Source organism: Physcomitrium patens, chromosome 10 (genome assembly GCF_059467195.1).
Source record: "Physcomitrium patens ecotype Gransden chromosome 10, ASM5946719v1, whole genome shotgun sequence".
Lineage (NCBI taxonomy): Eukaryota > Viridiplantae > Streptophyta > Bryopsida > Funariales > Funariaceae > Physcomitrium > Physcomitrium patens.
Window position 1 is genome coordinate 10,735,638 of NC_143419.1, and position 60,746 is coordinate 10,796,383.

Below are 60,746 nucleotides of genomic sequence, written 5' to 3' on the forward strand. Positions count from 1 at the left end.
GATTAGATTTCTTGCTATATTAATTTTTTCTATAGTTTAGCCCAAGGTCCTGCTAGGTAAATAGAAATCCATAAGTCTAATATAACAAAACCTTTACTGGTAGGTGCAAAAGCTTTTATGCATGTTGCAAATAAAGAGGCATCTTTTGCTATATATGCCACGTCCATTTTTGATGGTGAGAAGTTATCAAGTGGCATTTTTAGTCAGTATCAAGATTTTTAGGATGCTTTTGAAAAGAAGAATGTAGATATTTTTTTGGAGCATTGTTCTTATGATTGTACCATCCATCTTCAAGAAGGAATTCAACCACCATTTGGACCAATCTATAGCCTATTACAAAATGATTTGGCTTCATTTAAAGAGTATATTGATGAGAATTTGGCTAAAAATTTTATATGCCATTCTAAATCTCCAGCCGATGCTCTTATCTTATTTGTGAAGAAAAAAGACGAATCTTTATAGATGTGCATGGATTATCAAAGACTTAACAAAATCACCATCAAGAATAGGTATCCTCTACTTTTGATTTTAAGACTTCTTGATCAACTAAATCAAGCAAAGATCTATATAAAAATAGATCTACAAGGAGTATATAACCAGATCTACATCAAAGAAAGAGATGAATAGAAGAATGCTTTTCGAACTCAGTATGGACATTTTGAATATAATGTCATGCCTTTTGGACTCACGAATGGATAAGCTATTTTCCAACATCTAATGAATTATGTCTTCTGTTAGTTTCTTAATGATTTTATCATCTATTATTTGAATGACATCTTAATTTATTCTAAGAATACAAAAAAGCATGAAATTTATGTTTGTTGTATGTTACAAAAACTAAAAGATGCAAGATTATATGCAAAGATGGAAAAATGTATATTCTACACTACTCAAGTTAATTTTTTGGGATACATCATTTCCAATGAAGGCCTTATGATAGATCAAAAAATTATCCAAACTATCATAGATTAGAAGATCTTAAGAACAGTAGAAGATGTACAATGCTTTTTGAGCTTTGCCAATTATTACCAAATCTTTATTAAGATTTTTTTTCAAGTTTTAGCTCTACTTACACATTTGACTTATTGAGACAAACTTGAGTGGAATAAAGAAGCTAAAGCATCATTTTTTGCTTTAAAGAAAGAATTTATTTTTGTACCAACTTTGTATCATATCGACTTTTTTAAGGCATTCTTTATCAAAAAAAATGCATCAAATTTTGCCTTTGATATAGTATTGTCACAAATGAGAACAGATGACAAATTCCATCCATTAGCTTTTCATTCTAAGAAATTTTTGAATAGCCAAGATTATCTATGAGATCCACGACAAAGAACTTCTTGTAATTGTGGATTCATTTCAAGAATAATGTCATTATCTAAAAGACACTTCAAATCCTGTTATAATATATATTGATCACAAGAACCTCAAGTATTTCATGTCAGCATGTGTTTTGAATTATTGTCAAGCCTATTGGAGCATGTCATTATCAAGATTACATATCGACCTAAAAAACAACAAGGTTTATTAGATGCTCTTTCTAGACGCTCTTATATTACACCAAAACAAGGAGACATATCTTTTGATCAACAAAGAATAATCTTCTTGAAGCCAGAGCATTTTCATCTTTGAGCAATGAAATCAATATTGATTATTGATTTGACTTTTATCAAACAAATTCAATCAAGTATATCCTTTGATCTTCTTATTCATGATATCAAGACTCTTTCTTCTAAGTCTTATAATCTTTCAAAGTTCAAGTTCAAGAATAACCTTCTCTATTTTGAAAGATGCATATATATTCCAAAAAGAGAAGCATGTTTATGTGTTCTTCAAGCACGTCATGAGTTTTTAGTAGCAGGACATTTTGGGTGCAACAAGAATTTAGAGCTTACATCTAAAGATTTTTAGTGGCCGCTAATGTAGAAGGTTGTAAAAAACTTTGTCCAATCATAAGGCATTTGTTCAAGATTAAAAACTCCTCGTCAATGACTTGTGAGTTATCAAATTAACTTGTTAATTTTTTTAAGACAAAAAATACATGTAAAGAGCCAAAATTACTATTCTTAGATAAAGATGTACTTAGAAGATGTTAAATAAAGGAAAATAGTATTAGTAGAGAAGAAATGGAGTCTTAGTAATTCTTAGAGGTAATTATTTTAGTTGGTTTAGGATTTTTATTTATTATTGAATAGTAAGGATTATTTACTTAGGTTAATATTTATATTGGTATTTTATCTATATATATTATTTATAAGTAAAAACTATAAATATTAGTTAGTAGTTAGAAGAAGCATGAGAAAGAACCTCATATCTTTTTAGTTAATTATATAGAAAGTAGGATTTATAGCAAATTTAAATTGATTTTATATCTATAAAAATCATCAAGATAAGAAATTATATTCTTAAATTGATATTATTATTATAGAAATATTATTAGAATTTTATAATTTATTTAAAATTTATTTAGATTTTTTTAGGAATTTTTGGAGCAATTTCCAAGGCTTTGGTAAAAATGAGTTTTATCACTTCGGGAGCCATTATGAAGAAATGGATCAAGATTTGAAGGCCACTATGTGCTCTTAGACTAATTAGGTGTTTTTAAACACTATGGTTAAGTCAAAAATGCAAAAAAAAATAATTTTACTAATATAAAATAGGAGGACCAACAACTAATCTAATCTTGGTAGGAAAGGAGGATAGAAATCTCATATAGATTGTAGTACCTTGGATATAGGTAGGATGATGAAACTAAGGCCTCAAGGCCTCTTTAGACAACCAATATACACTACTTTTGAGCCTTGGTGAGGCTCAAACTCTTCATCTGTTAAGGAAATTATCCTTGATGTAAAATTATTTACTTAATTTTTTATTTATTTACTTATTATTTTTTAAAACTTCATAACTTACTCATAGTAATTCGGATTTATATGTTTCTTATACCATTGGAAAGATAAAAAAATTAAATTTCTAAAAATATATTTTAAATTTTATTTTTTACTTTTTATTGGATAAAAACTCATTGAAAAAATTGTGACTAGTTTTATAGTGTACAATTGCTTCATTGTATTTGTTCCACTTATTTTGTGTTTTACTTCCTTTATTCTTGTTCTTGCTACTTTTACTTCATACCACCGATTACAAGAAACTTTTAATTGAGGCTATCTTATAATTGAATTAATGATTGAATTTTATACTCACACGATTCCATGGACTTTTCCAACCATTGCCTATAACCAAACAACCATGGTCTTCTATTTCTATGGATTTTATTACAGATCTTCCAAGTTTAAGTTCATATGAGTCTATATTTGAAATCATAGATTACTTTACCAAAATGGCATATTTTATATCATGTACAAAATCTATTTCATGTAAAAAAATAGCTAAGCTTTTCATTAACAATATCTATCGATATCATGGATTGCCAAAGGATATTATATCAGATAGCGGGACTCAATTTGTATTAAGATTTTGAAGAACCCTATTCAAGATTCTAAAGGTGGATATAAAACTCTCTTTAACTTTTCATCCTCAAACTAATGAACAAATGAAACAAGTGAATCAAGTTCTGGAGTAGTATTTGAGGTATACCATCAACTATCATCAAGATGATTGGACAACTCTTTTATCATTCTCAGATTTTACATACAATAATTTGGTACATTCTTCTACTCATATCTTTCTTTGCTAATTATGGTTATCATCTATGATTTGATATTTTTGACTTTTCAAAAGTTGATAATCATGTGCCAAAGATTTAGCAAATTGTTTGTCAAGGCTACATACAACAATGAAGACACATTTGAAGAAAGCTCAAGAACGACAAAAGATCAATATAGATGCCTATCACAAGAGACAACCACAATTCAACGTAGGTGACAAGGTATGATTACTTCATCATAATATGAAGACTACTCGTCATTGTCATAAGTTAGACTATTGTAGGTTGAGAGCTTTTCCTATTTGTGAAAAAATTAATCTTCTTACTTATCGATTACATCTACCAAAGTCTATGAAGATCCACGCTATGTTTTAAGTATCCCTTCTTGAGCCGTGTAAAACAATGAATATCTCGAGAAGAAGATAAATGATACCTCACCCTATAGAAGTAGATAATAATCAAGAGTTCAAGGTGAATGAAGTCTTATACTCAAGGCGGTGCCAAAATAAGTTAGAATATCTTATTCATTGGCATGAATATGATATTGGCAAATGCACATGGGAGCCACCAAAGAATCTTACAAATGCAACAAAGAAGGTTGAGGCCTTTCATCGATGACATCCATCAAAACCAATATGAATAATTATAAAGATCTATGAGAGATGATGACTGCTCGTCATGGAACTTGTCCGTAGAAGAGAGAGTAATGTCATATACACATACATTTATCCCAATAATTACTTATATGATTAGGTAAATATAAATTAATTTCATAAAGTCTTCTAATGAAGCTTCTTAAAAACTTCATAGACAAGGTTTTGACTTTAGATGTGTTTGTAGGTTAAAAACTTAGCCAAAAAATTAACCACATGTTGGTAGCTTGTAGAATAAATTAACTCCATATAGTAGCTTATAGAACAAGTTAACTAAGTGGTACATATATAGATAACTTGCCTTACAAATTAAGATATGTGGCTAATAAAATCAATACATGTTGGAGGTCTTATAGAATATTGCCACATAGCTCTTAATTAGAGAGTATATATGGAGGCAAGAGTGAAGCTTTCTTGAGGCATACATACAAGGGCTATTAAAGCTAAAGACAAAAAGTAAATAGAAATTTGTGAGATTAGTGCATGAATATGTGAATTTATTAAGTAGAACTAAAATCTTAAGATAATAGACAAGTTAAGACAAATATAGATAGATTGTCATGTACTTAGATTGGATTCCATTCAAGCTTGAAGAAATCCAACTCTTCAATAAAAAGTTTGACATTACATTCTACAGCTCTTCTATACAACATAGTTCTTCTGTACAAATTGTATCATCATTCTTTGTGAATTACTTACTATATAAAAATAAAAAATTGAAGTCCAAATAAGATTAATTTTTTAATTTCTTTTTAAAGGTACCTATTTGTATGGAAAAAAATTATATTTTTTATTTTTTTAATTGAATAAAATTAGATTTTATTTATATATATTCTTATATATTATTATATTTTGATAATTCATAACAATATCAAAGCTTTTTGCTTCCTTTTTACTCTTTGTGAGGTTTTATATCAACTCCATTGATATATTATATTTAAGATATGATTTGAGTGATAGAAAAAATTATATGTTTAGTTTAAACTTAAATTTATAAAAAGTTATCAATATTAAGATAGAATCTAAATTAAGACTCATATGTAATAGTAGATAATTCTTTTTTGTGAGTATTTTGTATAAAAAAATCAAATTACAATGCATGTCTTTTGCACAACAAATGCAAATATTATACTTGCTAATATATCAAGTGAGTTCTATTTTTACTATGGAAATCCCTCTCTCTCTCTCTCTCTCTCTCTCTCTCTCTTTTTCTCTCTCTTTTTCTCTCATACATACACACATATACAATTTCTTCTTCAAATGATTATTTTAAGTGATCTTATGCCACATGACTAGTTTCTACATTTTAATTGTCTTTCATAGTTGAAAATACAAAGTTAGTTCTTAAGTGGCTTGGAAAGCTTCTAAATAAGAAATCAATAGTATTTGTGTCACAGACATATATATTCACCTAAATAAGAAGTATTTGATAAAAGATTAATATAAGTAGATTTGATATTAGCTTGTGGCAAAGATTCTTAGAAACTTTATAGATACATATTTGGTTTTATATATATTTGTAGATGATTGATAGATTAATAACTTGGCCAACAACTTAGCCACATGTCATACATATTAGTATCTTATAAAATAAGCTAACTATGTGGCATACTTATTTAAAACTTGTCTTATAAATTAGACAAGTATCTCACAAATTAGACATGTATCTCAAAAATTGGACATGTGTTGGAGATCTTATAAAATGTTACTATTTAACTTCTACTTAAATAATATATATAGAGGTAAGAATGAAAACTTCTTCACTCTTGTCAACATCTTTCTAATCCTTTGTCTTCTTTTAATACTTTCTAGTTTCCTTTTCTTTCATAATAGCTATTTCAATTCAATATTATATTATCTTTGAGTGATTTTTTAGTTTTTTTAAATAATATAAGATTTTATTGATCTTTTAGTTTTTTGAGATTCATGTCCTTGATAGTTTGTAATGGAATTGAATTTGAATTTTGTTTCAAATTCTTTCTTTATTTTTTTCTTCTCTCTTTTTTGTTTTTGTTTTTATTTATTTTTTTATTTTTTTACAATAAGTCTTTTTCTACCAGATTCATAAAAAAATATACAAAGCAAAGAAAGAGTTACTCAAAGACATCTAGATCTATATAAAAAATTAAAGGTGTATTATCATTACTAAAAACTCAAAGAAAGATTGTCGCATGTAGTAGTATTGTAACCACAGTAGTGGCTATAGAAGTACTATTTTTAAGCTATTTCAAAATCAAGAAAGATCGATTCAAAAAATTAATTGTCTTTTTAAATTTTTTGTTTAGTCGAACAAAAGAGAGGATTTTTAGTACTTCAGGGTCACTAATCTTAAGCACAATCATTAACCATTATTTTGAATTGATCTTTCTTGATTTTGAAATATCTTCCAAATATATTATATATAGATATAATATATCTTATAGGTGACAAATCCTAGCCACCTATAAGATGCAAGTTAACTTTTCAACTACATATTTGTTAAGTCTCTATTTATTAATTTATATTAAAATAATATAGTTATTTGTTGCATTATCTAATTAAATAAAGGCATAACAAAAGCTAATTGATAGGAATATGATTATAGCCAAGTCAATTCTTATTTTTACATGTATAGGACTATCTCTTTTTATGTGATCAATCTACAATCCAAGTGTTATATGAGTCATAGTCAATGTGATTTGTAATGCTATTTAGCTACACAATTGCATTTCAACTATAGGTTTCTATAATATTCTACATCAAAGCAAGTTAATCTGTGTGAAGTCAACATCTAATTTACATAGAAAAAATTGAATCCATTTATTGGATATGCTACACGCAACGTATTATCTTTGGTGGATATAAAATAAAAGTTGCATTGATGGGCATCAAGTCCTACAATGATATAAGGCTCAATTTAATATAAAAAGATCTTGTGTATATCATTTTTTTGTCATGGACCTTCTTTTGCCAAAGTTATACCTTTGCAATATTCTAATACATTTTTTGATTGTAGTATTATCTTTAGATGACCAACATGTCTATTTAACATTCTAAACTTGTGGATTTGGTAAATTAGATTTTATTATCATAGAAAGCCATGACTAGTCATAGTTTGTATCTATATAAAAGTTTGAATGGCAAGAACCCTTGTGACTATGATTAACCATGGTTTGCATCTATATAGAATCTCAATGTGGTTGTCTTGTGCCATCATAATTTTATCGAAGAAGAATTGAGCTACTAGATTCTAATCTTTAGAATGAGGGGCTTTACTTCCATTTATTTGATGAACTAGTCTATTGTGACTATCACATATTTATAATTCTTAGTAGTAGAGATTAAAGGGCCCATTAAATCAATGTCAATCTAAGTAAAGGATTTTGAGACTAGAATAGGAGTCAACAACTTTCAAGGATAAGAACATGATAAAGATAAATAAACAAGTGAAACTTCTCTCATAGAAAAATGACAAAATAGAAATAACTTGATATATATTTTAAAAAAGAAACTTGAATGGCTATTGCCAAAAGTCAAGAAAACTAGAGACCCTTGAAACTAGACTTGAAGCAAGAAAGGAATTGACAAGAGTGAAGAAGGCTTCACTCTTGTGTCTATATATACTATCTAACTAGGGGCTACATGGCGACATTCTATAGGACCTCCAATATATGTTGACTTTGTAGGACACATGCCTTGACTTACAAGGCAAGTTTTTCTATGTGTGGGCTATATAGTTAGCTTGGTCTTCAAGTTAACAACATGTGTGACACATGGCCAACTTGTTGACCACGTTTCTAATCCCAAAAAATCAATTAAAGACACCTATAAAGTCAAAGCAGCATCTATGAAGCTTCTAAAAAGCTTCTATATTAAATACTATAGAATTAATTTACTTTTACCTACTTTTACTTATTTCTACCTATTCATATATGTAATTACTAGCTTACATGCATATGTCCGTGATATTATCCCTCCTTTTAGAGATGAGTTCCACGAGCAGCAATAATCATATATTGAAGAAATCTATCATACGACGAATTGTATTCGCCACATACTCTGATCTTTGTTCTCTTCAAAGATGATTGATAGGGCCTCTCAACCATCGATTGTGTCCCATACGAGGGTGAAAAGACCAGCCAATTATTTGATCATTGTTGAGTCCTTCATAACTTCCTTCGAATAGAACATTTGGAACACCATCAGGAGTTGTTCCTACCTCTAGCAAAATCACCAAACATCGGGAGTTCTTTTCCAAATCATGATACCAAATGCATTGTATCTCGCCATTTATTCGAGGAAGAACATGTTGTTCTTGAAGATCTTCATCTTGATTGCATCGTCTTGAAGGTTGTGACAATCATAATGTCTCGTCCGACAGGTCAGCACATGAAGGCTCTTGAGTCAAATCCACTAGTTGTTGGTTCTCCATCTCATGAGCATCACAACTACAAAGAAGCTGCGAACAAGGATTGAAAGTAGAATGTTATCTTGCCTAGATGTTGTCTCTTTTATAAAGAAGGTTTTTATTTTGATTTTGATGGATGTCGTCGATGAAAAGCCTCCATCGCCTTTGTTGCATTTGCAAGATTCTTTATTGGCTCCCATGTACATTCACTAATATCATATCTATGCCAATGGACAAGATATTCCAATTTATTTTGGCACCGCCTTGAATCTAAGACTTCTTCTACTTCGAACTCTTCATTATTGTCCACTTCTATAGGAGGAGGTGGAGCTTGTCTTCTTCTTGGTATGTCCACTGTCTTGTATGGTTCAAGAACAGACATGTGGAATACTAGATGGATTTTCATTGACTCCGATAGATGTAAACGATATGCAACTAAATTGATTTGTGTAGAAATAGAAAATGGTCTTAGCCTTCAATAGTCCAATTTGTCACAAGGACAAGTGGTCTTGATATTGCAACGAAGTAACCATACCTTATCACCCATGTGGAATGGTGGTTGTTCCTTTCAATAGACATCTGCATTGACCTTTTGTTGTTTTTGATCCTCTTTTAAATGTGCCTTCATCGTTGCCTGTAGCTCTAACAAATAAATTGCCAAATCTTTCATAGCAGGATTATCAACTTTTGAAAAGTCAAAAGTATCAAGTCGTAGATGATAACCATAATTACCAAAGAAAGGTGTTTGTTTTGTAAAAGAATGTACCATGTTATTGTAAGCAAACTCTGCCAATGGCTAAAGAGTTATCCAATCATCTTGTTGGTAGTTAATGGTACATCTTAAATATTGCTCCAAAACTTGATTAACACGCTTTGTTTGTCTATCAGTTTGAAGATGGAATGCCAAAGATAGTTTTATATCCACTTTTAGAATCTTGAAAAGAGTCTGCCAAAATCTTAATACAAATTGAGTTCTCCTATCTAATATAATATCCTTGGGTAATCCATGATAGCGATAGATATTATCAAGAAAGAGCTTAGCTATTTCTTCACCTATGATAGATTTTGTACATGGTACAAAATATGCTATCTTGGTAAAATGATCTACTATCACAAATATAGAGTCATAAGAACCTGAGATTGAAAGATCCATGATGAAATCCATAGAAACAAAAGACCATGGTTGTTCTCGAATGGATAATGGCTAAAGAAGTCCAAAAGGTCGATGATGAGGAGTTTTTGATCTTGAGAAAACATCACATGATTTTATAAAATCTTTGATTGCTTTTCACATTTGTGGCCACCAAAAATCCCTGGATATTAGTTCCAAAGTTTTATTGTCCCCAAAATGTCCTGTTGCTGGAAAGTCATGACAAGCTTGAAAAACATGTAATCGAACTTCATCTTTTGGAACATATAGGCATCCCTCAAAATATAGTAGATTCTTCTTGAATTCAAACTTGGAAGTATCATGAGACTTTGAAGGATTTCTCTTCATATCACGAATAAGAAGATCAGAAGACATATTTGACTGAACTTGCTTAATGAAAGTTGAATCAACAGTTAGTGTTGATTTCATTGCTTTAAGATGAAGATGCTCTGGTTTCAAGAGAATTATTCATTGTAGATCAAAAGCAGCATCTCCTTCCTTTGCATCAAGATAAGATCATCTAGAGAGTGTATCTAACAAATCTTGTTGTTTTCTTGGTCGATAAGTGATCTTGAATTTGATTCTTGACAAAGACATATTCCAACGGACTTGGCGACAATTCAAAATACGTGCTGACATAAAATATTCAAGGTTCTTATGATCCGTATATACTATGACTGGGCTAGAAGCACCTTCTAAATAATGGTACCATTCTTGAAACGAATCCACGTTTGTAAAAAGTTCTTTATTGTAGATCTCGTAGTTGATCTCGATTGTTGAAAATTTTCTGGAATGAAAAGCTATTAAGTGAAGTTTATCATCTATTCCCATTTGTGACAATACAGTACCCAAAGCAAAGTTTGATGCGTCTATTTCCATAAAAAATGGCTTAAAAAAATCGACGCAATACAAGTTTGGTGCAAAAATAAAAGTTGTCTTCAAAGCTTCAAATGCTACTTCTGCTTCTTGATTCCATTAAAGTTTGTCTTTACAAGTCAAATGTGTAAGTGGAGCTGTAACTTGAGAGAAGTCTTTGATGAAGATCCCATAGTAGTTCACAAATCCCAAAAAGCATTGGATATCTCTTACCGTTTTGGGGATCTTCCAATCCATAATAGTTTGAACTTTCTTAGGATCCATCATAAGTCCATCATTTGAAATAATGTATTCTAAGAAGTCAACTTGAGTAGTGTGGAATAAACACTTTTCTATCTTCGCATAAAGTCCTGCATCTCTTAGTTTTTGTAATACTTGGCAAACATGAAGTTCATATTCTTCTGGGTTCTTAGAATAGATTAAGATGTCATCTAGGTAATAGACAACAAAATCATCTAAAAACTCTCAAAAGACATCATTCATTAGATGTTGGAATGCTACTGGTGTATTTGTAAGTCCAAAAGGTATGACGTTGTATTCAAAATGTCCATACCTTATTCGAAACGCAGTCTTCCATTCATCTCCTTCTTTAATGCGTACCAAATTGTATGATCCCTGTAGATCTATTTTTTTAAAGATCTTAGCTTGATTCAACTGATCATGAAGTTCAAATATCAAAGGTAGCAGGTACCTATTTTTTATAGTAATTTTGTTGAGTCTTCGATAATCAATACACATCCACAATGATCCATCTTTTTTCTTCACAAATAAAATTGGAGCTCCTATTGGAAATTTGGAATGGGGTATGAAGTTCTTGGCCAAATTTTCTTCAATATACTCCTTGAGTTCAACTAACTCATTTTGAGATAAATTATAGATTGGTCCAAATGGTGGTTGTGCTCCTTCTTGAAGGTCAATTGAGCAGTCATAGGAATGATGTTCTGAAAGAGTATCCACATTCTTTTTCTCAAATATATCTTAAAAATCTTGATATTGGCTTGGATTGCCACTTGAAGTCTTTCCACCAATAGAAACAAGTGTGGCATAAATAACACAAGGTGATCCTTCTTTTGTAGCATGCAAGAAAGCACTTGTACCTACAAATATAGGTTTAATTATACTAGACTTATGACTTTTTACTTGATTAATTACACTCTTAGTTATACTTTCAAAAAAGTCAAGACTAAGAGAAGTCCAATCTATTTTAGGGTTATATTTTTTTAGCCATGATAAACCTAAAATGACTGGATTAGAAGGAGATCTAATGATATTAAATATTATAAAGCTACTATGACCATTAGTTGCTATTTCTATAGGAAGGGTTTCATGAATAACATCTCTTAAAGACAACAGATGACCATCTATGACTTCTACATGAATAGGTATAGTTTTCTTTACTAAAAATATGCTATGTCTTTTAGCAAATTCTTCATCTAAGAAACATGCTGAGGCTCCTGAATCTAGCAAGGTAGAGGCTTTGAGATGTTTAGGTCCTAGAATAATATTTATCATAAAATATGGAGAGGTTCTGAGGAGAGGATAGGACCTTCACTAGGTGTTGTATAAGGTTCCAGCCGCTGTCGTATTACGTGTTGTCTTGTTCGGGAATACACTGGGTATCTGGCTGTTGAAGGTATAGTTGTTTTTGTAAATAACAAAGAAACCTTAATAGATTTTATCCATGTATGAAGAATATAATTGAAATATCAATTTCCAAGTATTTAAAAACACTCCTCATAGTCATTTTAACCATACGATATTCCAATTGCTTTATTTCTTTTATAAATAAGTTGTTTTTGTTTTTTTTAACAAGCCCTAACCCTAGCCAATGAGCTTTGACAAGCTGTAACTTTTGATCCAACCGTCCACTTAGTATGAAATTTTGCACTCAAATACCAGTATAAGCCTTCTATATGCTCAGAAAATTTCAGCCCAACCCAACTTACAGATTGCAAGAAAACGCCCAAAAACCGCACTGATGACACTCGGCCGCAACCTTGAAATTTGATGTAGAAACTCGAGAAGTGATTTCTCCTTTGTCAACCATTAACTCCAGCTCAAAATTGAATAGCCGCTTGATCTCCAAATCTTCTATTACCAAGCCAAAAATTACGTCGATCCAACCAGTAGATCTTCAAATATCACAGAACCCTATCCAACCCTAGACTGCCAACTTCCGACAACCCTTTGTACTAAAACCCAGATATCTCTTGATTGCATCGTTAGATTAACACAAATTTTTGTATACACTTAACACACCCAACTATCCACACAAAACCAAATTTTGATCGATAGATGCTACACAACTTGCATAAACCAATTGAGAATGCAAACCATCAATGTTTTATATAAAATCCGAAACACCAAAATAAACACTGACTTTGAGCAGCGATTGCTCTCCCCTCACAAACCCTAATGAAACCAAACTAGTGACCTTGAAAAGAGCTTGAAGCTAGCTCTTTGATCCAAAAACCCCATCTGAAAAAAACCCCCTCATTTCTTAACCTTCTTCCCCTTTAATCCTAATTCTCTCCTCTTTCAAACTCTAGCCTCTGAATTTCTTCAATCTTCCGTCTTGGATCTGGAATTGGCTCCGTTGTCAGAGCTTCCTCCTCCGTTTTTACCTTTAAGAGATCCTTTTATCGAAAGGACGTCCCCGAAACAGTACAAAGGATGGAACAGCGTGAAACGGAATCGAAACCCCCTAATCGGGACCACATTGAGTCACTCGACCGATTCAGGTCTCATATTGGCTAAGAGTCTAGTAACATCACCTCCTCCTTTAGCTTCGAGGTCTCCGAGAAGCAATGTTATCGTCAGTCAATACCAACGCAAGAAAATAAAGATCTGTCGCATAACCGAAGCTATGAAATCCAATTGTTGTTCACGAGGCAAGTGATTCAATGGTCCTTGAAGCCAACGGTAGTGGCCCACGCCTTCAACTTCTGACCAAGCATGAACCTCCGTGTCTTCATTGTGAAATTGTCCTGCAAACACTCCTTCTGGCTGACCATTGTAGGCATGCTCGACCTCAAATACAATCACCAGCGATCTGTTGCTCGGAATCCTTCGATGTCGTCGTGGTGCAAGCAGTTCTTCATCTCGCGGTCATCTTCGTGAGCTAGTTGCTTGAGATGACATGACAAGTGTAGTATCTTGACTATCTATATTCAAAGGCTAAAACAATAAGAACAAACTTGGGCTACTAACAAAGTTCTACGCTATCTTAGAGAGAATGACTACATCAACTATGGATTTTGGTGGTACTCTCTCCTCTTTTCTGTTTTCTGGATGAGCAAGCTTCAGTAAGAAGCTATCGTCGAATCGGCTTGGATTTCTCAGGATATCGTCGATGAAACTCCTGTACCTTTTGCGGCGCATTCGCTAGATTTTCGGCCGGCTCCCATGTTCGTTCATTAATATCGTAACCGCTCCAATGCACAAAGTATTCTAATTTACTCTGTCTTTGCCGTGAATCCAGGACCTTTTCCACCTCGTATTCTTCGTGGTTCTCTATTTCTATGCTAGGTGGTGGACATTGTACTCTTCCAGGAAAAGACGATTCTCGATAAGGCTCCAACAAAGAAACATGAAAGACAGGATGTACCTTCATAGTAGCTGGTAATTCCAAACGATACGCTATAGGATTGATCTGCTTTTGGATAACAAATGGTCCCAATCTCCGATAGTCCAATTTGTCACATGGCCGCTTGGTCTTAATATTTCGTCGAAGCAGCCAAACTTTGTCTCCAATCGTGAATTTAGGTACCTGATTCCGAAATTTGTCCGCGGACGCCTTGTAAGATTCTTGGGCAGTTTGCAATTGAAGCTTCAATGTAGTTTGAAGCTACGAAAGCTCCTTCACCAATCCTTCAGCTGTCGGATTGTTAATCATTGACAAACTCCATAAGTCAAGCTTCGGATGGTATCCATAATTGGAAAAGAATGGCGTTTGTTGAGTTGACGCATGAAGGGTGTTGTTATATGCGAACTCGACTAGCGGTAGATATGCGACCCAATCATCTTGTTGATAGTTGATGGTGCAACGTAAATATTGCTCTAAAACTTGATTCACCCGTTCTGTTTGGCCGTCCGTTTGAGGATGAAATGCCGAAGAAAGCTTAATATCCACCTTCAATATTTCAAAAAGAGATTTCCAAAACTTTGACACAAACTGGGTTCCTCGATCCGATACGATATCATCTGGTAGACCATGATATCCATACACATTATCAAGAAAGAGTCTTGCTGTGTCTTTGCTTGACGATGTCTTCTTGTAAGGGACAAAATGCGCCATCTTTGTAAGCCGGTCTACGACAACAAAAATGCTGTCAAATGAATTCGATGGTGGTAGATCCGTAATAAAGTCCATGGAAATCGAAGACCATGGTCGGCGTGGAATAGGCAATGGCTGTAGAAGTCCATAAGGCCGATGTCGAGGGTTTTTGGATCTTGAACAAATGTCACAAGATACAACAAAATCTTTCACATCCTTCCACATTTGAGGCCACCAGAAATCACGGGAAATAAGTTCCAAGGTCTTATTGAATCCAAAATGTCCCGCAGTTGGAAAGTCATGACGAGATTGAAGAACTCGGAGTCGTGTTGGTCCTTTTGGGATATACAACCGCTCTTCAAAATATACTAGATCTCCTTCCATCTTGAATTTATCATCACTAGCATGTTGCTTGATATCAAGGGCTAGAGAATCTTCAATGGTTGCGGCCCGTACCTGGTCAAGGAAGTCAGCATCAATTAGTACAATAGCTGTGTTGAGCCAAAATTTCTCTAGCTTCAACAATGTCGTGCACTGTTGATCAAATGCTGCATCTCCAACCTTTGGCGCAAGATATCATCTCCTTGATAATGCATCGGACAACCCTTGTTGCTTCCCAGGCCGATAAGTAATAACAAAGTCGAACCTGGATAGCGACATACTCCACCGAGCTTGACGCCGATTCAAAACCCAAGCCGACATAAAATACTCCAAATTCTTGTGATCTGTATATACGGTCACTGGATGTGCAGTTCCTTCGAGAAAGTGGCACCACTCTTGGAAAGAATCTACTATAGCAAGGAGTTCCTTATCATGGATCTCATAGTTGATCTCGGCAGCAGAGAATTTTCGAGAATAGAACGCAACTGGATGGAGCTTCTCATCTACGCCCATCTGTGAAAGTACAACTCCCAAAGCAAAATCCGAAGCATCTGTCTCCAAATAAAAGGCCTTTGTAAAGTCCGGATGTACCAAGATTGGAGCTGTAGTAAATACCATCTTCAAATCTTGAAATGCTTTTTCTGCGATAGGTCCCCATTCGAGCTTGTCCTTACACGTTAACCGAGTGAGGGGGGCAACAACTTGAGAATAATTCTTGATGAAGATCCGATAGTAGTTAGCAAATCTAAGAAAACATTGTACGTCCCTAACCGTCTTCGAAACTTCCCAAGACATGATTGCTTCCACCTTCTTTGGATCCATCTTCAAGCCTTCCGTAGTCGCGATGAATCCCAAAAATTCCATCTCAGTTTGGTGAAATAAGCACTTCTCCAATTTGGCATAGAGTCCTCGCTCCCGTAGTTTTTTGAGTACCAGACGAACGTGCTTCTCATGTTCTTCCTCGTTCTTAGAAAATATCAAAATATCATCTAGATAGATGACAACAAAATCGTCTAGATGCTCTCGAAAGATGTCATTCATCATGTGTTGAAAGACCGCTGGAGCATTAGTAAGACCAAATGGCATGACATTGTATTCAAAATGGCCATACCTTGTTCGAAAAGCTGTCTTCCATTCATCTCCTTCCTTGATTCGCACAAGGTTGTAAGCTCCCCTTATGTCAATCTTTGTAAAGATCCTTGCACGCCCAAGTTGTTCTAGAAGACCAGAGATCAAAGGCACTGGGTAGCGATTCTTTTTTGTCACCTTGTTGAGACCTCGATAGTCCACGTACATCCATAGTGAGCCATCTTTCTTCTTCACAAATAAGATTGGTGCCCCAGCTGGCGATTTCGAATGACGGATGAAGTTCTTGGCTAGATTCTCGTCAATGTACTTCCGCAACTCAGTCAACTCCGTCTACGACAAATTGTAGATTGGTCCAAAAGGTGGTTGTGCTCCTTCTTGCAATTCAATGGCACAGTCATAGGGTCGATGCTCTGGCAGCATATCAGCATTCTTCTTTTCAAAGACATCTTTGAATTCTTCATACTGCTTTGGAATAACCAAAGTCGGAGTTGCATCTTCTCGAGTCGGAGTTGCGAAGATGACAAGAGGTGTATTTTGCTTGGCTTCCTTCATGAAAGCCCTTGCACCTATAAACAAGGATTTGTTTCTAGACATTGTCTTGGCAGATTCCACCTTCAAGGAGTTTGTTGGAAATGTCACTTTCCGCAACTTCCAATCTATCAATGGATTATATCTATCAAGCCAAGATAGTCCCAAAATGATAGGACATGAAGGGGTCTTGATAACATTAAACACAATATTGCTCTCATGGTTTTCAAGACGTACCTTCAATGGTTTAGTTTCATGGATAACATTACCCGAAGACAATGGTCGTCCGTCTATGACTTCTATATGGACAGGCTTAAGTTTCTTTACAAGAGAAATATTGTGAAGCTTGGCAAACTCTTCATCTATAAAGCAAGCGGATGCACCCGAGTCTAATAAAGCATCGACTTGTAGTTCTTGAATACCCAGATGTAAAGGTACCATAAAACAATTTGAAGGTTGAGCTGAGAGAAAGGGACCTTGATTAATTTTGGATGTTGAGATGTCCAGCCGCACTGTCCCTATTGTGGCTGGGCGTCTTTGTTTTCTTGCATGCTTGTACTCCTGAGTCTTGTTGTTTGAGGCTTCTGTTTCTTCCGACAATCTACAGCTTTATGGCCCGCTTCTCCGCAATATAAACACAAATTTTGTTCAAACCGTCGCTTCCTTTCCTCAGTTGTGAGGGGTTTGAAACGTACCGCATCAATTTGCATGGGTTCAGGATCTGTGGAGTGATTCTCTGGACCTTTTGAAAATGTAGCAAATGCTCCATCATTTCTCCAGCCTGATCGTCTTTCTTGTCGTAATTCAAGAGGCGGTTGTCACAAATAATTGCCTGAGATATAAGTTCTTCTAAAGTATCCGCCTTAGGCATGGTGATCAATAAGTTCTTGACATCATCTCTCAGTCCATATCGAAATCGTGTCATGAACGCCTTATCATTCCAATCAAGATCACATGTAAGCTGTTGAAATTCTGCAGCATAGATTGCAGCAGAACGTGATCCTTGTCGCAGATTTTGTATCTTTCTTTCAGCCACTCTTTCTCGATCGCTATCTCCAAACGCAGCAGTAAGTCTCTCTATGAAAGCCTCTAAGTCATACAATATTGGAGAATCCTTCTCCAATAGTGGAGCAAACCAAGAGCGAGCATTTCCTGATAGAAGAGTACCTATGAAAGCAACCTGGGTAAATCCATTCGGATAACGAGAAGGGTATAGGCGTAGGTAAAGCCGTTCTTGTTGCATAAAACCTCGGAAGTTGGCTCTTGTTCCGTCAAACTTGTCTGGCATACTCGCTTTTGGTTCTTTCGTACTAATCCTTGAAGTATCCATAGGGGTCGTATGTGACACATGTCTTGCTTCTCTCAGTCGTATAATCTCTTGTTGTAGGCTATGAATTTCGCGTCTAGCTTCTTCGGTCACTAGATCAATTTGAGGTTCTTTACTTGGATTGCGAAGAAATGCAATCTCTTTTTGTACACTATTCATAAGAGCTTGAAGATCTGCAAGAGTTGCCACTCTATTGTCTACTTGTGGAGATGCACTGTCTATGACCTGGTCTACTTCCATATTTAGAGAATAAATGGATTAAAATTTTGAGAGAAGAAGAAATTGCTAAGTCTCTTGGAGAAAATTGTAGCACTACCTGTCACTAAAACCTACTCGGAAAAAAGAAAAAAAAACACTAAACGATTTCAGTTTTAGAGGAGGGTAATCCGCAACCTCTAAAAATGCCTCAATGCTTTCGAGAAGAGGGGTAATCCGCACTCTATCAAGAAGGCAAAGCTCTGAAAGCGATGTTAACAGTCTTTTTTACTAGCTATGCTAAACAAAAAGAAGGAATTAATATCAGTCCAAGAGAGGGTAATCCGCAATCCTTAGAACGCTCAAGTATCTCCAAGGAAAGGGGTAGTCCACTCTCTGCCTCAAAGAACTAAGCTCTGATATTGTGATTGAGAAAATATCAGTTTAGAGGAAGGTAATCCGCAACCCCTAAAGCGCTAGAATACCTTCAAGAAGAGGGGTAATCCGCTCTCAAACAAGAAGGATTCAGCTCTGATATTAAGATAAAGATAGTCTCGACAAATTGTCACGGACCAAAATACAAACAAGAAATCTAAACAAGAAGTTCAAGAAGAAATGACAAGAACTAGATTATCAGATGAGTACAAGAGCAACGCCAAGAGAATTGAGCTAGAGCTTCAAGAGATGTGTTGTCGAGACTGAAGAACTCTTCATCCTCGACTCCTATATATACTACTGGCCTATGGTTCTAAGGAAGCGCATCAAGAAGCTTCCCAAGAACTATGAAGCTTCTCGAGCAACTACCCAAGAGTTAGGAAGCTTCTCAAGTAACTTCCTAGAATCTACTAGAATATTCTAAAAATCTTCTAGAGCCTTCTAAGGGAATCTTTAGGGAATCTTTAGAGAATCTTTAAAGAATATTCTAAGAGAATATTCAAGGAATCTTTTGGAAGTTTCTAGAGACTTCTTTCTAGAAGGTTCTAGAAACTTGTCTCTAGAAAGGTCTAAGGACTATGTCCCTAACAATAGGACAGCCTAGAACAGAATCGAAACTCCGTACTCGGGTCTACATTGAGTCGCCCGACCAATTCAAGTCTCATATTGGGTAAGATGCCCGTAGTAACCTAGATGTTCGCGTAATTGGATCAAATTGGTCCTCACGTCAGATTGGCTAAGAGGCTTGTAGTAAGACGTAGATGTTCCCGTAATTGGATCAAATTGGTCCTTCGCGTCAGACTGGCTGAGGCCCTTAGTAAGACCTGGATTTTCTCGTAATTAGACTGCATTGGGTTGCCCGACCAATTCAGGTCTCATATTAGGTAAGAGGACCCGGATTGGATTCTTGAAATTGGATCCAATTGGCTCTTCGAACCAGGCTCACCCGTCGTGTGAATTGGTCCTTTCCCTTCCTGCTGACTCCCGTTATTGGAATCGAATGGAGCATTTGATTATGCCCCGGCTGACTGTAACGAGGTGACTGAACCTGGCCACTCAGTATTTGCACTGGAGTTGGTCGTTGCTCCCAATATTCGAGATAACTGAACATTAATAAAAGTCCCTTTTCTTTATATTTTCATGGTATACTCGTGTTACAACACGAAATCCACCCCCTCTGAACTTGTGCATCCTCCAGTATGCACCAATTTACCCAATTGCTGTTTGATTCAGAATATATCCTCTACGTCTTTGTCCTGTTCGTCTTCGTGACCTTCATTATCCAAATCACTTTCATCTTCTTGCTACGGAATCTCTATACCTTCATTAAGGTCTTCCATATTCATCTCCGCGTGTCTTCGTTTAAATATTTTAACTCGCTTCCCTACAATTGGTATTTTCAATTTTATACCATCTAACTCTCGTAACGAGTAAGTCGCATTATCATGAACAGTTGTTACCACATATGGTCCAAACCAACGTTTTGAAAAATTTTACAAAGTACTATGTTGATTATCCAGACTATTGTCATAAACAAGTACCCAGTCACCTTCCTCGATTGCTTTTGGTTTCAATCGATGTTGCTTATCAAATCGCGCCTTGTTTTCTAACCTTGCTCTTTTTAACCTTTCCAATGCTATTTGCACATCTTCCATTCTTTGCTCCAATTGTCGAATCCTAATAGCCAGAAGTTCTTTTCTTGTCAATCCATCTTCCCATGGTAGTATACTCCAAGTAAGTACCTTTTTTTCAATCGGCATAATTGGTTTTCGACCTGTCATAAGTTCTACTGGCATATATCCTGTCACCGAACTATGTGTTGTTCGATCAGCCCATAATGCAAATGACAAAAGCCGTGGCCACTCTTTAACTTTTCCATTACAAGCTTTAACCAATGTTTTCACAATCGATGGGTGACCGCGTTCGCTTTTTGCATTCCCTTCTGGATTATAAGCAGTAGTCAGTGATAGTTTAACTCCACATCTTTCAAAGAACTTACGAGCTTCTTATGCATTTAATTCTCCACGATCTGCAGTGATTTTTCCCACACATCCGTAGCAACAAATGACATCTTCAAGCAAAAACCTACAAATCCCCTCTGTAGATTTTGTCCTCAATGCTCTTCCTTCTACTTGATTTGATAAATCTTCGCAAGCTAAAACCAAATATCTCATCTGCCATAACCCAACCGGCATAATAACCAAATCAACAACCCATTTAAAATGAATAGCCAGAGGATACGTAAGATGAAGACCATCTCGATGTCAGATATTAGAATACGATTGACAGATTTCACATGACTCTACAAATGAGAGCACATCTCGATACATATTTTTCCACCAATATCGTTCCTTGAGTTTAGCAAAAGTAGCCCAGATTCCTCTATGCCCTGCCCATAAACTATCATGAAACTCCTTCAATAATTTTAGTTTTTCTTTCTTTTTGCCTATCACTCGTTGTGGCATCCCAATTCCTTTCTTCGGTCTCTTCCATAAGAATCCATCTCGAAGTAAAAATCCATATTCTTTTTTTCTTATTTGTTTGAATTTTTCTGCAGACCAATTCCCCTGCTTAGTCAAGGTATTCAAATAATGACCAATATCCAATAATTCTCCTTCATAAGATTCTTCAAGAAATAGCTTGTCTTCTCTGTTGAGATTTGATATTGAATAGAATTTCAATTCGACGTCATCAATGTCTTCAACCATTTCGTCCTCCCTCTCGTATCTTGCTCGAGATAGCATGTCTGCTACTAAATTGTTTTTCCCAGTAATATGCTTAAATTCTGGATTTAGTGACTTAATATAAGCAATCCATCTCAACATTGCAATATCTGGCGTTGAACAGTTAATAATCATTTCAAGCAATGGCAAGCAATCTGTTTCAATTACTACTACTGCCCCAATCAAATAATCCCTTTCAGCTTTCATAACCGAAACGACTCCCCAAAGTTCTCTTTTGACTTGCGAATATGCACGCTAACGAATACTTAAAACTTTAGTCCCAAATCGAACTGCAAATCTATTCCCACTGGAATCATCTTGACCCACAGTCCATCCAATGGCAATTGGACTAGCGTCCATAGTAAGAATCACAGGTCTATTGCACTTATAATCAACCTTCCTCAATATTGGAGGTGACATCAATAATTTCTTCAATCTTTGTATTGCCTGAATATGCCTTTCTTCCCATTTAAATCGATAGCCCTTGCGTAACAGTTCATATAATGGATCCGCTATGTGAGCAAAATGAGGGATCCAGATTCGATAAAATACACATGCACCCAAAAACCTGCGAACCTCTCTTAAAGAATCACAATCCTCTTTCATCCTTCCAATTGCATCAACTTTAGTCGGATCTGGTTTTCTTCCGTAAGATCCGCATAAATGTCCAACAATTACAACCTCTCGCACTCCAAATACGGACTTCATACCCGATAATGTAAGATGAACTTCTCCAAGCCGAGTTAAAATCTTTTCACAATCTTGTATATGATCAACAACATATCTGCGACATCCCCTCGTATCTAAAGTTTCATCCTTGTCTCCTTCTCTGCACCCTTTTATAGGAACATCATCCAGAAAAGGCATAGTCTTTTCCGGAATAAAATCTCTCAATACCTTATTCATCCCATTCATCATATGTGTAACTGAGTTGGTCGCGCCTTGAGGAAGAGTGCACATTCTAACCAATCCAAGTGGTGTCCTCATTGTTGTCATATCTCTACTTCCTTCGGCAAGTTGAAATTGATCATAACTTGAATACAAGTTACCCATTGAATAGATCGCCCTTCCAGCAAACGCCTTAGCAAATTCATCCACAATAGGTCCAATTTTTGCATTCCTGACAATTCCTGCATTCATCGGTTGCATATCTTGAATAAACCGTAGTGACCCATTCTTCTTAGGTACCGTAAACCATCGACTAGAATACGGCACAAATAAAGGTTCCAATATTTTCATCTTTATCTTTTCTTTTAATAGCTCAACCAATTTAGGTAAATGTGCCCTCAGTACTGGAATCGGTCTTAGATTCCAAGGTACATGTGGTACAGTGAAGATAACCATAGGTGTTACAATATTTGGATCCACACACCCAATTTCATGAGATTCGAATGCAAACGATCTACCTTGTTTAGCTAACATCTTTTTGAAGCAAGTAATTTCCTCCGGCAATAAAGAACCATCAAAACCAATCTTCAATTCTTCAAAAGTCTCTTTAGTAAACTGGTGTCCAATACTCATTGGATCTCTTAAACTTGCTTCTTTTGATGCTTCTCCCATTTGTTCTTTAGAATCTTCTGGTAATGGTCCGACAACAGGCTTTACCTTCTTATCTGCCGTTTTATATCTCGTTTCTACAGTGACTTTTGGTGCTTGAAAAGATTCAAGTATGGTATAAACCTTACCAATTCAACAATCTTATCATTATCCCCCTAATCCAATTGATGTAATCAATTCCAATGAATCTTCCAGTCCATTTTCTTCATAAATACCTAAAATCCTCTCATCATCTTGCAATGTACCTAACTTGTGTAATTCTCCTTCAATATTATATAATCTTTTTTTTTCTTTTCTTTTAAAATTATCAACTTTCTTATACCTAATATTTCCATTCTCCAATATACCAATAAAACTCGCATCAAAGGTACCTTCATCTTGCGAGAGTACCTCCTCTTTTGTACCTCCATAATCTCGCTTTACAGTGGTACCTCCCCAAAATCCTTAAATCCTTCAACAATCTTTGGCAATGGTTTCTCCCTCAACCTATCTCGATTCTGTTCATAGTTAGGAGGTACTGTTATGAATTGTACAGCTTTCCTCCCATCTTCGCTACGTACCCTTGCATAAGTAGAACCATCGTCAAGTACTTTTGTTTCCATCCGTGTTGCCGTAATATAAGGTTGTCCTAAAATCAACGGATAAGACGTTGTATCTTAAACAAAGAAATGTTCCTCCGTCGCAACATCCCCAATCCGAATTTTGACATCTGGACAAGCTCCATATAATTCGCCCCGTGTGTTATTAGCCGCTCGAATTGCCCATCCATGTTCCATATCAATTGGCCATTTTTGCTTCTTATAAAGATCTTTAGACATGAGATTTATTTCAGAACCATGGTCGACTAAAGCAACTATTGGTTCTTCTATATCTCCTACTTTCACCAATACCTCAGTAGTTGCCTTTGCCTAATGCTTTCGAGTATAATGGCTCAAAGTTTCCATTTCCTTATCAGTATAATCTTCGAAACGTACTCGTTGATTATACCCATTCTTTTCATTTGTTGGTTGCTTGTAACCAATATCAACCTCTTCTTCTTCTTTATATATTCTTGCATCAATAGCATGACTCATTCCAGTTTCACCCATTAATTACCTCTTTCGCTTAATGCTGTCAATGATAACATCATGAAACTCCTTCTTTGCAATTCCCAAAACTTCTTTCAATGTGAATTCCACCTTAGCATTTAATATACGTTCTTCCAACACCCCTTTCAAATTTGTTGCCGCTTCAATGTCAGAAAGTAGCTTATAAGCAATTGATTTGCCCTTATCTTTTGTCTCCTTTGTTTTTTCTCCCAATGATACTGAGGTATCCTTTACAGGCAATTCTTATGAAGCTGCCTCCCGAGCCTTGTCTCCTCGAGTTTGCCTCTTAGAAGAATTTCCTTCTCTAGTATCATCAAAATTTCCTCGTCTCTTTTCTTCCATCAAAGCTTCATGTTGGCTCTTAGCAATATATGTATGAACTGAAAGAGACTCAACAGGATCCTCCCAACCTGTTCTACCTCGTATTGTAGCTGCAGTTCTCAATAACGCTTCTCGAGGTAAATTCCCTTCTTGCATTATAGAAATGGCAGAAGCCCAAAACTCACTAGTTTCCGTACTTCCACCAAGGTCATCATCTATTCTAGCACCATAACTTGCACTTTCTCGTGCTGCCGTTTCATGCTCTTTTAGGTAATCTTGAATCAATGCTCTCATTCCTCCCTTGCCAAAATTGGTTTGAAGAAGATCCTCTCTATTTTTCAATGCTATCTTTCCATCTTTCCAGCAAATAATTCCTTGCCGTATCATATTATTAAATTCATTGCAATCTTTTCTAGTATGTGAAGCATCATCACACCAAATGCATCTTTGTACATATCCTTGTTTTGAAACATTCTTCGAATTGTTTGTAGAAGTATTCTCTTCAAGTCTTGCCAATTTAATCTGAAGATCTCGCATTCTTCGTATAATTTCTTCCATTCCTATATCTGCTTTTTTTGATAAGGATGTCGAAGGTTGAACTGTAGGCATTGTTGGTGGTGTTGTACGTACTAGAGCTTTGGGTGCTTGTACTGTTTTCAGAATATTACTCCTATCCTTCCTCCTTTCTCTTTTTGTAAGCAACCCCACCGCATCTTCAACGTTCTTCCACTTCGTTGTCAATCCTTCATCTTCTTCATTGTCTTCAAGAAGGAGTTCTAATTTCCCTTGCAATTCTCCATCAGCAGCTTGAAGAAATAGATCAACTTTGTTCGGCTCCAATGTCAATTTTTCTACCTTCGACAATTGAGAGTACTGCCTCTCAAATTTCCTTAGTAGCTCTGTTGCTTGCAAATTCTTATTAGGCCGTTCAATCCATTCCAAAAACAGCTTCTTAGTAACGCGATCAGCATCTTCTAAGAAATATTCGTCTTTCAATGCATGTGAAAAAACCTCCCAAGAATTCCCATAACAATCCGTAATCCATGTAATGTGGTCTCTTATCTCCGGTATCATGGCAAGTCCAAATAGTTCAACCATTTTCTTCTCACAAACCCGATTTAATTCCATTTCACGAACATAACATCTTAAATACCTTGAAATATTTCTTCCATCAAATTGATCAATTTTATTGACCACTGCTTGCAATGCTTTGATTGCCAAAGCTTCTGTTCGATCATTGCTTTGCTGTTGCTGCATTGATAATGAGAAGGCTTGAAACATACTAGCAATAGACGGATCCATGTGCATACCTTGTCCTTTAGAAGAATCCCTACCAGAAACTTCTCCCAAAAATCCTTTAAAATTTTTATTTTCATTTTTCCATAAAATAAAGATAAAATCAACCGAAATCCAATACCTTCCACCTCAAGCTTTCACGTCGGGTTCACCACTTTTGTCGTATTACAAGCTTTCCTGCTCGAGAACGCGTCGAGCGTTTGGTTGTAGAAGGTAGTATGGAGATTCGCCAATAGTCAAGCAGTCTATCAGTTTTTGACTGCTGGAATATAAACGACTGCAAGAATACACCGTAAATCTATACGGATGCCCCTTCAACTGCTCACCGAAGTCCTTTTTTTCTCAGCCGGTAGGTCTCTAGACGTTACAGAGAACCCCAAACAACCCAAACTACTAATCTTCGACACCGCTTTATACTCACAATCTTGTATCCATTGATTGTCTCGTTAGATTAACCCAATAAATTTCATTCACTCCGCATACTCAATCCTATAGACACCCTTTTAATTCTTCAATCTCAGACGTAACTTGATTTCACAAAACAGTCAAGAGTAATCAAACCCACTTCATTAAAAATCCCGATTCACCATTACAACACTGACTTCAGCAACGATTGCCTCAGTCTTCCCAAAACCCTATGAAGAAAAAAAAAACCCAATTCTCTGTCTTCTTTCCCCACCCGAAGCATGAAGCTCCTCTCCCCTCGATCTTCAAAAACCTCCCAAAAACTTATTCTCCCCCTAACCTTATCCTCTGAATTTCTTCAATCTTCCATTTTGGATCCGGAATTGCCTCCCATCGTCAGAGCTTAGATCCAAAATTGGCTCCCGCCGTCAGAGCTTTCTCCTCCGTTTTTATCTTTAAGAGATCCATTTACCGAAAATAATGTTTCCTGAAACGGCACAGAGAATAGGACAGCCTGAAACAGAATCGAAATCCCATACTCGGGTCCACATTGAGTCGCCCAACCAATTCAGGTCTCATATTGGATAAGATGCCCGTAGTAACCTGGATGTTCACGTAATTGGGTCAAATTGGTCCTCGCGTCAGATTGGCTAAGAGGCCCGTAGTAAGACCTAGATGTTTCCGTAATTAGATCAAATTGGTCCTTCGCGTCAGACTGGCTGAGGCCCGTAGTAAGACCTGGATTTTCCCCTAATTAGACTGCATTGGGTTGCCCGACCAATTCAGGTCTCATATTGGATAAGAGGACCCGGATTGGATTCTTGAAATTGGATCCAATTGGCTCTTCGAACCAGGCTCACCCGTTGTGTGAATTGGTCCTTTCTCTTCCTGCTGACTCCCGTTATTGGAATCAAACGGAGCATTTCAGTATGTCCCGGCTGACTGTAACGAGGTGACTGAACCTGGCCACTCAGTATTTGCACTGGAATTGGTCGTTGCTCCCAATATTCGAGGTAACTGAACATTAATAAAAGTCCCTTTTCTTTATATTTTTACGGTATACTCGTGTTACAACACGACAGCGTTTGGCTGTAGAAGGTAGTATGGAGATTCGCCAATAGTCAAGCAGTCTATCAGTTTTTGACTGTTAGAATATAAACGACTGCAAAAATACACCATAAATCTATACGGATGCCCTTCGACTGCTCGCCGAAGTTCTTTTCGTCCCGACCGGTAGGTTTCTAGACATTACAGAGAACCCCGAACAACCCAAACTTCTAATCTTCGACACCGCTTTATACTCACGATCTTGTATCCATTGATTGTCTCGTTAGATTAACCCAATAAATTTCATTCACTCCGCATACTCAATCCTATAGACACCTTTTTAATTCTTTATCACAGACATAACTCAATTTCACAAAACAGTCAAGAGTAATCAAACCCACTTCATTAAAAATCCCGATTCACCATTACAACACTGACTTCAGCAATGATTGCCTCAGTCTTCCCGAAACCCTATGAAGAAAAAAAATCCAATTCTCTGTCTTCTTTCCCCTCCCGAAGCATGAAGCTAGCTCCCTCGATCCTTCTAAAACCCCCCAAAAACTTATATCCTCCCCTAACCTTATCCTCTGAATTTCTTCAATCTTCCGTCTTGGATCCAGAATTGGCTCCCACCGTCAAAGCTTGGATCCAAAATTGGCTCTCGCCGTCAGAGCTTTCTCCCCTGTTTTTACCTTTAAGAGATCTTTTTATCGAAAACAACATTCTCTGAAACGGCACAGAGAACAAGACAGCCTGAAACAGAATCGAAACCTTGTAATCGGGACCACATTGAGTCGCCCGACCAATTCAGGTCTCATATTGGCTAAGAGTCCAGTAGTAAGATCCAGATGTCCCCGTAATTGGATCAAATTGGTCCTTCGCGTCAGACTGGCTGAGGCCCGTAGTAAGACCTGGATTTTCCCCTAATTAGACTACATTGGGTTGCCCGACCAATTCAGGTCTCATATTGGATAAGAGGACCCGGATTGGATTCTTGAAATTGGATCCAATTGGCTCTTCGAACCAGGCTCACCCGTCGTGTGAATTGGTCCTTTCTCTTCCTGCTGACTCCCGTTATTGGAATCGAATGGAGCATTTCAGTATGCCCCGGCTGACTGTAACGGGGTGACTGAACCTGGCCACTCAGTATTTGCACTGGAGTTGGTCGTTGCTCCCAATATTCGAGGTAACTGAACATTAATAAAAGTCCCCTTTCTTTATATTTTCACGGTATACTCGTGTTATAACACGACAACGGTAATCCGCAACTTCTAATATGTATGTATCTTATCAAGAAAAAGGGGTAATCCACTCTTAATCAAGATTAGACAAAGCTCTGATATTGTAGGTGTACTCTTGTTAATCTGTCAAGGACAAGAACATGATAAAGATAAACAAACAAGTGAGACTTCTCTCATAGAAAGTTGACAAAATAGAAATAACTTGATATATATATATATATATATATATATATATATATTAAGAAAGAAATTACAATGGCTATTGCCAAAAGCCAAGAAAACTAGAGACCCTTGAAACTACACTGGAAGCAAGAAAGGAGTTGATAAGAGTGAAGAAGGCTTCACTCTTGTCTTTATATATACTATCTAACTAGAGGCTACGTGGCGACATTCTATAGGACCTCCAATATGTATTGACTTTGTAGGACACATGCCTTAACTTAGAAGGCAAATTTTTCTACGTGTGGGCCACATAGTTAGCTTAGTCTTCAAGCTAACAACATGTGTGGTACATGGCCAACTTGTTGACCACATTTCTAATCCCAAAAATTCAATTAAAGACACCTATAAAGTCAAAACAGCATCTATATAGCTTCTAAGAAGCTTCCATATCAAATATTATAGAATTAACTTACTTTTACTTACTTCTATCTATTTATACATGTAATTATTGGCTTACATGCATATGTCCATGACAATAACCTCGAATTGATTGTTTTAGAATAGTTATGTTTTATCTTATAAGTTTCATAGATATTTTTATAATTTGAGATATTAAGAACCATTTCAGCCTAGTGATAAAAATTTTGGAGCCTAAACAAGGTGTATTTCACTTCAAAATAGCCAACTAGCTGAGACATGTGAAATAATTCTAGTATACCTCTTAATTTAGACTACCTTGGTACTTGAAGGCTACATCTACCTATTTGAGTATTTTTCTAATTGAAGAATGTATTATCCTATGTAAGGTATTAGAAAAGTTGATATCTTATATATTTCTTTATTGTGATAATCATGCTTCTTGATATTAATCTACTTAAGTAAATAGCTAATAGAGCCTCCTACATCTTACTCTCCATAATTTTTTATAAGTTGTAGATAGAGGAACTAGCTGTGTGAAGGTAAGATAAGCAATAGCTACCACAAGAAATCTCCTTATTGAGTGTTTGAGTCAGTTGTCACAAAAAAGAATCTAAGTGAGTTTAGTCAATAAATGTAGCAAGCAATTATATCATTTTAGATTAATATTCACTACAAGGCCAAGGTCATTGATTTATATCATATAATATTATAAATCATGTATTATTATCCTATTTTTTGTGCTAGCAAATGTATATTGTTTCTAAATCAATTGTTGTTAGCATTTTATAATGAATTATTTGGTATGATGCTAAAATATTATGTATGTTCTTATGAAAAGTAAAAAAAAAAAAAAAAAAAAAAAAAATGTCATAATCTAAATAGGCAAGAGACCACCTATGTATGTCTATTGAATTTAGTCACCCCTCAATAGAGTAGAGGGAATGTAGTACCTTATAATTTCTGGATATATCCATGGTGGTTGAATTGAAGGGCAAGTTGATAAATATTGAGGTGAAGATAGTTATAAAGTTTATTTCTATCTGTAACTTTTCAAATATAAATAATGATTTAAAACCTAATGGCTAAAAAAAGATCTTTGTACATATCTTTTGATATTACTTACCACATTACTAATATGTCTTACATTTGATTTAATCTAATTCAGATTGTATAAGTTATCATATGCATATCATTTAAATTTTTTATTATATGACAAACAATGTTGTATAGCACAATTCTTAATAGACTTTAATTTTGACCATATAATTGTTTATCTTTGGCTTAAAAGACAATGACTCATAACCTTGCATATTGCACATTTCATATACCTAGCTTTCTATAAATCTTTGATATTTTAGTGGAGCATCACAATACTAAAAAAATAAACATTGCTCTCATAAAATCTACTCTTTAGCTAAAACATCTTTATCTCAAAGAATAGAAGGATTTATTTTTGTATAATAATATTCTATGAAAAATAATCTATCTTAGGCTCTCCAATAGGGATCTATTTCATATCAAATAAATATGGCAAATCTATAGTCAAAAATTATAAAACAAGCAGCACCAAAATCCATGTAGTATGAATCATTGTTTCCATGGTTTTAATGGAAGAGAAAGAAAAAAATATGTCTAAAAGTATTTGCAGGTTGTTCTTTAACAACTTCTATACTAAAATAGATGATTTTAATACATTCTATGAAGGAACTTTTTTTATATCTTTCACAAACCTAAATTATATTTCAGCCACCTAAAATCCTAAAAATAAATCTCTTACAATTACTTATGAGTGAAATTATGAACTTCAACATTTAAGTATAAGTAAATGGGCTCACAACAACAAGCCATCTGAAGACATGTATAGAGACTATGCAATTACTTAAAAAACTGCCACATTTTAGGCTTATGTAGCACATTGAGAAGTTTACAAAGAAGTTAATGGTTTATATATTACAAACTACAAAGTGCAATTATTCATCCAGAACGTGAGTAGTCATGCTCACAAGCCAGCTGCCAAAATCCAACTCCCACCATAAGCAGAAGTGCGGGATGGCCTAGTGATTGCCTGTATATAATCAACCTCTCGGGTCTGCAGAGTTATTGCCTGAGCACGTTAAGGGGAATACAGAGTTGAAATCAACTCCCTTAATTCTCAGGTGAATCTTTAGAGCGTGAAAGGATTGCCAACTGAATTGAAAAAATTATACTTTGGGTGTGATATGTGTACTAATTGGTGGAACATAATCAGCAGATGTCACACCCTCGTAGGTTCCCTTCACATCTTCCTCCTCATAGCCAAAGTGGTCAGCCCGAGCGTTTACAACCAACATCAAACAAATGAGCCAGAAGAGGGTCGAGTCCAAAGCCATAAAAGCAGCTCCTCCGAACAAACCAGCCTTAGCAGTGGGGCAAAAGCCTGGGATAGCACTATGGTGATTGTGGCTGCGGTGGACGCTCTCAAGTACCGTAGCCCAGAGGAGTAGGGATTCCGCGACAAGGAAGAGGGTTCTGTAAACAGATAACACCTACAAATGAGTCCGCATTCAAAACAGGCCTCTCAAATATACTTATACCCAGCTCTTTATCCGTAGGTCATGAAGACGGGTGAATAATCTCAGGACATACATTTCTGTGAAGGTTTTTACTATAGAGGCAGTTTAATGGAAAACTGATGACAAATAAATTTTTGACACTTAGAAATGAAATCCGTTCGTAAAGCGGCAAAAGCATGGATCATGCGATTGCCTACATGTGATTGACTAAAAGATTCGAATGAAATCAAAGCTCGAAATCGTGAAACAAAAGAAATTAAAAGACAAAGAAGTATGTCGAAACATCTTGAGAGAATGCACAAGCTGGAGCTATGTGTAAATCAGAAACTTACAGAGACAGAACAACGAAAGTCACCAGTCCAACACTCTTTGCGAGGTTCTTGATGGAAATGCGTTTTCCTTCATATGGGTACACAAGAGAGACCACAGCAATGGTGGCAGAAATGAAGAGTAGAATTGCAGCCAGGGTGCCCAGAGCAGGTGTAGGATCTTTCGGGTACAAGCAAGTTGTTTGCCCACTTGCGCTGACCAATTTCACAGCCAAGTCACCCGTCGGCTGCAGGAATCCAACGTTTCGCATATTACGTCAAATTACTCGCACAGAATGCAGTATTCATTTACGGTCGATGCAATGCCAATTCAAAGCCCCCTTGTGAATGCTTGTAATTTCCTTATGTCATCCAAAGACCGAGCTGGAGGAAATTAAAGAACCTCACCTTGCTGTTCTCAGCAACAATTCCAAGAATAAAAGCGATCACCCCTGGAAATGCGACCACCAAAGCAAACGTCCCAGCCTGTCCTAACGCCATCGCTTTACTGGGACACGAGAAACCATTTCACGTTGATTAGCGGGAATGGAACGCCTGTCTGCCCAAGAATGGATGATAAGAAAAAACAACAGTGCAGTGGAACAAAGTTAATAAAACCAAACTGACGAGACAATTTCAGAGGACGAACTGGGAACCAATTTAACACCCTACGAAGTTCTGTTACCATCAACTGAGTAACGCAAACTTCAGCACATTCATGAACCATAAAAAGACACCCTAATGAACTCATCAAAATGAGAGAAGGATGCAAAGGTGAAAAAAACAAAACAAAACAAAAAAAAAAAAAAAAAAAAAAAAAAACTATAAATCCTCTACACATTTGCAATCAACTGGTTCTGCCTGGCTCACACTGTGACATCAGCCTACTCATTGAACCCATCCTCGAAAATATAACATTAGGCCGTTTCTACATATCTCAACAAACGCCTGCACTCGACCTCGGTTACAAGACCGAAATCAGAGGGATTTTGTTGTATATTTTAAGAAGAAATACAACCAAACGAAAACAAAATGGGTAATGGGAAACAGAATCAGAATCAGAATCCAATTCCAAAATTCTCATTCCTACAGAACTTGCTGAAAAATCCAACCTCCAAAACATCGAAAATCGGAATACAAACAACCAGATCCGTACATTCCATCCTTAAGTTCCAAACCTTAGTAGAAGCCACGAAAACTTCGATGCAGAAAAGGAAGCAGAACAGAGGCAAGAAAGATCCAAGATGCCAAGGAAAAGATGGTCCAGAGAGACTACAGTGAGAGGCAGCAAACAGAGAGAGGAGGTCAGGGCTCTGGGAACCAAACGTGCAGCAGAATGAGGGGAAAAAAAAAGCAACAGCGCAATCGCAAACGACTGCAATCGCAGCAGATTGGCCCTGGATGGATGACCGTGTTCATATCTTGGATGAACGTTGACAGATGTCATCCATATATCTTGCACATTCTGCACTCCCTGCAGTTTGCCGTGGTATTGTACGTAGTGCCGAGTATGTACGAATTATTGCGTATTTTATGTAGTGTATGGAGTTGGTGCCGGAATTGAGTGAAATGCTTTATTTAATTGATTTTGGGTAACATTCCAAATGTGAATGGTGGAATTATTGCATACACTGGATTCTAAGTTAATAAGTAAAGTGATTTCAGAGAATCATTGCATGTTAGCAATGGTAATCAAGAATCAAAATCATTCTTCTTAATTCATCAAAATTAACATTTATAATTTTGTAGATTTTAAAGAACATTAAAAAAAATTAATAATTTGATCAGTTATTAGCAAACTAAGTTTTCTCCATTCATGTAAAAATATCAATTAAAATATATAACTAAAAAACATTATAAGATACAATATTTTTTAGACATATATTGAATCAAATACAAATAGGTTTTATTTAATAAAATAGTTACTTTTACATTATTTAGATAAAAATTAGAATAATCAAGACCAAAAATTCTATAAAGGTTATATATATTTATTTATTATAATAATTATTAAAAAAAATATAGAAGACATGAGAGTGTATCAAAAAGAAACTGATGTCTCTACAAGAGTTGCAATTTGGCAAGACAACTTCTAAACTTGTATTCTATGGATGAATAAAACTTTGTAGATTATCATCTAACAAATAATATTTAGATAGAAGACTCTATTCTTATTTGTTGCTCTATGAGCGTAGATAGTATAGAGCAAGAGCCAAATCTTTCTTTGCATGTTTGTCTCAAAATTTTTGAAAAAAAGAGATAGTGATAGATGTTATGGTGTGACTAACAAGTAACAACCTTTATTTACATAAGGTCTTTGTTTAAAATCCATGTATTGATAAAATGACATTACCATTTTTTTAAATGTTTTTTATGACATGTGCTATATTATTTTGAAATAAAATATTTTTACTTGGCTCATCAAGATAAGTGAACACATCAAAGAATTTTTAATTTGTCTAAATGCTTGATTTGGATGAATACCTCCTATTAATTTTTATCTTCTCTAGGTGCAAATTTGATGGTAGTTTCTTCTTAGCTATTAGAATTATGGATGTTATAATAACTTTAAAGAATAAGAAATTTTTTTGTAATTATAGTTCTAACTTATTTAATGTATGGCATATTTTTTATTTTACATTTAAGTCTATTATGCATAAAAAAAAAAATTAAATATATATAGGAAGTTGATAAAACCACATCCCAATGTTATTAAAGCCACATTCTCTCTTCCTATCTCATGATTAATTCTATCCATCTTTTCTCTATGTCCCTCATTTCTTGTCCCCCATCCTCTACTTCCTATCTTTTATTTTTTGTCTCCAGTCTCATGTCCTCGATTCTTTGTTTCTTGTCACATGTCCCTCATTTATTATCCTCTATCTTTCATTTAAGGGTTGTTTTCAAATAAACATTTTGGATATTAATTTTTAAAAAAATTGTATATGCCACTAAAGGAAAATTTTGAAGCTTAATTGAAAAATTGTTGGTTGTGAGAATCTGCTTTTAATTTCAATGCTTCGTTTCAAATTTCCTTTGAAATAGATAATGCACTTTTGTGAAATTTAAATATAAGTGAAAGAAGTTAAACCAAAATTTAAATTTATTTAATTTTTAAAATTATTTATTCCTAAAAAAATGATGAACTTGCAGGTTTCTATTTTACATGGTTATAGAATGTTTTACAGATAGCGATTTTAAAAGAAACAATTATATATTTTTATTTATTTTATTATTATTATTATTATTTTAACTTTGTATCTAATCAAATAGTTTGAAAATAAATAAAAATATATAAATGATCATTTTAAAAATATACATAATCTTTAAAGAAATTTTATAATTTATAAAAACATATATATATACACACATAATACCATTAAATAATGAAAATTTAAAGATATGATATTAAACTCAAAACCATTTATTAAATTTTCATTATCATACACAATTTTAGTGTATTGTAAGTTTATCTGTGCTTTTATCTAAGAAAATTGTATTCAAAGTGTTTGAATGATTACTAATATACAAAGTTGTAATTTGAAACCATCTTTAAATCATATTCAGGTTTCAATCTTCTATATTATTTTAGAATGAACTCTTGTCATTTAAGTATTGATGATGTTAATTTCAATTGATTTATTAACTATATCATATCTAAACTAGTAATATATAATCAAACATGTTATATGTTAAAATAGGAAGAGAAGATTGAGATGGGGGATGGATGGAATCAATCATGAAATGACTAGGGACGTGTGGCTTTAACAACATTAGGGTGTGGCTTTATCAACTTCCAATATATATATATATATATATATATATATATTTTATAAAATTTTGAAAATGATTTCTTAATACGATATTTAAACTTAAAAGTTTTTTTTTGAAACTAAATGTAGAGTTGTAGCCTATTAAAATTAAAAGTTACTTTTAAAAAAAATTATCCACACTCTATGAAAATTTAGACATATTAAATAAAGTGAATCTAAAGTGAAAAAATTCAACAAACTCTTTATTGCAATAAAGAAGTAGGCAAATCAATTGTAGAAAAACACTCACCACAATACATAAGAAGCTTTTGTAGGCATGAAAAAAAATGGATTTGTTTGAAGTATAAAACTTACATGTATAGTTTCATAAGGAGAGAGTGTGCATATTATAAACTAAGTATAGAGCAAGTGAGGTCAAATTACAACAATTTAATAGGAATCTTACAAATATTCAAGATTGGCTGGAAAAAAAAGACGCACACAAGAAATATTTCTAAAGAAGCCCCATGCTTTTCCAAACACATCATGCACTTTTTAATATTGTTCTACTTCCACAAGAAATATAATAGCATTTACGTATTTGATAAGATATTGACAATCTCACAGTTCCATTTTCACAGTTCTCATTCATGCAGGTGACAAAAGTCTGTATGAATCTGTATTGTTCATTCTGAAATCAATGACATTTAGGAAATTTCGCTCTTTATATACTACATACTAACTGCTGTAGGGCATGTTTTCACTCAATTTAGTGTTAGTCATCTACATGTTTTGCAAGTGACTATTGCACTGAATGCCGTGTTTTTTATGAGCAAGCGTTCCCGTTCGGAGCACAGGGAGAACATTTGAGAACAATCCAATCGTAGCGAAAGCAATTGTACATTACATAATTGTTTGGAATTTTGTACTTGAAAGTTTAGGCAAGACAAGAATATCATATAAGGATGCTGACATGGACAAGGAATGCACAATTGACAATTAGTAGAGTAATATCTGTTTGGAAGTTTCCTGTTAGCAGTGCGGGAACTCGTGGCACTTGATATGAATGGTGCCACTTGTGGGTTACATGTCTCTGCCGTGAACACAGTCGCCATGTACATGTACCACATCGAAAAATATCTGTATTAGTGAACAACCTACATTTTCCCTCGAAACAAGGAATATTGCTGACAAAGACTAAGTCCGCAGTGAGATAATTGCTTGTAAACGAACTATCTCCTCCTCAAGTCCTCCAACTGAAAACTTACAACAATGCGAGTCTTTCTATGGCTCGACGAATCATAGGTACAAATGCCTACTGAAGATTAAACCGTCTCATGTCATGATTCGAAAATACAGACACAGAGTCTGAAGCGAGAATCCTCAGTCCACAGCAGTCTTTGTATCTATCAAAACGATGCTGAAACTGATCCAAGAGGTGACAATGCTAGTATTAGATTAATAAATACTCGGCCTATGTAGAGCACAACCATACATCGGCACATGAATTTCACCTCATGAAAAAATCAAAAGCATGAAAACACAGCTAATTCCCCGCTAGCTCCTCCCCTCGCTTAGTTCCAGCTAAGACGGCATTAATAAGAGCCGACCGAAAGCCTCTCTCCTCGAGCTCACGTACCCCAGCAATTGTGGTTCCTGCGTTACGATAATGTGTCTTCTTTAGACCAAAATAGGGTACTTCCCAGTGCCAAAAGCCAAACGTTGTATTTACATAATATCATATTTGAAAAAGTTAAGCTTAAGATTTACCTGCAGGTGATGTTACCATATCTTTCAGTTCGCCGGGATGCTTCTTGGATTCCAACACCATCTTTGCAGATCCCAACACCTGCAATTGAAAGTTCAGTAAATATTCAAATGGGCTATGGCAAAAAGAAAATATAGAGGATTAAAACAATAACAATAAAATAAGACTGGGGAAGGATCTTAAGTAAATTATCATGACGAATCACTTTCATCTAAAAGCAGAAAGAGGACTTCAACTCACCGTCTGAGCAGCCAGGGACATTGCCACATCACGGGTAAGCCCAGAGGCTACACCACCATCAGCCAGAGCTTCTATTGCCATGAAGATATAAGCCGGACCGCTACCACTACAAGAAAGAACCCAACTTACACAACATTAGAATTTCAAATTTATGCATGCAGAATGTCCAGATTCCTCCACAGGCTAACTTGATCAACCGCAATTTTTATTACAGGAAGTGCAAAAGATTTTCATCAGCAGTAAATCCAAGGTTGGAAAACTTATATACCTGACTCCAGTTACTGCATTCAAAAGCCTTTCGTCAACAACATGGATTTTCCCTAGTGACCCAAACATTGTTGCCACAAGGTCTGAATCAGCTGGAGTTGCTGTTTTTCCTAAGCTCATTCCTGCCATAAATAAACTCACATTCATCAGACAATAAATGACGAAAAAAAAAGTTAAGAGTACGGTTGTGAGTGAAAATTTTCTAAAGGTCTGGATCACATAAACCTTACTCCACAATATATATATATATATATATATACATACACACGTCATGATAACAATTATAGCACTCGGAGACTTTCTTTAACTTTCTTTCAGTAACTTCTAGAAGAAACATTCATCCACCTAAAGAAGCTAAATGATCATGTATGGAAAGAAACGCACCGGCGGCCGTCTCACCCACTAAACAGTTCACATTGGGCATCACCCTCACAATTCGTGCGTCACCAGCCCAAACCTGAGAGCAACAACAGAAGGTTCAGCAGAAGCATCCAAGGAAACCCGAGTTAAAAATAAATAAATAATGAGACAAGACAGGTTGCACATAACTCTCGGGATTCTGCCTTGTACTACAATTACGCACCGTATGTCTCCATTGTGTAACTTAATGTGCAAGGATAGTCCTAAGCTGATGAATGGTGGTGGAGAAACTTCAACGACGTAAAAGACATCAACTTATCTACCTAAGGTAGAATGATTCTTGCGTCTTAAAGAGTTTCACGTAATGTATGTGAACGACAGATATAAAAGAGCTCACCTGTAACTTCTTGATGGGTATTCCTGCAGCTATCGAGACCAGAAGATGATCCTTCGACAAACTTGGTCTCATCTCTGTCACAACCTTCTCAGCTGCAGAAGGTATCAAAATCGAGATATGAAGTAATAATTAGAATTGCATCGTAAGAATTTAATCATGCCAGTTATTGTCACTAAGTATCATGTATATCACGGATATAAAGATGATGCTGCAAATTACAAACAAGAATAAGCAGCATGCGTCAAGTATGCCTCCTAGTGTTTACCGACCACCGTTTGCTTCTAGGAGGCATCAAAATCATTTTAACCCTTAACTACTGACTGTGAATAATAATAATAAAAGAAAAGTAAAGTAAAAATAAAAGAGGGGAGGAATTGAACATTACCTGCTTGGGGTTTTACAGCCAGAATAAGCACGTTGCTGTTCTCTGCAAGCTGCGTTGCTCCACCAATCACGCCCCTATATTAAAGGCTGACTCAAAGGCGTAACATAGAGGCAAGTGACAAACTTATTGCCACAGCCCCTCTAGAATATGATCATATCGAACACATACTTGGAGCGATGAACAAAAACATACGTGGAATCCAACAGTGCAGGATATCTGGTGTAACCTTGCTGTTGGACGAGCAGATTGAGGTGCCCAGAGATTCGAAGACTTGCGTTCGACTGACATTGACATCAGAAGCGTACATCCTGTCAGCAGGCACTAGACCCGACCTGTCAAGGCCCCTAGCTATTGCCTCTGCCATTTGGCCAGCTCCAATGAAACCCACGCGTGTGTTGGCCGCCAAATCCATTGCCATTGCTACTACCACACTTGAGAACCGCTTCTGCTGATAACGCCAACTACGACAACCCTGAAATTCGCCCAACGACACAGTCAACAACCCTTTCACAGGCATTGTCAATTCAATGCCCGGAATTTAAACCATTCAATCATTTCATTACTACAACCAACAGGGTTTTGAATACGATAAAGACTTCCAACGCTATACTCCTGAAAAACCAAGACTATAACCACGACCACTGCGGTTAATGATGAACCTGTAGGAGATTAGACCAGCGCAACATCTAAACTCCACTATTCAAACTCAATAACAAGCTCGTCGCAAACCAGAAGCCCCTAAAACAACTTGCTCTTTCGAAAGTCTCATGAATCACTGTCGCTTCAAACCTAATTCACTTCATCCACAGCAGCGAAACTTAAATCCAGCGAACAGCTCCCTGAGGGCTACATTCGAAAGAATTAACCTCCCAAGTTCAAATTTGAGGAAACCACATTATGCATTCAAGCCAATCTGAAAATTATCATTTCATGAGACTAAAGTGCGGATGACAATAAAAATTTGAATGCCAATGCACTACCCAATCCCCCGCCGAACACCTCCAAGAGAATCTACCTTCCGTAATATTGTGCATGTGCTTAACTAATTAGCGAAACTCCGCGTACAAGACATGCAGCGAGGGTCCAAACAAAGCATTCTGGCTTCCAAAACCAGGGCATCCTGCACTTTCACCCTCTGCACTACGCAGTAAGTTGAAATTCTCCTTCCAATTGGACTCAACACCAGATTCGAAAACACAATCCTAACGCCAGCTCTCAAGCCGCAAGGAAGAACCGGGCGAGGCTGAGGCCGAGCGCACAACCCAACGCCAAGCTACAATTCCCGGCATTCCCGAACCACGTTGAAAACCTCCAAACCCCTCCCCAGGTCAGTGGCAACGACGTCCACAGCAGTGGAATCAAGTCACGATTCGCCAAGCTCGGCAGCAGGTTCCAAAAATTCCACCTCACCTCCGGACACACACAACTCTAGCACTCTACCCCACTCATATCCAACAAACCCAAAACCCAAACACGAGCCGTCGCATCGCAGACCAACACCGCGACTACGACACATCTTTCGAGTTACTAAGCAGAAGCCAACGCCCTCTTCTCCAACCCAACTGAGCCAAGAGATGGTCAACCGAAAACGGACAGCACTAAACCTCCTAAACCCAACGCAGTACAAAACGGAGTAGCAGCGGCAGCATACCGCGGGCTGAAGGGCAGAAGGGGCACGGTCCCAGCAGAGGCGCGCAGGCAGCGGGGCAGAGAAAGCGCTAGAACTCAAGGAGGTCAGCAGGCGCAACACAAAGCCGGAGGAGGGGACGAGGGTTTTAGAAGACGAGGGCATGGCGACGTGGTGCTGGTGGCGCTGCTAGTGCTGGTGGCGCTGCTGGTGCTGGTGCCGCTCCACGAGAACGAGGAGGAGGCCCGAGAGCTCACGCGGTGGCCGCGCTCCCCTGATCCTCCTCCTCCTGACGCTACTCCCTTCCTTGCCTTCCTTGCTTGCTTGCTTCGTAACGCTCCGTGGCCGCGCTCCCCCCCCCCCCCCCCCCCCCCACCCTTCCCATGTGCCACTGTTAGTTTCTACTTCTATTGTTTTACATATATCATTGCATTTCGTGTAGGAATGGTTTCATTCTTGATGTGTTGTTGGCATGGAGAAATTGTGAGTGGGTTGCCTTTGTGATGGGTTCTTGGATTGTCATGTCAAGAGCACATTTGGAACTTGTGCCATGATGTGTTTGTTGGGATATAAAGTGGTGTGGTGTTACAAGATGTATTGTTTTGTTATTTGTTTCTCTTTTTTTGTGGTTCATCTTTGTATTTCTTGATTTGTGGCTCTTTCTCTTTAGTTTGTATTTTTATTAATTCATTTATTGATGGGTGGATGTGTAAATATATATATATATATATATATAGGAATGTTAAATAGACTTGAGTTTTTACTAAATTGACCCACCTATTCTAACCATCATGAAAATGAAAAAAATGACCTCCAAATTCATTTCTCCGCTATTGGATCTGAAACCAATAAAATTCAACTATATTCATCATGATTACCATATTTTTCATTATAGGTAGGTTGGTTTAGTAAAAACCTAGGTTTATTTAACATTCATTTATATTTAACATATATATGAATGGATGAAAATAAAATAGATGGCAGATGGCACTTTGAATAGAAGCATACACATATTAATACCTTTACCATATATATATATATATATATATATTGAGAATTTTAAATAAAATTTTAATTCAAAATTGATCATTTGTTTTAAAATAACCATACTATATTCATGAGTTTTATTGGATTACTACAAGCTACAAGCTACTTAATTGCAAGTTGTATGTCTTAAATGTTGCACTTGTCAATTTGATTTTCAATATATTTAATAAGATATTCTTTTTCACATCATAGAATAGCTTGGTTTATTTTTAATTTTTTTTCAAATGTATTATAAAAAAATTACAAAATAATTTGATTAAATAAGTAATAATAATACATATATAATTTGATTGCAAAGGTTACAAAATAGAAATTTCAATATTCTTAGAAATACAAATTTATAATTTGTAATATCCAATACAAACCCAACACCTCTTTCAAACACAGTTTATGATTCTATTTAGAATCCTAAATCTCTGAGAATTCTAAAATCTCAATATACTTTATTGAAGATAAAATATAACAATGAGCTTAGGCATCTGTGAAATAAAATTGTCGTTTTTACTTAAGTATCATCAAATTTTTATATCTAGTTTTAGTATTAATGAAAAAACATGCATAATTTCCAATCTAATTTTTTAATTATACAAAAAAATGATAATAATAATAAAAACCACAGAACAAAATATTGAAGAGCTACAAGTAAAATATTCTTTCATATAATTTTAGCATTAATTTAGATTTTTTTTTAAATACTACACTTTCAGTTTTGTTTGAAACTAAATTATTTTTAATTCTTAAGTTAAAAACATTGATACTATATATTTAAAATATAGTTAAAATACGTTTAAAATACAATATACATACATACATACATACATACATATATTACAAAAATTAATTGAAATTTCAAAAAAGAGGAATATTTTCAAAAAATTGCAAAAAGACAAAAAATAATTCAAAATTTGAAAGAGTTTGGTTAAACGACACAAAAAGTATGAAGCATAAAAACAATTCGCAAGAGAAGTTTAACAAATCTAAATCAACCTCCACTTCATTTTTATTTATACCGATTGCAAAAATAAGCAAATAAATAAATAAAAGTTGGAAAACACCTATTTAATTTTAATGAAGTGTAGAAAAATTCTAAAAGAAGCTTTCATAATTCCATAGCACATTTTAAATCACTTTCAAATGTTTCCACCAGACAACATGCTTCCACGTCAACCCTTAAGCTTCTTTTAAGCTTTCTATGATGCACTGTTCTATAATTGCAACATCAAATTTTCCCCTACCAACTCTTTCAAAAAGCAAAAGAACAACAATTAACACCGCTTGTGTATAAAACAACCAAAATATGGATATAAAAACATGTAATGTACATGTTTAACATTGTAAATGTATCCGCGTAGATTGATCCTCAACTCTATTTCCTGGTTTCATTCCGCTTGTGGAACTTGAAGCAACTCTAGGATCGACAACTCTAAACCCTAAACTGGAAAACCATAGTTTATCCAACAACACAAAGAGCAACTCCCGTATAGAAAAGGGGGAGTGCAGCGTTGTTGTGTTTACCATTACATATCCCAGCTTCGACATAGAGCTCGGTGATGTGCACACGAGCCCTGCCGTTGCTCCAGCCTCGTGTAGCCCTTCAGCTCCTTTCCCCACTCTGCAAAGCTCACCATAACAGCTGACAATATTCAGAATGGCCCATTTCGGTGATGCAGAGTGAACAAACCGATCTATAACAGCAGAGATCGAGATATGGATCCTACGGAAGAAGGTGAGGCCAACAATGAGGTATAAAAACACATAACATGCCTTGTCCTCAAGTAGATCCGCTTCTTCGTGCAATATGCGAGCTGCTACTTTCCGCACCTGTAAATGCAAAACATCCAAAACTTTTATCAACTTGGTCATTTCATTCTCATACATCACCTTCTGTAACATTTTTCAGTATCCACAGGTCTCTGGTTCTGATCGTTCGTATATGGATACGAATCCTAGTGGGGCTTGTACTGGAGATATTATGATTTTAGGGTTATATTTGAGAATACTGACACCTGCCAATCCAGTTGCAGCTCGGTGAGTGATTCATACCTGTCGTTCCCAGTCTGTGCGCAGTGTAACACAGAGAAGGATTAGGGTCTGAGTGGCCAACCCACAAATAAGACCCAAGAAAAGGCCCTGCATGTATTCCGTAGTAGATCTCAGGTTAGCTGATGTTCACAGACCGAGATAACAAAAGAAGGAAACGTTTCTGTATGCGATTAGCTACTGAACAAGTATTCATCAGTTATTAGGGTAAAGCTTGGGTTGCGATGATCTTCATTTCTTATGTTAAAATCTACATGCTGAGAGAACTCTGGAAGACCATCAAGTTCCTCAAACTGCTGAAAATGAGGCATACACTTGTAATGAAATGAAATTCACTAGATTCTTTCGAACTTGGGTGCGTTACCACGAACCTCACTTAGATCCTAAGAAATTTTCTACGTTGATATTGAAAGGCTGGAAAAGCTGACATAATAAGGGCTCAAGGATGACATACTCGGCCTCCAAAGTTGAATTCGAAGGCAAGAAGTGCGGATGTCGGAACCCCCACTCCATAGAAGGCGCCTAGGTTAATAATCGCGCCGAGCTCTTGCCACCCACATCCTCTTGCCACACCTACATAACGCAAGTTTGTCTTTGAATCCCACTAAACTAGCTTCTTCACAGTCCATTCAAGACTCCTTGTGATTATCAGGAAATACAAAAGAAATGACACACACACACACACAATCATACACACAAAGCATACCTGAAAGAACACCCTGAATGCCATCAAGAAGGGCAATGCAAGCAACGAAAGGTAAAATTTCCGCCACTGAATCCACCACTTCCGCGTCGCCACTGAACAACCAGGCCCACTGGTGACGGAGCGACAGAAGCACGGAGGAAATGACCAGGGCTTGCGTTGCGGAGAGGCTGACAACTGAGACGACAGCTTGTTTTGCCGCAGGAGCATCGCCTGCTCCAAGCTCATTTGACACTCGCGTACTGCAGATGTGAAGTTAATCCCATCAGCTCGTCCCGAAGACTTTTTAAACGAAGGATCAATTCCTTTATTGCACTCTACAAATGGTCATTGGTATGCTGATACTGCAAGATGGAAGCTCACTAACTCGTGTTACTGGAACGATGATGCACAAAACTCAAGGCTACATGCACACCAAGATGGAGGAAGTAAATGAACCTGGCAGCGGCGCTCAGGCCGAAAGGGATCATGTAGTTCAAAGACGTTGTAGTCAAGCTGCAACATCCCACTGGTGGCGTTAATTCTATCGCCTAAGCTGTACAAAGAAGGAAACATGAAAGTATAGATTCGCAATCTAAGACCGCGAAAAAACCCAAAAGGAAAGATCAGGTATGAAGGCTTACCACACAGAGAGTGTTGCAAGTTCAAGTTCTGGATTCGGGAGAAGTCCAGCTAAAATGACTAAGACTTCAAAGCACCAGTACTCGAGGCTGTGCAGATCATGTCAAGACGGAGACTTTACATCAGCCCCTTCCACTCAATAACTCCAGCCCCAGACATTGCGACACTTCTCAAAACCAAAATCGGCAAAGAAAAGGGAACCAAATTAATTCGAGTTGGTACATAATGGACTTGCCAGATCATTATGCAAGATGGGATAGCCAAACCGAGAAATTCCCGCAGATCAACGAAGGCATTCTTCGAGAAGCCCTCCCATGTATGTTTACACACGCCCGAAAATCTCACGTAGCAGACCAAGAAAATGGCGTTCAGCCAAAACGACAAGCTCGTTGCCAAGGCAGCCCCGCGGAACCCCAAACCTAGCATATAAACAAGAGTGTAGGAAATCCCCACATGCAAGGCCAGCGACCCTGCTGAGCAGATCATCATCGGAAGCACTACACTCTGGGTCTGCAAAAACTTGACCACGGGCTGTAGCAGGGCGTAGCCATAGATGCTGGGTAGCAAGCAAAGAGCGTACTCGCCTGCTTTCTCGGAGATGTGAGGGTCTTGCCCTAGCAACAGAAGAATGTGCTCCATGTAAATGAAAAGAAACGAAATCGGGATGCACGCTCCATAAAGCACTACAAGAGCTCGTTGCAGGAAGATCCCCAGCATGTGGTGGTGTATGGGGCCAGCCCCGAATGCTTGCCCGCAGAGAGTCTCCAGAGCGCTCCCCAGACCTAGCTGCAGCTCATAAACCAAACCAACATAGGGAAAAATCCCAATCAATCTCACCGATAAGGGCATGAACTTCAAACCTTGAAATCAAACCAAATCCAGTTTCAAATAATTCATGCGAGCTGGTTTACGACATTGCAAAATGCTCAAATCAATTTGAAAATGAACATGTCTTCCATACACGACCTTCAACGACCTCTCTAACGATGCAATCTCTAGCAAGTTGAGAATCCCCTTCTTCTCGTGTGTTTCCTCCCTCTCCTGTATCCAATTCAAAAGAAGTGCCACTAACTTACGTAGCCATGAATGGAATTGTTTTAGAGAAATTGAGCAGACAAGTTTACAAGAACATAGTAGCCTAGGACACCGGCGAGCGAAGTGGCAATCGAAGCACCGGCAAGCTCCTTCTCTCCCAAATGACCCACGAATGCCAACGACACAACCGTGATGGAGTACTGCAACAGGTTTACGATAACCATAGGCCCCGCCAGCCAACACTGTCGCCCCAATTCCTGCCATACGGTGAGCTTCTGCGGCACCGGCACGAACTTCACGTCTCCAGACCAGCCTCCCTCCGCATCCTCACGCCGTCCATCCGCCTGCCGCTGCCCAGACAACGACGCCTGCAACAGCGGCTCCCGACCGGCATCCCAGCTTGGGCTGGAGTATGACCGCAAGAAGGGATGCGGGTCCTCCGTCTGGCTGTGTGATCGAAAAAATCCTCCTCGAGATGGGAACGAGGAAGCTGGCGACACCAGCTTCGAGCTGCTCCGGGTCAGGGTCGGAATTGCAACGGACGACGACATGGTTGAATCACGCTCACCTCTTCCCAGTCGCTCAAGCGTTGTAAAACCAGCATATCACGCTTCACAACAAATCCGAAACACTAGCTGCATCAGACAAGTCGTGCAATACTCCTAAAACTCTAGTTGAGAGCACACATCCTTCAAACCCCTTCGGCCATCTCACAAAAGGCTTGGCTTCGACCCCAACGAAATTCGCTCACTCCACTGTCGACGATCCGCCTAATGACAGTCCTGTGCACAATGCCCCACAAGGATCCGCGACCACAACAGGAAGCTGAAAACACACATCAGCAGGGGAAAATGCTAGAGGAAATCTCTCGCATGGTTGGAGGGACTAGTCATCGAGAGGCGCAAATCGGATGCATGGCGAGGCACACAAGTGGCGAGCGGTGAATCCACGGTGCCTTTGGCTCTGCGGCAGGGCCATCGTCAACGCCGAAGCGGTACTGCTTCGCGAGCATTTGGGTAACCTCAAATGATCCATTCAGTTGTAACATTCATTGTATTTTGACCTTTAACTTTGTTTGCTAGAACTTTACCACGACCTATAAACCTGGATTGCATCTGATCCATGAAATTTGCACCTTGGGGTGAAAAGCAATATCACGACGCATCGAAGGATCAGACTAAAAACTGTTTTAGAATCAAGTTACGTGTTGCAATCAAGGGGATATTGCTTTTCACCCCAAGGTGCAAGTTTTATGGATCAGACACAATTTTTTCACAGGGGAGGAGGAGGTTAATAGTTTAGGGATTCATGTTAACTGAGATCTGAACATTGCTATTGTTAATAATGTGTTTGCAACCTGTGTATTCCACGAGGTAAATTAATGAAGGGTCGAGGAGGAAGTGATTGCTGCCTTTTTTGCTGTCTTGTATTGTGGCTGCATTTGTAGTTAGATGAATGCTTCTGTTGAATTATGAGCAGTGTATTTGTAAAAATCTAAAGGACGTGACAATATATTCAAAATACCTATATCTCATCTAGAATGTAAAATTTCTTTTATATATATATATATGTATTTGTATGCACATTACATAAAATATTTATGCATTTTGATTTGAACATGACCATTACTTAAAGTATGTTTCAAAATTGAATGTAATTTTTATAATCTCTTTCAAAACTGTTTTTTCTATTAAGGCAGTAATTCAAATTCTTAATTTTGTGCTTTAAAAGTAGTAACAATGCATTTAAATAATTCCTTTGTTACAATTTTATATTATTTTATTTATTTAAAAGATAATAACGTTTATATCAAATGAGACATACTCAATACAATTCTAAAAAAATATAGAATTTGAATTTGAAATCAAAATTAAGAATTTGAAATGTGTCCAATTCTTTGATTATACACATGAAAAAAAATACTCGTTTCACTTTTATAAAGAGTATTATAATAGTTTTATTTTATTTAAATTGAAAATCTAAACTAAATAAATAAATAAGATGTAGTTTTAAGCTTTCTAATAAATTGGAAAAAATCTATTGCTGTTTTTTTGCTTTGTTACTGATATAAATAGATAGAACACTATGTTTGAAAAGTAAATCTAAACAGTGGAAGACTTTGAAAATATAGATGTAATCTAAGTTGTTGGTATTTGTAATGAAAGATGTAATTAGAATCTAGTATCATTCATTAATTGAGCTATGATGTTAAAAAAAGTTCAAAAAAAACTTCTAATTTCATTTTTATGAAATCATAACTTAATTTGTAGCTTCTTATTAGTTTTTGATTTATTTATTTATTTTTGTTTTGGTTGTTCAAAAATTATCTTCTCACTATTGTTGATAAATTTGCCATTGCTCCACACATTGAAGAAAAATATTTCATTTCGTCTATGCACATTTGAGAACAAAGTATAGAATGAAGGGCAACAGCAACTTCAACTACAAGTCATCTTTTTCTGTCAGTCTCTTCTTGTGCCTTATGGAGTGTATTACATTTTACGAAGACTTTTCAGCAAGTTGTGACAGCACAACTGTCAAGTATGTGTAATCGTTACTCAAAAGCTGCTTTCTGCTTGTCGAAATATTTGGTGTCCACCTCAATGTGGTAAATGTGATACTATTAATGACGTTACAATCCACAAAATTCACAAAATCCACAAAACTAGGTCATGTCGCAGGGGCTTGTTTGTATAATTGCACTTCACGTTGGAAATGGCTCTTGCAACATGGTAAATGTACATGTAGAGAAATGACATTATCTCAAAGATAGGCAATTAAATTTAACTGGCACAAAAAGCACTGATTCAAACATTAAGGATGGTTGTGTGCACATTTGTTGAATAAAACTATTTCTAATATTAAAAAGAGTTCCTGTTGAGCAACTTTCATTCCTAGGCCACTTGCCAGAATGCAGGGATTGAGTTGTTCAGAAATGTCTCCAAAAAGGCAATAGAATTACCTCACGATTCCCAGCTGACTACATTCCGAGAACTGAGGATCGTGACTCTGTCAGGTTATAATGATGTGCAAAGAATCACTCAAGATCATAGACACCCTGTCGTCTTACTGACCCTCGCACAATAACGGGTGTTGGATCAGACTCCATCACTATAATTTGCTAATAAAAAATAATTAGGGCAACATGCGTGTCCACTATATTTTTCATGAAGTAGCAGTTTGTAACGCCTTAATGCGCTTGCACACAGGACAAGCTAGGAAGGGACAATTTCCTTCCCAGAAACTTCCTTCAGATTACGAGGATCACATAGTTATGATTTATTACGCCACGAACTTCTCCCGAATACTGAGCTAGAAAAATCATTTCCACTTGATAGTGCGACAGCATCCTAAATTCACCAATCATTCAAATCCCCAAACCCCTGTGAAGCTGAGCCCACAACATAAACAAAACCATCCGTACATGTCAAGCACTCAGACCTGACTCCATATCAGCAGTTTTCTGGTTTTACCAAGTGTAGCCAACTGGAACTCTAGCGAGATTAAGATCATTCCTAAAGACACGAACACAAATTCAGAAATTCTCGAACTAATTTTTTTCCTTGCCATTTTTGTCAAAAAATGAGGAAAGAGGTAATGGACCAACCTCCTCACCATCACTACCGCTGCTACTGTCTGTTGTACTCTCAGATCGTCTTCTTCGTGATCTGTGCCTCTCCTTCCTCTCCTTTCTATCCTTTCTGCTCTTTCGTCGATCTCGGTCTTTTCGCCGATCATTGTCACTGCTAGAGCCATCTGCTGATGACTCAGAGTCGCTTCTACCACGACGCTTCTTAGAAGATGACCTCTGCCGACACAAATCGTGACGGATTAATGAAAATATAAATATACACTTTTAAAAAATTTGGAATTGGCACCTGATCGAGCATACTCAGATACAACGGTGCAATTCTCCACGAGTTTGGTAAAATTACCTTTCTTTTCTTGATACTTTTAAGCTTGTCCTTGTCTTTGTCCCTATCTTTGTCCCTCTTGCCTGAAACATAGAAATTAGTTGTTCATTCAGTACACATGTCGTGTATTCCAAGCATAATGTGTGCAATCTATCAGTTGACATCACATAGATAATGGCCACATTGCATTGAACTGCCTAGATAATATGCACCAGTGGACCAATCAGGTTTTACACAATCAAGAAGCTTAATCATAATCGCGATTATGACATTCAGAAGTATCCAGCACATCCAAGGGGCAGGCTCTTAGCTCTTACTCTTTTTTAAGACTTTATCCCGCAAGGTGGCATGGTTTGATCCTCGTGCTAGTTTCTTCGCTCGCTCAGCATCCAATTGTGCTCGATATTCCCTCATTAACTTAGCCTCATCAACTTCAAGTTCTTCTTGTCTCTTGGCTTCCTCCTACAATAGCGAAGACCCAATCTTCAGTAATACCTTCAACAATAGCAGAATAAAATATTGCTTATATCTATGCAACTTGATAATACTACAAGTTCTATCAAACTGCCTAAAAAGAAATGAAGAGAAGAGAAAAGGAAAGGATACCTTCTGCTTCTGCTTCCACTCTTCCCACGTAACTGTGTGCGAAGTCTGAAGAGATGCCAGACGTGCAGCATGCCATTCTGGAGAATGGAAAGATCCGTCCATCTGCGTCTCCTCTTGTCAGTAGCTCTCCAGGAAACACTAACTCTTCTACCTTACTCATCATTCAAAACCAAGACCTCTTCAAGATACGACACTTTTTTCAACAAGTCTATACGGGATGTCAGCTACAAGAAATTCCAGAAAAAGAGGCCTGTGTCATGACTAAAGTGAAAAAAATATCGCAGTCAGTCGGAATATCTATCCAGTTTATCACGCTAAAATGTAAGATATAGGATGACGTGAGGACTACATATTTTGGTAAGACTGCTGACACCGAGTCACAGGGAACAAGAGCATGTGCATAAATTGTTCTCCACTGCCACATCCTAAATAATATGACGGCAGGCCCAGTTTTGCGTTGTAATTTGGTAGCGAAACTTTCGTTGATGAATAAAAACTCTCAACTACTAAAGCCAATGATTTCCAACATTGACGAACAAATTGAATGTTTTGAATAAGACATCCAATTACAGAACATCAACCCAGTACACAGGCAATCAACGTCTAAAGCAACAAAGTTTGGGTCGCACGTAGAATACTGATTTCTTTATCAGGTTGAAAACTTTATAATCCAATCCAACAAGAAAGCAACTCCTAATACCCGATTCCTACTACATAATAATTAAACACGAGGTTTCGACAAGCTCTCACAAGGAACATCCAATATACGGCACCCGGAGGTTCCTCCTCAATCATTGGTAGAACGATATTGAGGGCTAACAAATAGGCTGACAGATGTTCCTGCGTGAAACATAAATTTATTTTCTCCAACAACGTAACGCGCTCCTGAAAGCAAATTCAATGTGTGTAATGCGCATCCGGACAACCAAACATACAGTGGTGCCTGAGGCTATGGCTCTAACTACAAACTCCCCGTTGCAACGACAGTAACTAAAATCGGGGGTGGAAGAATACACACCATGCCATCATCAATCTCTTCGCCCGGACCGCCGGCAGCAGTACTTGTGCCCATTTTGGCCCGCTGCATCGCCTTGTATGCCTGATTCTTCCCCATAGCTACAAAACGCGTCTCCTTCACTTACCCTAATTGACACCCAATTTTATCTCCGCAAAGCCTGCTCCGAACTCGTCCCCACCAAGAAATGGATCTAATTAATCCTCTCAAATCCTCTCCAACACCAATCCATTCCCAAAACCTAAAACCCTAAATAATGGAACCATTGCAAGAGCCTTAGCTCCCAACAATCCAACGAATGCAACCAAATTCCTCTGAGAAAAAAATTAAAAAGGTTCACGCCTCAAAATATACAGAAAAAAAATCCCCCGCTGTCAAACTCCATCCCCGGCTTCAAGTAACAATATCATACTCTTCAAACCCCCTTCGATTCAAACGAACAGCTTAACTGTCGAAAATCCCCGACCCAAAACCGACATTCCACTAGCCTCATGGGGGGGGGGGGGGGATTAACACAGGGAAACCAAAACCCTAATGTATCAAAACACCGTTATGGGTAAGCGTCAGAAAGGACCAAATAAGGGACCCAACAAGGGTAGTGTGGGTGGGTGTAAGTCAGGCAAGCAAGCTGGCTATGGCGATGGAAGCCTTCATGAAACCAACCCCAACTCTGTGAAGAGAGACAGAGCCAGAGCCAAAGCCAAAGAGAGATGGTTGATGAAGAGACCACCTCCACCACACCACCCCCCCCCCCTCGATCAACTGTCGCCGTCCCCCCCCCCCCTCGTTCCTCGAACTGCTCGTTCCCCATCCTCGTTCCCGTTCTGCCCTCCCGCCCGTCCATTGCCTACAATTAGGTTTCGCAAAAGTAACTGCAAAGTGCCGGGTTCGTGTTCACACTGTGCAATATTGTCAGTGTGTGAGGGTTTGTGCTGACTGGTGTGCTGCAATACGAAGTGGCATTGGCCATGAATGAATGGATATGTGAGTAGGCGTTACTTTGTTCCAGTCCTTCTTCATGAATGATCTACATTTGGCTTACATTTCTATGCTGAATGGATTGAATTGGATCGTAATGTGATTTACTTTTTGTTCTACTTTTATTTTACTTTTTATATTACTTTTTTTGCTTCTGTTTTCTCGAGACTATATTTCCTCTTACAAAAGTACCCAAAAAATGTTGCAGTTTCTTTTCAGTTTGATTGTAATTTCACTAATGATTATTATTATTATTATTATTATCCATATTTCTATGATGGATCCTTTGTTATCTTTATTTCATTTGGATGTGGTAGTTTGATTTCTAATTTACATGTTGTATTTTGTTCATAGTCACCTAAATAACTATATGTGTTAAAAGATGGTTTGTAAACACCATATCTTTTTTATCCTATATTTCAATGCATGTAAACAAATATTTTACATGGCATTCTATTCATACATGTAAACAAATATTTTACTTTTAGTATTGCTTGTTTTTATTTTCTCTCTAAGGATGGTCCACAAAATCACTATTGCAACAAGTGTTTTGAAATGTTAAATGTATTGTTACCTTGCTCCATGTTTTGAATATATGACCAAAATTATTAATAACTAAAGAAAATTTAAGGAGATGTGAATGAACTCTTTCACAACTTGTTTGGTATCAAAATTGACGTTGATTCTATTTCTAATCTTATAATTCAATGAATGTGAAAAAAATCTATGTAGTTTTGTTTAATTAGATTAGACTTTATAAAATTTATTACTAAACGCTTCTTGCATTTGTCATTTATTTTTATACTATATGTGTCTAATAAAAAGGTTCTTGTAGACATACAAGAAACAGATTCCACGATCCAAATTTACATAGAACATAATAATCTGATGTTTTCCAAAAGAGATTTAAGCCTATCATATATTCAGTAATTTTGAAGAGAATTTAGAGAAATCAAGGCATTAAAATTTGCTTCTAAATACTAAAGTTGTAAAATAAATAAATAAATAAATTTGTAATAACAAGTCAATCTTAAATATTGGTTTCTCTTAATCTCAAAATTCTTCAAAGAGTAAATTCAAAAAAGAACAGAACAAATATAATTGGAAAAAAACAAAAATTGGAACAATTTTTAAATTACAGAAACAATATGTAAAACACAGAAGTTTGTTGCTAAAACCTCCAATATGAATTCTTGCATATATATATATATATATATACATTACTTTTTATCATAGATTTAAAAAAAATTAAGTCTTATTGAAATAATAGCAGATCAACTTGAAGAGACAGAAGACAGATATGATAATGACTTTTGAAATAAAATATCTATTAAAATTATGATTCAATTTTTTTTGTAAATTTTTTACATCTTAAAAAAAAAATTAGTACCAGTTAATATTTTATATATATATATATATATATATATATAATTTTTAATAAAAAGTAGAAGATAAATTTGAGCAAATAAAAAAAAATACAAATAATCGTAAAGGTTTTAACTTTGAAAAAAACTAAACTGAAATTTTTGAAACCTTTATACATGTTCAGAATTTATTTATGTTAACTGTGTTATAAAAATTAAAAATTAAAACTAAAAGAACTACGCATATTTAATGTGTGATAAATGAGTGAATGTTTTTTTATTCATATAAAGTTATTGAATAATAAAAATACGAAAATATCATTTTTGTAATTTCTGGTCAAACAATAGTTGTGAGTTTCATGCTTAATTTTAAATATCTGTATGCTTTCTTAATTTTGATTAATATAATGAATTTTTGTAAGTTGAGCACCATTAAGTGTGCAAACCACAAAAATGATTTGAAATCATCTCTATTCTCTTTGGGCCACTCTAAATTTATTAGATGATTATATACATATACATTATGCTTACTATGTATTTCATGAAAATAATCATATTCATAAGGTTTTTGTAGATGCTATAGAATATTAAGTTTATTTACTTCCAAGCAAAGATAAATGGGCCATGGTTGAAAATACATGTATGTGTATCAAGTCCACACACAATAGTTTCCCACAACAAGTCAAATAACAACCTAAGGTTACCATAATCCAATGAAAAATTTGTTTTCACATTCAAATTTAGTCATATATTGGTTTTTTATGACAAAAAAGTATTATATTCTTTAATTTATTGTTTGACGAAGATGTAATTTTTTAGACAACAAAACAAACAAACAATTCAAAAAGAAAAATTCATAAACAGAACAAATTAAATAAATAAACAAGTAAAAAGGTGTATGTATGTTCAAATACCACTTTAATCATTAACCCAAGTAATTTCAAATATATTTAGAAATAATAATGTGATGGTTCACAAGGCCGACACTTTTCACTTGCATTACCAATTCCGAAATATTTGTGAACTTTGGCTGCCGTTTCAGAAATGACTTCCTTAAATTAATCTAGTCTAGTGATCTCAAAGAATTTCTGAACACTAACACTACCACTTACGTTTATTTATTTATTTTGTTTGTAATTCTAAGCAGTGTTTGATTTGCCATCCATTTTATTTTCCATTTTGATCATGATAGTAAAATTTTGTCTCAAAAAACTTCATACCTTATCCTTGACTTTCCCTACCAATTTTGAAACGTGGGTTTTCATTATGGAAGACACGGTGTCCTACTTTTATAAACCAAAACAATGTATGAAACCTGAGGTAACCACATCTGTAAAATTACTTTAAGAATCTATTTCTTCCTTTTCATATCTTATTTTTCTAAACAAATATTTTTTTCATAGATTGTTGAATATTTATGCCTAAATCACTGCTTCTTTTTTTTTTTTTCTTTTTTTTTCTTTTTTTATTATTTACATGCTTAACAATGAAGATTCCAGTAAATTAGTTTCAGTTTATTTTTAAACTATGAAATATAGGAAAAAGTAAGAAATTAGAATTGTAAATAATGATTTTTTCAATGCAGCTGTAACATGCTTTTGTACAATGAGCAACATAATATTTAGTTGAATTTTATCATGATTTTATGACCAAAGAATTTATATATAAATTGAAGAATCAAAATACACCAAAATATACATAACTAATAATGCAAGAATTATATATATATTTATTTTGTATAAAGTAATGATATCCATCTATCTAAAAACAATGAGTGATTGGTTGTGGTTGTTAGTATGATCTAAAATTTGCAATTGACAATATTTAAAATTAGTGATTAGCATCGTATAAATTAATGATTCAACATGCAATTAAATTTTATTTCTTTTTTAAAGTGCAATTTAAACAAACAACCCTCACAAGAAAGGATCATTGTTAGTTTGTCTTGTTTTGTGTTAGAAGGATAAAAGAAAAGTAGAACTAAGTTTTACGACCACATTATAGTTTTCTTCTTTGTCCGTTTTGTTGCATTTTTGTTACATTGCCCATTCTAGGATCTCCCATACTATTTGCTCATGGATGATTGATGATTGTAAAATTCATTATTAATAAGTTCATGTCATGACTTATCTTATATTATACAATCACAATCTTTGAATTGTCTCCATTTTTAAGCAAATGCATTGCTTTAAAGTTGTATAGATTGCACTTTGAAAAAACAATGAAAGTCAATAGTTCCACTTCCTCCTTCTCTCTCTTCTCTCCCCCCTCCCACTTCTTTCTCTATCTCCCAAATACAATGATTGTAAAAATACAAAAAAATAGAAAAATAAAATAACAATGATTTTTTTATAAAAACATGGACAAAGTATAAAATTAAGTTGTGGTTGTGAAACATAGTGCCACTTCCTCTCCGCCATCCTCCAACCATAAAGAACATAAAAGTACAAAACAAACTAAAACATGGATGTTGATTTACTTTCAGTCCATTATAAACATGGTCAAAGTTGTCCTTGTATCTATGAAAAAAAAGCAGACTACAATGTTTTTATAGTGATACAAAATACAGCATAGAAATATGCCAATAATAAACATGATTGCGCTCAATATTAAGCATTTGATACAAAACAACATGTTAGTGTACAGTAGGCAAAAATTAACTAAGAAAAAGCTACATAGAGAGTTTTTGTTAGAATATGGCATAGTACAACACACATACAAATTGTTTGTGAATGTGCATCAAGGAACTTGCACAATCTCTTGACTAATCCTAATACAAATTGTGATGTATTTTGAAGGTTGAATAAAGAATATAGTTTTTGCAAAGTTTTTTTTTGAGACAAAAGAACAAAAAAATGGTTTGATTTGTAATCTATAAATTAACAAATGTTATTTGCAAAAGAAGGTGTTTGTTCTAAAGATACATACATTTGTAAATTATCTTGCATTGCTAGAAGATCAAAAAACAAACTTGAATTATAAATCATTATCTTTTTATACAATGTTGTCTTTTTATTTACTTTCAAGCATGTGCAAAGCAATGGAATTTAAGTTGGATCCTAGAATCCATACCTACAATATAAAAGACTTCAACTATCATATAATAAGAGACTTATTGTTGTTGCCTAAAGCACCTACCTAATTTTTGCAAGTTTATATGTATTACTTGGCAAATCAAATGCAAAATAAATACGATCAAAATCTAGATCTTGACTTCACTCATTTGACAACAATTTGAAGAATACTTGGCAGAATAAATCCAGAAGTAAATATTTTTAAAGATATCACTAATTATTTATCTATTGACTCAAACAAGGAATGAAATATTTTTATATTAGAAAATTGTTCAAATCACTAATATTGAGACCTAAGCATGTACAATGCGCCAACAATTGAAGAAGTTGTAATGGTTCTTCCTGTAGAGGTGAGCAAAGTAAGGAACTGTAATATAGTTGTGAAACAAAGGAATGGACATTGTTTTGTTTTTTTTCTGTTTTTTGTTTTATTTTTATTTTATTTTATTTTTAATTCTCAAACCACTAGGATTATTAAAGAAGAAAAATAATAGAATCCACATTTCAAATAAGATTTGTCATGGCTATAAATGCTTCAATCTATTCAATATTCAAAAGCAATATATTTCTTTTAAGTAGTGCTTGCATGTGTTTGTAAGTATAAGACTACTTTGATTGTAGATATAGATTCCTATGCCCACTTGTCACAAGGTTTAGTATAGACATGGATAAAAATTTATTCAATTATTTTTCAATAAGAATAAATTTATTTTCAAAAAAAATAAAATACATGATTAATAATAGCTTTAATTGTGCCACCTTCTTCAAGTTGCCCAAGTCTCATGTCATGCAATATTTTATAAATATAACAATATAGTACCTTAAGATGTAGAGGGGTGCCAAAACTGAATTTTTTTGTGAAAATAATATGCAAGTTAGAATGATGATATATAATACATGCTTCACTCAAACATATATTCCACTTTGTATCTTATTGCAGTGGTTCAAAAGCATTTTATAGAGTCTAAAATTTTGAATAGATAACTCCATCAATAATATGCAAATGTTCAAAATTTGTTGACCATAGTAATTAACAAGCAGGAGAAGAAGAAGAAGAAAAAAAAAATAAAAAAATAAAAAATGCTAGATGTAATTGATACAAAATAAATATATTCTAGTGTAAGAGCTCCAAACCAACAAACAGTCTATGTTTTTTTTGTAACTTTTTATACATGGTTTATATAAGAAATCTATCTAAAGCGCATTGTAGGAGTAGTCATTCATTACATTGATTGTTATATTATACAACATATCTATCTTCACCTTGCATTATTTGCTTGCAAAATGTCCTTAGATATCTCTTGCTACAGATGTCATTCTCAATGCAATGGATAGTTCAATTCTTAACTTTATATGATCTATGCAAGAGGCAAGTGGTTATTGTGTTCTATAGCTCAATATTATATTTTTGACTATAGTTTGGCATAGACTAACCAATCTATTATTTTTATGGTCATAATCTTTTGATTTCAAGAAAAAACCAAAAAAATGTGAGCATGCAATAGCCCTTGCTTTTAATTTTTTTTGTCAAAATAAATCAAACAACATCAACAAACCATGCATTTCTTATTAATCTTTTAAGGAATAAATATATCTTTATAATAAAGAGGCAAATAACCAAATTGAATCTATCAACTAAGGTTTGACCTTCAAACAACTTATTTGTAATATCTTTATATACAATTTAGCTCTTTGAGTATAAATTCAGGTTTAGGGTTTAGATTTTTTGCATGTCTTTATTTGTCTAAATGGTAAATTTGCAATTGCAATTGCATCTTCAAGAATTATGGCCATTCTACTAGATGGTGGAAAAACACCACATTTTATTTTTAGAATTTCTATTAACATAAATTAAAAAATAATGTATAATTTCAAGCACATAAAGTGATATTGTTAATATAATTTCTATAAAAAAGCTCATTGTTTGAAATAAAGCATATGCAAAATATTATTATTGTACCAAAAATATAAAATAAATTTTGCAAGACCTTGTGCAAAATCTCTATATAATCTTTAGCAAAAATGTAGTCATATTTGATAGAGATTTCAATCAATGTCATGTTGTATTTCAAAGCACAAGAGCTTCTATTGTCTCATTTTCTTTAAAGCAACTACTGTTTTTTTCTATAATTTGTTACCTCAAGTTTAATAAAAATATGTAATTCACATCATATCATACTTCTTAATTCTTTATATAGTATATCTTGTACATTAATGATGGTGTGAAGTTTGTATTTGATCATTACATAAACATTGTTGATACAAAAAATAATTTTTGTCTTAAAATCATACAATGCAAATTTCAAGAGGCATTGATAGATCTGTAGACTTAATTGTGTGTTTTCATATAGTTGGCCATTCAAACAACCAAAGTATTTTGACAACTATAAACATCAATGTTAATCATATTAATACAACCATTATCAATTGCATGCATATGCACCAATACATATTTTTGTTTATAGACATTGTTGTATGTCAAGATGTCCAAACTACAATATATGGAATAGAGTTCTTTAATACTCTTAACTTGCCATGTATGTCACTTCATAGATTGGTGTTGAAAGTAGATAATCCAGTAATACTATTGTATCATCTTGATGTACCAATTGGCCTTTGTAATAGTACATGTATAATCATTGTTTGTCTTAGATATTGACTAATTATTCTTAGATCTCTAGTGAGGCTCATATTGATGAGAGAATAAAAAAATTGTAAATTACAACTTGTTGCAAGAGAGTAGATACTCTTTCATGCTTATATAACATGAGTTCTTAATTCAATTGGCCCTTGTAAGACAAAGCACAAAGACAAATTATAAACACTGTTGATGTATACCTTCTTGACCTTGCATTCACCCATGTCAACTTTATGTTGTTCTTTCTTTAATCACATAATTTGTTGATGTCTTTGTCTGCTGCATAAATAGAAAATCCACAACCAATGTTATGTATTGTGAAATACTTCAATGGTACCAAATGATTCAGACAATTATTTAGTTTGTTAAATATGTTTCTTCTAGATAAAACAATCTTTTAGTAAATACAATTGACAAATTTAATAAAAAAATTCTTTACACATCAAAGGTGCCTCAAGTTCTTTGTCTTTATATATATATATATATATATATTAACGTCATTATTACTCACAATGTTCACCATCTGTGGCCATTTTTTCTGCCACTTAGAAGAGGCAATTTTTCTACACTTGCATAAAAAACAAAATAAAAATCTACAATTATTCAAACCCAAAACATAATGATATACTCAACTAGTTGCATTAAAGAACTTCTTGCAGAAACAAAACCTCGATCCTTGCATGCCTTGTTTCCACATAAATCTGAAAATCGAACTTTGCTAAATTTTTGCTGAGCCTCTGCACATCAAATGAAATCGCATTAGTTCATCATTAGAACATCATTCCTCCAAATCACTATAACTCAACGCCTTCATTTGGACATGACCCCACCGCA

The 60,746-nt window shown here is 35.5% G+C and overlaps 4 protein-coding genes across 9 annotated transcripts; all 4 read right to left on the reverse strand.

The window, feature by feature from the left end:
* Nucleotides 1–31,096: 31,096 nt before the first annotated feature.
* On the reverse strand, nt 31,097–33,445 carry LOC112287455 (uncharacterized). Its single transcript, XM_024530437.3, has 4 exons — nt 33,260–33,445; nt 32,490–32,589; nt 32,106–32,329; nt 31,097–31,729 (listed from the first exon to the last, which is right to left on the reverse strand). Exons 2-4 carry the CDS (start codon nt 32,580–32,582, stop codon nt 31,423–31,425), a joined length of 624 nt encoding a protein of 207 aa, XP_024386205.3. The 5' UTR covers nt 32,583–32,589; nt 33,260–33,445; the 3' UTR covers nt 31,097–31,422.
* Nucleotides 33,446–36,836: 3,391 nt separating this feature from the next.
* LOC112287244 (pyrroline-5-carboxylate reductase) lies at nt 36,837–40,987 on the reverse strand. Of its 3 annotated transcripts, XM_024530070.3 has the most exons (10): nt 40,902–40,987; nt 39,477–39,722; nt 39,251–39,299; nt 38,866–38,957; nt 38,493–38,565; nt 38,110–38,230; nt 37,842–37,947; nt 37,604–37,682; nt 37,348–37,489; nt 36,837–36,926 (listed from the first exon to the last, which is right to left on the reverse strand). In XM_024530070.3, exons 2-9 carry the CDS (start codon nt 39,666–39,668, stop codon nt 37,380–37,382), a joined length of 822 nt encoding a protein of 273 aa, XP_024385838.2. In that variant the 5' UTR covers nt 39,669–39,722; nt 40,902–40,987; the 3' UTR covers nt 36,837–36,926; nt 37,348–37,379. The 3 variants fall into 3 exon arrangements, with proteins under 3 accessions (XP_024385838.2, XP_024385837.2, XP_024385839.1); XM_024530069.3 differs by lacking the exon at nt 36,837–36,926 and having other exon boundaries at nt 36,950–37,489; XM_024530071.3 differs by lacking the exons at nt 36,837–36,926; nt 40,902–40,987 and adding an exon at nt 40,266–40,587 and having other exon boundaries at nt 36,950–37,489.
* A 2,212-nt stretch (nt 40,988–43,199) lies between these two features.
* Nucleotides 43,200–47,340, reverse strand: LOC112288094 (protein DETOXIFICATION 16). Of its 2 annotated transcripts, none has more exons than XM_024531942.3 (9): nt 46,413–47,340; nt 45,524–46,074; nt 45,291–45,377; nt 45,106–45,162; nt 44,671–44,909; nt 44,419–44,537; nt 43,968–44,054; nt 43,689–43,745; nt 43,200–43,536 (listed from the first exon to the last, which is right to left on the reverse strand). In XM_024531942.3, exons 1-9 carry the CDS (start codon nt 46,872–46,874, stop codon nt 43,519–43,521), a joined length of 1,677 nt encoding a protein of 558 aa, XP_024387710.1. In that variant the 5' UTR covers nt 46,875–47,340; the 3' UTR covers nt 43,200–43,518. The 2 variants fall into 2 exon arrangements, with proteins under 2 accessions (XP_024387710.1, XP_024387711.1); XM_024531943.3 differs by having other exon boundaries at nt 46,255–47,290.
* A 1,760-nt stretch (nt 47,341–49,100) lies between these two features.
* LOC112287258 (uncharacterized) lies at nt 49,101–52,599 on the reverse strand. Of its 3 annotated transcripts, none has more exons than XM_024530097.3 (6): nt 51,862–52,539; nt 50,844–50,945; nt 50,555–50,699; nt 50,259–50,320; nt 49,931–50,131; nt 49,101–49,714 (listed from the first exon to the last, which is right to left on the reverse strand). In XM_024530097.3, exons 1-6 carry the CDS (start codon nt 51,955–51,957, stop codon nt 49,691–49,693), a joined length of 630 nt encoding a protein of 209 aa, XP_024385865.1. In that variant the 5' UTR covers nt 51,958–52,539; the 3' UTR covers nt 49,101–49,690. The 3 variants fall into 3 exon arrangements, with proteins under 3 accessions (XP_024385865.1, XP_024385863.1, XP_024385864.1); XM_024530095.3 differs by having other exon boundaries at nt 49,485–49,673; XM_024530096.3 differs by lacking the exon at nt 49,101–49,714 and having other exon boundaries at nt 49,801–50,131; nt 51,862–52,599.
* Between the last annotated feature and the right edge of the window lie 8,147 nt (nt 52,600–60,746).

Bases quoted from the DNA above. Each gene is read 5' to 3' on its own strand.
- LOC112287455 (XM_024530437.3), bottom strand. From the start codon at position 32,582: ATGGCGTTAGGACAGGCTGGGACGTTTGCTTTGGTGGTCGCATTTCCA. The intron at 32,330-32,489 runs GTGAGGTTCTTT...GGATTCCTGCAG, and splicing joins TTGTTGCTGAGAACAGCAAG to CCGACGGGTGACTTGGCTGT. The intron at 31,730-32,105 runs GTAAGTTTCTGA...ATCTGTTTACAG, and splicing joins ACTTTCGTTGTTCTGTCTCT to AACCCTCTTCCTTGTCGCGG.
- LOC112287244 (XM_024530070.3), bottom strand. From the start codon at position 39,668: ATGGCAATGGATTTGGCGGCCAACACACGCGTGGGTTTCATTGGAGCT. The intron at 38,958-39,250 runs GTAATGTTCAAT...TACCTTCTGCAG, and splicing joins GGCTGTAAAACCCCAAGCAG to CTGAGAAGGTTGTGACAGAG. The intron at 38,566-38,865 runs GTGAGCTCTTTT...TGTTGCTCTCAG, and splicing joins TACCCATCAAGAAGTTACAG to GTTTGGGCTGGTGACGCACG.
- LOC112288094 (XM_024531942.3), bottom strand. From the start codon at position 46,874: ATGTCGTCGTCCGTTGCAATTCCGACCCTGACCCGGAGCAGCTCGAAG. The intron at 44,055-44,418 runs GTATGTCATCCT...GAATACATGCAG, and splicing joins AATTCAACTTTGGAGGCCGA to GGCCTTTTCTTGGGTCTTAT. The intron at 43,746-43,967 runs GTATGAATCACT...TTGCATTTACAG, and splicing joins GCACAGACTGGGAACGACAG to GTGCGGAAAGTAGCAGCTCG.
- LOC112287258 (XM_024530095.3), bottom strand. From the start codon at position 51,957: ATGGGGAAGAATCAGGCATACAAGGCGATGCAGCGGGCCAAAATGGGC. The intron at 50,321-50,554 runs GTAAGAGCTAAG...TCTATGTTTCAG, and splicing joins GGATAAAGTCTTAAAAAAGA to GCAAGAGGGACAAAGATAGG. The intron at 50,132-50,258 runs GTAATTTTACCA...TTGTGTCGGCAG, and splicing joins AAAGTATCAAGAAAAGAAAG to AGGTCATCTTCTAAGAAGCG.